At 37.9% G+C, this 61289-nt stretch overlaps 1 long non-coding RNA gene and 1 pseudogene across 1 annotated transcript; both read left to right on the top strand.

Annotated features, from left to right (window-relative positions):
* Positions 1–7039: 7039 nt before the first annotated feature.
* Positions 7040–28161, top strand: LOC144241452 (uncharacterized). Its single transcript, XR_013338078.1, has 3 exons — positions 7040–7277; positions 18178–18506; positions 26542–28161. It is a non-coding gene; the product is annotated as an uncharacterized LOC144241452 (long non-coding RNA).
* LOC144241628 (U2 spliceosomal RNA) lies at positions 20130–20250 on the top strand (annotated as a pseudogene).
* Positions 28162–61289: the final 33128 nt, after the last annotated feature.

Here is a 61289-nt window from a genome sequence, read left to right as displayed (position 1 = left end):
CATGCCCATCCCCCCCTCCCCCCCCACATCCATCAGTCCTCAGTTTTTGTCAGCATTCAAGAGTCTCTCATGGTCTGCCTCTCTCCCTTTCCCCCACCATTTCCGCCCTTCTTCTCCCCCTTGTTCCTCCATCAAGTTCCTCCTAAACACTCTTATTTTCTAATAAATGCATTTAAAAATTTAACTTTCCCTTTAAACAGTCACTCATTAGTTTTATTCTCAGACTCATTTTAGGAGGAAGATTTTGATTTTTTTCTCTTCTCCTCACTCTCTGTCACCATTTTATGTAATAGTCTTGCTTCCACGGGTGACATCTGGTTTTTTTCCCCTTTGTTTCTTGTTCCAGAGTTAGGGATAGTTCCATTCTGGAGACAACCAGAATATAGTAAAATTTAAAAATTACATATGTTTACATTTCTGATCAGTCATTAGTAATAATACTCAAATTGTTAAGAAAATTACTATTTATTCCCTGTCTTATGAAAAATGGATACACAGAAACCTTTACATATAAAGAGAAAGAACTTGAGAGGGAGTGATCCACATGAAATGATAAAATGTTTGCCTTGATGGTAATGTCCTGTTATGCTTCTCCAATATTTTATAGGTATCTGTTGATAATTAACCGCTTGAATGGGATGATACGGCAAAGAAAAAACCCTAGACCTAGAATCCATTGGCAGTGGAAAATAATCAGGCACTGTTTTGGGGCATTTCCAGTAGAAAAACAAGACAAAACGAAACATGGTTTCTAACAATAAGGGGTTCACTGTCTAGTTAAACTAAAGCAATCTTTAATAATTTTTAATGTTTATTTATTCTTTTTGAGAGAGAGAAAGAGACAGAGCACAAGCAGGGGAGGGGCAGAGAGAGAGGGAGACACAGAATCCGAAGCAGGCTCCAGGCTCCAAGCTGTCAGCAGAGAGCCTGACGCGGCGCTCGAACTCACAGACCGTGAGATCACGGCCTGAGCCGAAGTCAGATGCTTAACCTACTGAGCCACTCAGGTGCTCCTAAAGCAATCTTTAAATCATAATTTATGTAAATGAGGAAATAAAACCCACTTTAGAAAATCACATATTTAAACAACTCTTTGGATTATATCTATGTGAAAGAGGCCTTCAGTAATAGAAAATAATAGAAAATAATGATAGACATAACTGAGAAAATGGAAGTGTGAAAAATATATTTGTATTAAAAATGCAAGAAATAGCAGATATTTATTTTTTTTTCCGATGCTTTTTTTTTTTTTACAAATAGTTTATTGTCAAATTAGTTTCCACATAACACTCAGTGCTCATCCACACAAGTGTCCTCCTCCATGCCCATCCCCCCTCCCCCCCACATCCATCAGTCCTCAGTTTTTGTCAGCATTCAGGAGTCTCATGGTTTGCCTCTCTCCCTTTCCCCCACCATTTCCACCCTTCTTCTCCCCCTTGTTCCTCCGTCAAGTTCCTCCTAATCCTCCTATACGTGCAGACATAAGGTATTTGTCCTTCTCTGCCTGACTTATTTCGCTCAGCATAACACCCTCAAGGTCCATCCATGTTGCTGCACGTGGCCAGATTTCATTCTTTCTCACTGCCATGTAGTATTCCATCGTATAGATAAACCACATCTTCTTGATCCATTCATCTGTTGATGGCCACTTAGGCTCTTTCCATGTTTTAGCTATTGTGGAGAGTGCTGAAGAAATAGCGTATATTTAAATTATTAAAAACTCGTTTAAAAGCATTACAAGAAACATAATTTAGAGAACTTAAATCTGGAACTTTGGTTTTGGTTTTGTTTTTTGTTTTTTTTGCTTTCATTAGAAATTTTATAATTTAGTGCTCTTGAACTTCAAATTACTTTATTTTTTTAAAATATAGCTGAAATTTTACTTTAATTATTATACTCTTTTTTACACTTACAGAGCTTTGAAATATTCTCTCTTATTAACTTTCAGTTATGACAGGAGCCATGTACTGATTTATCTTTCAAAAGGTTTGCACAGATTGTCAACAACACAATAATTCAAAATGCTATTACAATGCACTATGTATCATGAAAAGATGATGTAAACTATCAAAATACAATAACCATCGTCTCTTCCACATAATCAGTTTAGTAATTTGACCTTTCACTGAATATATGTGCTTTTATTCAGTGTAAAAATTTAATACATACAAATGTTTAAAAATCAATGATTTAATCAGTTTTAATGCAATTGTTCTTTCTCTTTAGTTTTTTCCCCCTTTTTATGATTTTCTTTCTAAAGCCTACTCCCAACAATTTTTGGTTTACTGTTATATATTAAGTCATTTATAGAAATAAAACTGTTATTAAATGAGGAACAGATAACAGTGTTAATGCTAATAGTAAAGGTCCAGGAAACAACATAATGATATACATGCTTTCATTCACTTAACTGTCTAATGGGTATTTGTTACAGGCACTGTTGTAAATTATAATGATGTTACAAGACATGTGTCAAAACACAGGTCTACTTTTCTTAGCTTAAATAACAATAATGAAGAAAGTGTAACATTAAAAATAAAGACAGATTTAGGGGCGCCTGGGTGGCTTAGTCGGTTAAGCGTCCGACTTTCGCTTAGGTCATCATCTCGCGGTTCGTGGGTTCGAGCCCCGCGTCGGGCTCTGTGCTGACTGCCAGCTCGGAGCCTGGAGCCTGTTTCAGAGTCTGTGACTCCCTCTCTCTCTGACCCTCCCCTGCTCACGCTGTCTCTCTCTCTCCTAGAAATAAATAAAACATTAAAAAAAAATAAAGACAGATTTAAATTCAGTAATAATAAAAGTCTTGAAATAAAGTATGGAAGTTTTATATATAATTTATGCAGTGAAGAAGACAATAATAAATTTCTTACATTTTAATTAACTCAAACTATTATTGAAAAAATTTCATAAAACATGCATTGCGTATTTAATTTTATATAAATATTATGTAACAGTATTATAATATTCCTTCTTTTTTATTATTTTTTTCAAATTACTTTAATCCCTTTTATCTACAGGTTTTTATGGTACTTTCCACAACTTGTGAACCAATGTTTTAGCATCTATTCTTACAGTAGCATTATAAAGAAGAAATACTAATACAGAAATCTAGAGACCTAGCTTTCTATGTACTACAGTGGAAAGAATACTTTTGAAATTTGACACATTTTTGATATCTGCCTCTGCCACTTACTCTTGTCATTAGAAATTTCACTATGTGATGTCCACATATGGAATTTTGGTGTTACTGGTAGTTTACCTATCTAGCTAGCTCTACCTACTTATGTATTGTCAAAAGCTTATGAAAAACCCAGAAGTGAAGCCAACAAATCACTTAAGTAGAAATTAGGAAAAATGTATTATGTATACACCAAAACAACAGTTTACAAACCAGAAGCACTCAAATCAAAACAGAGTTCAATGAAGCATGGAGTTGTATTGTTTTAAGACAGCTGACATAGTACGAAGGTAGTGAGTGTTTACTTTTTATAGTCGTTGGTTACAGTATCAGAATTTTCTTAAATGCAAATTTTCTTAAATTATTTTAAACAAGAGGGTCTCAAGTGGTATTTCCTTGCTGCTGATCTGATTCAAAGAACAAGGCTTTTGGATACTCCGTCACTGAGGCTCACCAGTTGGATACTGTCGAGGTTAATAATAGTAAGTGCTCAGTAAATGTTACTTGCTATTACTATTGTTATTGTTACTACTTTGAGTAGATATTGTGATATGTGTTCGTTATGTGGCCATTGTGCCACCCGTTACTACCCATGTGACCTTGGACAAGTTACTCGACAACTTTAATCCTCACATTTGTCATTAGCAAATTCAGATAACAATACCTGTCTCATCAGGCTAGATTGCTATGGAGACTAGAAATAATCCATTTAGTTGTACAATCATGGTGATTTTTCAATAAACCGTAGCTCTTATAACAAGTAAATATACTATTCTGGCTCAAATGATTAAAATATCTGTTGGAAAACACAACTCTCCCTGGATTTGCCTATGACCGGCTGCCCCATCGGGTGGAAAGATTGTGTTGTTCCGATAAATGCAACATGACTTAGTGCTCAATGTAATAGCTCATTTATTGGTCCAGCAGGCACTGTTTATACATCATTCTTTTGGGTTCTTTCCACTGCTGCAGTTTCCAGTATTGTCAGATAGGGCATTATTCTGAGCGATGTCACCTCAGAGTAGTGCGAATCAGGCGTCACAGAAGAACTAAACGGTAACCTGGAACAGTGACCCTTCAATTGGGATAATGTGGGCTGATGCAGAAACCTAATAAATAGTGGGAGGCACAGTTTTAAGACAGTACATTTTTAGGTCTTTAGTTCAATTTGTACCCTTTCCTCAAAATGATCTACCTGAGGACCCAAGAAAGTTTCTTGATGGAAGTGGACCCTCCGCTTCCTGTTCTATCGCCTCCTCTCTTTTCATTTTATGAAAGAAACACACACCCACAGGGATGCATACTTCAAGGATGTCAAACAGAAGGACACTTTGGGACAGTAGTATTTTCGGGTGACATTACATTGCCAGTCAGGTAGTTTTAATACCCAACTTCCAGCAAAACTGAAGAAGAACACAAAGAATCGATTAACTGATGGATTATTAAAATTCTTTCAAGGACTGATAACAATGTGATATTGCTAGTTCAACAAGTGAATGCTAGTGCTCCAAAAGTCCCCTTCACATTTTTATTTACGTGATTAAGTTTTTTAGTTTACATCTTATGAAAGTTTTTAAATGAAACAGAATTGAAACTGAACTCTCTCTCATTCTAGCAAAAAATAATATTCCCCCAGGGATAGGTGACTTAATAAAAATAAGAAAAGCCTCATTCATCTCACTGAGAACTGCATTTTTTTATGTTTTTAAATGTTTGTTTATTTTTTTAGAGAGAGAGAGTAGGAGAGGGCCAGAGAGAGAGGGAGACACAGAATCCGAAGCAGGCTCCAGGCCCTGAACTGTCAACACAGAGCCTGACGCGGGGCTCGAACTCACAGACCGTAAGATCATGGCCTGAGCGGAAGTCAGATGCTTCACAGACTAGCCACCCAGGCGCCCTGAAAACCGCATTTCTAACATTTTACTTCTTGTATTAATTACCAACATTTTAGTGTATTTTATGTTGTTTTAAAAATTGTGTATTGATAATAAGTCATGAGAACTCAGTCTAGACAAAACATTTAAAACATAGAGTCTCATGGTCATAGAAAAGTTGAAAACTTTTGAGTTTCACTTTCATTTATTCAAAAAGTTTAGTCAACACTTACTCTTATTAGGCCTTGTCTGAAGTGCTAGGAAGTCATCAGTGACAAAACAGAAAAGAAACTTCTGTCCATATGAAGTTTGCATTCTAGTCAAATAAGATTCAGATAAAAACCATATAACAAATGCATAGAAATTTAATATTTTTGTGCCAAAAAAAAGTGGCAGAGTGTTTCATGATTCCAAGCATGAAATATTTTAGGATATTTGGTGGGGAAAAACATGATTTAAGGGGAAAAAAATGAACATTAATAGGAAAGGCTAGATCATGCCTTTTTAAAATGGGTAATGGTGAGAATCATATGGCTAAAACCTTAGATCCCACTGAAATATTAAAAAGACTAATATAATAGTACCCTAAATTTTATTTTATGTCATTTTTTTTACAACACACTAGAAGTCTCATTCTTCAAAAATAATGAAAAAATGTAGATATTGTCTTTCAGATGTATGAGTGTACAGTTTTACAAAACCAGGTGAAGCAAGTTTGAGGACCACTAGATGGAGTGCTTATTAGGGGAGGGCTTATTAAACTCCTTATTAAAGGAGTTTACTAGAATGTAAAGTAGACTACACAGTTTTGATTTTATTACATATATTTCAGTCGTGTGATGAAATATCACTTAAAAACCAGGATATGAATTCTTGTTAATATCTCCTAAACATGCTCTTTATGTTTACATCAAAGCAAACAATTGTTTGAAATTTGAACAGAGAATGTTCTTTTAATAAATATAGTGATTGAACAACTATTTCTGATGTTTAACCAAAAACCAATTTGACAAAACCTCAAGACAAATAAACAAAAACAGTGAATTCTGAAGATTTTGATAAATTATGTATCAAAAGAAAAGAGATCTGCCTTTATAATAGTCACTATTAGTTTGAGTTATTTCTAATAATAGTAGAAAATATTTGNGGGTTCTGCACTAACCCTTGTTTCTTGTTTCTACTCACAATTAGAAACCCATCATAGGTACAGTTAGGAGGGCTTGTCTCCATCTAGTGGTCAGTATATTGTACTAATACTGTTATTCTAAAATCAAAATATTATGGGTGTTTTATTTTCTTAACTACAGTGAAAAATGACTTTAACCAACATACTATTGCTATTTTCTAATCAAGTCTGTCAAATTTGACTATAATCAGCTAGAAGATAAAAATCTTAACATAGATACATTGATATATATGGCTTAAATATATTGCCCACCCAAAATTCCATTAAGTTGTTTCTCTGTTCAAAAAAAAAAAAAAAAAACTCTATTAAATGTAATTTCATAGTTTTTCCAGGTACTTTATTTTCATATTAGGCATTTCATTTTGACACCAACATGTACAACAATATTCATTAACATATATGGAAGATTAATGACATTGGTTAGGGCTGTTCTCAACTAACAGAAAGAGTATTGTGTCTAACTACATTTAAAATATTGTTTACCAAATAAAAAGACTAATTCCTAATGGGTCTATCATACCTAGTATTTTCTTTGTCGAAATGCACCATTCTTCATAATGACTTTTTTCTTTCTTTTTTGTAAATCCATGAGAGATAAGAATATAAATCACATAGAGAAACTGTATTATACGTATAATACTACTTTTCTTTTTTGGTCTTATACAGTTTATATTATCATCTTTATTTAACAAAGGCGTCGGTTGACTTTCCCATCCCATTAAGACCTTAATAAGATGGGCTTATGCATTAATTTATGCCTGTAGAAGTCCAAAGCTCTGACTCAAGATTTCTGCACAGGTCCAGAGGGTTCCCACTCTCAAAGCCATCTCCATCTCTGGACTTCTGCATTCTTGCGATGCATCTCTTATCTGCAATATGGCAAACAAGACATGAAACTGGACCCATTCTTAATTTCCAAAAAAATACCAATTCAGCCCTGGCACACATGAGTACAGTAAGTGTTGCTGAAGACTAGAAGGAATGAAAGGAAGACAGACAAGTTTAGTCACATCATTCAAACTTCAACTTGAACATTAGGCAGGTAAGTTCCGAAGATGTCCTTTTATCTCTCCCCCACTGGGCAACTTACAATGGTCCTTCTCTCCACCAGCTCCTCCGACTCCACCAAAGTCATTATGACAGATAGGATGATCTCTTTACAAAGGAATTGCAAGCACTTTTTTTCTAATGTAGAAAAAGGGAAACTGATGTGAAGATGCAGTTTCACAGGAATACTGTGCTAAGTATTTGAAACACAGGTAACTAAAGATGCCCCTGAGGTCTCAAAACTTTATATTCTGTTTAAACTTTAAAAAAACAATCAGAAAAAATTCTAGGCCTAACAGGTGAGAAGTTATTTCCTATATAAACTGTGGATTTATGTGCAAACAACTCAAATAGAGGTCTACCTAGAAGAGGAAGAGGAAAAACAAGTGTCTTTGTCTTTAAGCCATTTATGACATAATCAGATGATTACAGTTTTATTTTGTAACATAGAAATTGCTTGCCTGAAGCTCTAAAGTATGTGGCAAAGGGGGTCTTTATACCTAAATTAAAAATTCAAAGAACTAAACATGAAAGTAACACCCTGATTTCACTTTCATTCGCAGTAAAAAATAGGTGATCTCATATGAATTATTACAGGTTAGGTTTGCCTTATTTTTTTAAAATTTTAAATGTTTATTTATTTTTGAGAGACAGAGAGACCGAGCATGAATGGGGGATGGGCACAGAGAGAGAGAGAGAGAGAGAGAGAGAGAGACAGACAGACAGAATCCAAAGCAGGCTCCTCCAGGCTCTGAGCTGTCAGCACAGAGCCCAACGAAAGGCTTGAACCCAGGAACTGTAAGATCATGACCTGAGGTGAAGTCGGACACTTAACCGACTGAGCCACCAGTCACCCCAAGTTTGCCTTATTTTAAAAAGTCATGCTGTTCGGAAGATGTCCCCCTCAGCTTTCTCCGACCTTTGACTTGGCCCTGATTACCAGGAGAAATAGAGAGGAGCTTAATCAGCAGAATAAATGGATAAGATTAGAGCCTTGCCTCAAGTTAAGAAAAGGGCTTCATACTATGAAAAAAGGTAACATAGTATGGGAAAATGATAGAGACCAGTTAGTACTAACTCATTATGTTGACAAGGTTGACAAATATAGGCTATACAGGTCTTTCATGTTATAACAAAATATTTGTTCTACAGGTTAAACCTGGCTTGATTTACTGGGTTTGAGAAGCTAAAAGATTTCTGAGACATTAGGACAAGGGTCAAATGGCAACAGATCATGGCCAGTGACTTTCATGGTTTCTTCCTCCCTTTGGGAAATGGGAAACTGTATAGACTTCTTAGGAGAAAAAATGGCTAGGTATATTCAGAGAAATCTTACCAATAGTAACTCTCAAATGACGAGTAGAATTCATATTGGATAAAGATAAAGGAGACAAATATATCATGTATCTCACTGCCACAAAGTGTAGAACAGTGAAGCTCTCTAATTCCTCAAAAAAACCATGTTCTCCTTGTTGAGACTCAGTTTCTCCTCTTTTCCCCATCACCTGCTGAGGTAGCTGCTCTCCATAAATGGCTCCCCAAAGAGCCTTGCCTCCTTTTACTCATCATCTTATGTGCCTTTGCCCCTTGAATCTGGCTTTCCCTGTGACTCATTAGGAAGCAATATAAGGCTGAAGAAGTGATGCTATAGAGTAGATGAACCTTGGTTAGGGAACACCTTACTGATTTCATCTTAGTCTCTCATGGCCTCTCTGTGAGCCTTGAGCCACTATGGAAAAAAAAAAAAAAGCAACTCCAGATGGGACAGGGCTTGGAACATAACACACTGTATGAATATTACACAGAGCACAGGAATCTCCCTGTCCAGCCCTGCCCAAATTCCTTACCCATAAAATTGTAACATACAATATCATGGTTGCATAAAGCCTCTAAGCTTGGGGGTAGATGGTTTTGTAGTCAGAACACTTTGTTCCCTTCAGATCACTTTCCAGGACTCAACACAGATTTTGTACCTTTAGGGAAGCCTTTTCCAACCTCTTAGTCTAGGCTGGGCATCCCTTCTAGGTACTGCCTAATCCTAGTAGTTTACATATTGTATTATAATTGTCCACATACTCTTGTCTGAGATTAGGGAGAGCTAGGATCATGTCTGAACTGATTGTTATTGTACCCCCAGAACCAACAGTGCTTGGTATTATAGTAGCTATAAACAAAGATGCCCCATTGAATCAATGGATGCATTTCTTATGCAAATAAACGCTGATCTCTTACTCTGCTGGAAATAAGCCCCTTGCCTGTTATACTATTTGATAGTCAGCTTCCAGTAAAAGCAACCATGTAAAATATATCTCAGCAAACTGTAAGAGGAACATGCAGTGCACAAGCCACAAAGCCACTCGAATTATTAAAATACATGGAGGTTTAAGAAATAGATTTGGGCAGTCGACTTTCTTTTCTAAATATTCACTGAACTCCATTGTTCTTGATTTGACCAAAGTTTGTTTTATCTTGGATCAGTGCTATTCTCATAGCTTTTATGGGTAAGGAGAATTTTAAGACTGTGAAGGCTCATGATTCTCTGTATTCTAAATGAAGAAAAATATCTTCTTGTATCCTATAAATAAGACATCTGTGAATTGGCAAACGCTGGCGCAAACAAGTTCATTTTGTGACAGTAAAACTGTCACGGACATGTTTAAACTGAAAATATACAACTAGGAAAAGTTTACAAGATGCAGATGTCATGCAAGGCAGAGAATTGAGCCAAATGACCCAAAAGTTGTAATGGACAGGAGTTTTTACGAAATGAATGAGAAATCAGAGAAAGTGAAACACAGGTACACCATAGGATGACCCTCACTATTATGTCACTTGGTGGGTTCTCGGAGTCCTCTGTAAAGTGGATTATTTTTCCACGAGTATCTGACCTTGATTGAAGAATTACCAAGAAAAAGGCCAAAGGCATTACCACGCACCCATCTCAGTCATTAGCTTTGGTCAGTCTCAACTCCTGGTAGTTGTTTATAACTTCTTGTGAGACCTACCTCAGTGCTTTTGTATCACTGTGAGTCTGAGAAGGTACTCTGGGATAAACGGTATTACAGCCTCTGCCACACACAGCAGCCCCCACACATAGCCTTCTCTGTGGAATTCTTTAGGAAATGAAATTCCAATGCACTGACATCTCAGTTAGAGCTGAATTTTTCCTACAGCATTCCTTACCAAGAATTTCCTATCAAATAAAAGTGCAACATGAGAACACCCGACCAATGTGACTTCATACATTTTTTTTCTGACCTACTGCAAAATGTAATCTTATTTTTTATATCCTAATTTAGTTTTTCACTTGCCTTTAAGGTCTTGGATTGTCAACTGCATTTTGTATTATTTAAACATTATCTGTTTAATAATTGTATTATTAAACATTACACACAGGAAGGGAACCCCCTCTGAAGTCAGTATTATTATCCTAGTTTCTCCCAAGGGGAAAAATTAAGATAGGATTGAGAGGTTACATGTCACAAATTAGAAAAGAATACAAGTACCACATAATAAATTGAACCTCTTTTTCTTCCATAACCCATCCATTTCCCTGTATTCAGAATTACATAAATTAGAAATCAGCATGACCTTAGACAGTGTAGTCAGAAGTTCTTATTTTAAAGTCAAGGCCTAGCATAGGAGCACATGTACCCCAGTGTTCATAGCAGCACTCTCAACAATAGCTAGAACATGGAAAGAGCCTAAGTGCCCATCAACGGACGAATGGATCAAGAAGATGTGGTTTATCTATACCATGGAATACTACATGGCAATGAGAAACAGTGAAATCTGGCCATGTGTAGCAATAAACTATTTGTAAGAGAAAAATAAATAAATAAAATGTTGACAAAAAAAAATAAAAATAAAGTCAAGGCCTAGAAAGCTTAACTAAATTGCTCAGATTCACAGCTGGTGGCAAAGCAGGAATTATCTGCTAATGTTATTAGGAGTTTATTTGACATTAATTTATTTCTCTATGAGACCCAGATACTCAAACTTCTGAACCACGTAGAAAGTAAAATGTCCTTGAAGAGGAGGCAGAATGGTTTCTAAATCCTGCATTCCAAATAACTAAGTGCAATTCATGGGGATACACTACTTCCCCCAAAAGATTTGATTTGCCCTCTAAGTGACATGGGAAAAAATAAGAATTCCCAAATAACAGCAGCCATGAATAGTCAGATATTTTTCCAATATGTATGTCTCTTGATCAAGTACAATATTTTTACTTCCTGCAAGGGGAAAAAAGTGAGCCAGTAATAAAGTGGTTTAAGAAAGCTGATTTAAGAAGCAAGTACTCATTTTCTTCTTTAGTGAAGAAAATGGAAATACAGAAGTAGTCTTTTGGCTGGCAGGAGAAGTATGGAGGAAAAAGGCTGAAATGGGAAGAGGCCAGGAATATAAAAGAAAAGTATCTCTTTAAGGGAATCAAATACATAACTATTTGAGCATAATAATACCAAAGAAAAGCTCTGGCACAATTTCACTTAGCATACCACCCTGCTTCTGACTTTGATCTACTGATCATGTTTTCCTATCCAGTAAATCCTTAGCCATTAGGAAATACTCTTACAATGACAACAGATTACTTGTATAAGGCATAAAATCAGTTTAAAAATAGAGTTTTAATTGGTTTCTCATACCAAAGATCAGTAGTAATCCTTTCCCAAGGTTGTGTTTTCTTTATGTCCTCGCTGTCTAACATTTCTATTGACTTCCTGAACTCAAATATCAAACAAACAAAATGGCAGCCAGCAGGCCCTACAACAGAGGAGAGTAAGGATAAATCCATGGACAAGCCAGATATCTCACATGCTTAGGACCTCACTGGTTTCCATCACACCTCACTGGTTTCCATAACACCTCATTATCAAGCCACCCAATGTAGGTGTTCTTATTGGGGTCAAAGAAGTTGATCAAAGAACATATATTTAGGGAAAAAAGGATGATCACATGAAGCTTGAGGTTTCTTTCTTAGAAGTAAAGTAAGAAAAGAGGGAAAGATTTATATATTTCCAAAATTGAACACTGTGTTGGGCTAGGGCTCTTAATGAAACACAGCTGCTAAAATTTGCTCCAGAGTTTAAAACAATAAACCTCTGATATTCCATAGAAATGATAACTCTGTTGAAGTGCTCTTCCCAGGGCCAAATCCAGAGCATGGGATTGAAAATACCAGGGCTCAGAGAATGCTGAAAGATGAAAACTATTTCCATATAGAGCACACATCTCACAAATCAAGGATTAATTCATTTAGGCTGGGAAGGAAGGTTAAACATCCAAATTACTTCACTTATGCTTTGCTGACATCAGCATATTACTGTAGGTACTCATTAGGATGTTAACATAATGTTTACATTTTCTTTCTGTGGTTCTTTTAACCAAATTAATCAGAAACTTTCCAAATTAATCAGAAACATCACAAAATCTTAGATGGTCATGCTGTCACTTGTCTTTCATACTTAGGAAATCCACCAGATGATCTTTGGGAGAGCATCTTTATGCAGAACTCAGGATAGCTTTATCTATGTGGAGATCATCATGAAGAAATTATTGCAAACATATATTCCTAAGTTATGTACTGTAAATAATTGTATAAATGACTTCTTTAGAATTTGGACAAGATTCACTGATTTTTCAAAAGAAGGAGAAAAAAAATCATAAACAAAGCCCAGACTGTCTTCTTACTAAAGACTATTTTTGTTTGGTTCATTGGTGGGTAGGTGGGTGAGGTAGACTTTTTTCCTCCTTAGAAGAAGAGTAACACTGCCCCAGGTCTGGTCCCCGAGATAGTTTTGGGGTTTCCCTGGATGACAGTAAGTAAAACTGGTCTGGGAGACAATATATTTTGAAGACATCCTTCTCCATGTGAAGACACTGCAGTAACTATACTTTGTGCTTCATGCTCTTTAATTTTATTTAGTTTTCACAGCATCCCCATGACATATGTATTTTATGATTCTCAGTTTATAGTAAGAAATTTGAGGTTCATAAAACTGGAGACTTGAATAGGGTTTTTTAGAGTTTTGGAAAGAAACATTTTCTTACACAATTTACCCCCAGCAGAATTTTCTAGTGAATCACTTACAAATCTGTTCATAAAATTTTCTCTCCCCTGTGAAACAACTATACTATTTCTTATTTTATTGATGTATTCAGTAAATCTTTATGAATTACCCGCTATGTGCCAAGTACTATTCAAAGCACTGAGGATGCAGGAGTGAAGTAAGCATGGAGCATAATTCTAATAAAGGCAGACAAAGCAAAGAAACAAATAAGTGAAATGTATAGTTGTGTCAGGTGGTTTTAAATTCTATGTAGTAAAAAGACAAAAGGAGGGAATGTAGAATTCCAGGATGCAAGAAGAGTACAATAGATTAGTAATGGAAGGTCTTATTGAAAAAGTGAACTTAAGAAAAGATAACCTTAGAGAAGTCACCAGCATTGCTGGTATCTGGGGCAAGAGAATTCCGATTAGAGAGAACAGCTGGAATAAAGGCCTTAAAGCCACATGTGTTTGAGGAACAGCAAGCATATCAATGTCACTAGAATAGTAAGAAAACTTAAGAGAGATTCTTAGGGTTATGTCACAGAGAACCTTATAAGCTCTGGTAAGGCTTTGGCTTTGGATTTGAGTGAGATGAGAAGTCACAATTGGTTTTGAATGGGATTGTCATTATCTGATTTACGTTTTCAAAGAATCCCTCTGGGTGCTATATTGAGATTAGCTTATGGAGGAACATAGGTGGAAGTTGTGTAAAAGACTAAAGGATCATTCTACTTGCTGGGATAAGATTCACTAATGGGGAGCCATGTTGGAAATAGTCAGTGTGGCTTGTTTATGTAATTCCCCATGCATCTCTGCCTTCCCAGTTCTTAAGACTTAGTCTCAAATGGTGTCCATGGAAACTCACCTTGAAGTCCATACAGCTCATTCCCATAGTAATAGAGTAGGAGGTTTTTATTTGTAAGCCATTTTAGTGGTGCTACTTGTTATGGGAAAGTTGCTCCATCAGCATTGATTTTCTGCGTCATTCCTTCCCTCCATCTTCACATACCCCTATTTGACCTTCTCTATTTTGGTTGCTCTTGTTTTTTGTTTGTTGCTTGGTTGGTTGGTTGGTTGGTTTTGGTATGTGTGTGTATATGTCTCAAAGCTACATTGAGGATAGAGATTGTCTTCTGTTTATCATTGTTCGTATGACTTCTGGATGATTTTCTTTCTGATGGTCCTTATTTACTCCTGCCAATCACAGTTTTCACAAATATCTCCTTCCCTTCTACTGAAGAACTCATAATGTTTCTTAAAGTTCGTATTTGCTGAAAACGAATTTTCTCAGCATGGACTTTTTTTTGTTCATTTTAATATGATATTGTCTTTTTTTTCCCTTCAGTCCTTTGAAGTTGTCTTTCTGTATTCTGGCCTCTGTTGTTTCCAATAAGAACTTACCCTCCAGTCTTATTGGTATTTCCTGGAGTATATTTCAAGATTACTTCATCCTTAGCATTTAGCAGATTGACTATGATGTACTTAGTTTTGGTTTCCTTTATATTTATCTTGCTTGAGGTTCACTAAACTTGAATCTGTTAAGTACCACAGATACCAGACACTGATCAGTTTGTGGATTTTTCTCTTTCCTTTTGGCATTATTTTTTCCTTTGTGCTTCAGTGTACATAAATATTATTGGTCTATCTTTAAATTAAAATTCACTGATCCTTTTTCAGCAGTGTCCTGTCTACTGTTAAGCCCATTATATGAATTCATTTCTGTTACTGAATTTTCCATTCTATAATTCCATTTAGTTCCTTCTTGTAGTTTCCATTTTTCTGATAAAATGTCTCACCTTGACATATGTGAGTCTTCTTGTATTGACTGATTCTTCTTTTGATTTTGGATTACATCTTCCAGTTTCTTTGCATGTCTTAGAATTTTTCTTTGCTGGACATGCTGTGTCACTGTCTCTTTTCAGCTACATTTTCACTTGATCCATAGGTTTAGTTTATTTATTCACTGCCAGCACCTTTCTTCCCTTTGTCTTTCCTTTGTTATTATGTCTCCCCTTGCTTTTTATCACATTTGTGTTTTTTGAATGCCTCTGGGGAGTAATGAGCTCATTTATTGTGAGATAACCAAGTCCTTGATTCACTAAACACTAGCAATTTTTTAAAGTTGTAGAAAAACAAATGCTTCAATTCTTCTATTTTGGAGAATTCTGGTTCATACCAGTAAATATTGAGATCAGGGTGGATAAGAGTGGTCAGGGGAGGTATTATGAAGGACAAGGACTTGAAGAGTAGGTTATTGATGAACAGAGAGGGAGGAGGAAAGAGCATTTTTGTCAGAGAAAACAAAGAGCTAAGAGATAAAGAAAAATAAATAGGACATTTGCAAATCTCTGAAGAGATGAATATGAGAACTAAGGTTATGTGAGATCAGAAAAAAATCATCATGAAAGAAAATTTTTAAATTTATCTTTCCTCCTTGTTATTTATTCTTTTATGACTAAATTATATGAGTAGTATAATATCTTCTATAGTATTCCATTACTTCTCTACAAAGAGCTATCAATGCTTTTTCCTGCCTTAATATCTTTATGCTTTACCCTCTATGTTCGATAACTTTATCAAAATACAACTAGGATGTTTTCTATTTAGATTTGACCTTTCCTCACCATCATAGATTAATTCTTATCTCCAAAGTCAAATAATAGAAAAGTGAAAAGTGAATTGTTAAACAAATGAACATTTCATCTGTGAGGGATGAAACCACCAGTATGAATAATTATTTTGGTGAATTTATTGATTTTTACAAAACTTTCCAATAAATATAGTTAAAATAATTGAAGTATCTATATTAACAACAATGAATCATGAGACCCAAACTCTTAATTATCATTTTTCGTTTTGTCAATTGCCAAACTAGAAACTATTCTCTCCCCTATAAACCTTTAAATTCTCTTCAAATTCTCTTTTATGACCTTTAAATTCTCAACTCTGTTGGACTTCTAACACATCAAAAACTTCATCAGTATTCTACAAAGAACAAATAATCACAAAAAGTGTCTGCTCTGTGGTAAAAGAAATTCCTGACAGGTTCCTCCCTAAATAAAAATAAATGGAATGACTCCCATAAAATTCATGTGGTCTACACAAAAATAGTTGGACTTCATCAAGACCTCAAAAATGTCTGGTTAAAAACACAAGAACCACATTAGGATAAACTTCCTATTGATGAGATCTCTCAAATCATGGAATCCCCATTAAGACAGGCTTATCACTGGAAACCCTGAAAAACACACTGAACAAAATACTAAGCGGTGAAAGTAGCAATCACATATTATGTGAAGGCAGACCAATAATCCGTCTTACCCTCAAATACTAAGATCCTCAGAGATTCATGTAATGTTTGCATTTTTTCCCTGCTATCTAAAGTTGCTTCTTCAGTTAGAAATTATATAGGCATATCTTGCCTCTGTGGTTTGGTTCAACATTTTTGACTTGTTAGATTGTTGATAATCAATGAAATAAAATGAAAATGTTCTTCAGAAACCACTGTCTCTAAGTCATAGGGTTTCTGCAATGTGCTCAGTGTTAGTGGTAGAACTCTATTTTGACTCCCTATCCAACCTGCTGTGAGGCAAAAGACTTACATTTATGAGAGGGCTGGCCAGGTCAGAGCTGCTTTCCCTGGCCTTGGTGGGGAGAAGAAAGTTACTTAGGTTGCCAGAGATTGAACTCATAACCTATTCTTCATTAATTTTATTCTATTCCTAACATGAAATGTAGAACTAAATTGCCATGTAATAAACTAGTGTAAGCATAAGTAGTATTTAAGATATCTATGTAGTATGTAAATTTAAACAACTGATATGACAAAGTTTGATGATAAAATGATTAAAATCATGATATTGTAGGGAAAAATATGACTGTGAAGATGCAGATAATAGTGATAATCTCCAATAAAGATGCTTTATTTGAATAGTGACCCCACACTAAAAGAGCAAGTAATGTTTTATGCTCTTGGAATTTTTTAACCCAGAAACTCTACTCTGGTTGCATGCTTCTTTTAACTAGGCTACATAAGCATCCATAAGAAATATGAGTTAAGTATACCCCTTATATAAGTACCTGAAAATGATGTTGTGTCACCTTTCAATCTATCTCCCCTCTTAGATTTGGGAGAGGGATTATTTCTTTGCATAGTTACATCTCAAATTCCTACTCCATTCCATTGTGTCCTTGAATGAGCACTTTGAGTGCAATGCCTAAGAAACTGAAAATTCAGTATCTGGCTTATTTGCTTCTGTTTGCCATATATAAAAATAATGCAGGGAAATAGAGCTGAAGTAAACAAGATGAAGGAAACATATTATAAAATATGCTAATCAATTGATGATCCCATGTGGAACTGGTTAAGGCTTCTAAATACCTTCACTGAGCCACTAACCGTTAATAAGCCATAATTTATATAATCCGAGATCTCTAAATATATAAATCATATAAAAGATTTCTAAAAGAGAGAATGATGTATCTGACTTAATTGATCTCTAAATTGTCTTGGCTTTATTCCTATGAGTGGAATGATTGGTAGAATTTTATTCCTTATTGGTTGCATAATACAACCTAGCTTGTGTGGTTCTAGTGTTTTATAATATATTTTATGTGGTTGGCATGTGATTCTCTTAACAGCCTGTACACCAGTTATGGATCATTAGTGTGGTTCTTGTGTTGTTCACACAATGTTTCTGAAGCTCAGATACAATTCATGTTTTACTGATGTGATCTGTCCATGTCTTAAAGAATCTTTTTCATTTGTTGTTGTTGTTGTTGTATTTTGTTTTGTTTGTTCTTTTTTCAAGGAGGGACTCATTTGGAATTCTTTACTCTGCAGGGTTTGGGGTTTTCTGATGGTTTCCAGCATTGAAGGGAACAACTTTGTCATATTAGGAGAGGAGGAACCGCTGTCTTTGATGGCAGGTTGACAAAGGCACTTTGTCCCTGGAGTCATTTTATTATATGACTACTGTGTTCTGCCAAGAAGGCTGAGACCACCTACCTGCACATTGAAAAACACAGCTGAGATCTGTCTTTGTGACCCAGACACATGGCCTCTCAACTTCTCTCTGTACTGAAGGAAAACATCATAGCTCCAGCCAGATGAAAACAAGCACTCCCCCCCGCCCCCACTTTTTCTGTGGGAAAGATGAGCTGAAACCAAAGGTAATATATTTGAAAAATCTAGGAAAAAAACATAACAGATTTTTTAGAAGTCATTCCTTTAGCCCCATCGGTATGCTACTTGAAGGAGTCTTACAAAGAAAACTTCTGTTGGAGTGGAAAACACTGAACGAAACCCATGTTATGTGAGAGTTTAATTCCCTGGAGCTGAGAAAGGTAAAAGAATCAGGTCCCTATACTCTTGGACTGTTTTCATTAGTTACCAACAATGTTTATGCAATCAGTTTTAGCTACTTCATTAGGAATCCCCTTCATCTGTTTGATAGAGTTAACATAAATCAGTTGAGGCTAATTTTAAAAGAACTACTATTGTAGTATATACAGCACATTTGTGAGGACAAAGATGTAGAAGAGGAAGAACTTGCTTGTTCTGTTTATTTTTTTAAATGTTTTTTATTCACCAACTGTATATCTGAGCACGTGTCAACAATGCAGCCTGGCACGTGTGCACTGAATCAACTAGATAATGAAATTTAGGTCTTAATGCTTTCATCTTGGAAGGGGTATGCTTGCCACAAAATACCTGATTTTACACAATGAACTCATAGAAACTGAGCCAATCTTGTGAAGCCATCGGCTCATGTAAAGCTAAATCACTTAACATAATTCCTGCATACAGCCTCTTCCATATTTTTAACCACCACATTACTGGCAAATTTAATGCAACAATACCAAAATGAAAACTGCTGGGCCATTAGGTATTTTGCATAATGAACCTTCCCCTTTCTACCAAGAGCAGAGTTTCATTTCTATCAGACTAAACAAATTAACAGAGTGGACTTTAGCTCAGTGCTTCTTTAGCTTTTTGGAGTGCGATTCACATTAAGAAATACAGCTTACACCAGGATATAAATATAAAAAAGTAAATATGTAAAATATATATATTCCATCCAAATATACAAATATATAATCTGAAACAAATTTTCATGAAATACTCATGCTTATTTTTTCCCCAAGAACTGAATTTATTATTTTTAAATCTTATTTATTGTTATTAGTGTTTTTTTTCTTTTTGTTGTGGTTTGAACACTTAATATAGATTTACCCTTTGAACCCATTTTTAAGTATACAATACAATATTGTTAACTATAGGCACCATGCTGTGTGCTATACTCATGCTTATTTTATATGGTGGTCTTTGATATTTTCTGTTCTATTCTGTTTCATTAATGTGAATTTTATTTTCACTACCCAGTTTTCTGTCATGAATATTAATTTGAAACACATGGCTTTTGATGATATTCACTCTGGAGTTGAAAGCCAGGCACAGAATAAAATTGCATCTAAAACAATAAATAATAGCAAACTCTTACTGAATACTAAGCTAAGTACTTGCTTTCATTTATTCGCTAGCCTGTAAATCTCCATGATAACCATATAACCATTTTATAGCATAAAGGCATAGATGGGCAGGTATCTTGCCAAGGGTTACATAGCTAGTTACTGGCTGTTGATATGAACCCAGGACTACGTATGCTCTTAGCCACTACATTAACACCTAGACAGAAGGCTGAGTTTTGGGTCATATCCTTGACTTCGGAATATTTGGTTGACCCCAAACTCTTCAAATCACAGAAGATATTTGGAACACTTTATATGGTTCTCATCGCTTCTCGGACTTTTGGCTAAGATCAAGTGTAGTATCTGTTCTTATCAGGAACACTTTATATGGTTCTCAGAGGATCTCCATAGTTCTAGAATATTTATGGTCTCTTCAGCACTCTTTTAAATTGCATATGAACTTTAGTGGGAAGGCAGTGAGAGCTCTTTGCCTGGGATTGACCTTTGCATAAGTCAATTTATTCTAAGGCCTCGGGGAATAAATGTACTGGATGACTTGTTCTAGAACTAACAAAAGGGAACAGTAGCCTGTAGTACAGGCCTACAATCAACCTTGGGGATAAGGAGGTGGGTAGGGTCATAGCTTGGAGCCTTTTCTTTTCAGCAACTGGAGTGATCAAAACACTAAAGTCACTTCAGATATAGAAGAGAGATTCATAGATGCTGTTCCCCTATATTGACAAGGTCAATTTTGTTTGACCCCTGACCTCTATAACAGGCTTTGGGACTGTTACTAGCTGACTCATCAACCATAGGCTTTCACTACTGTTAATAGATGGGACAGCAATGAACAACTCAAATTTGTTGAAGAACAACCTTATCATGATGTCCAGAGTTCAGTTAAACAAGGGTCTACCCTCATAGACTACTAGATTATTGTATTCTGATCAAGTCAGACTAATATATGACCAAGTAGTTAATGGGTTCACAGAGTGGTCAAAATGAATAGGTAACTTGACAGAAATAACTAAAACAGTGCCTAAAATTTTAACATAATCCTGTGTTTAATTAATCAAAAAATGACTATAGATATTGGTAAAGGAGCAAATAAGGGCAAAGAGCAGGCCTAGCTGTGAGGCTACAGGATGAGGAATAGATCTGTTATAGGCAGGCACTTATTACAATTTTTCATTCATTTGTTATTTTTTGACGGGGGGGGCAAAAACCTTCTTACCTTAAGGTTTTTTGGTTTTTCTTTACTGACTTCTCTGGAATGTCTACAAAGAATTAAAAATAATTTTAAATTATGCCTGCTATGTGCTTTTTTATCCTTGGAAAAAAATAAATATAGTCACAGCTAAATTTCAGGACCACAGTCTTCATAGCATAAATATGCTCTTACATGATATGTGCTCTTGCCTTCCATTCCCAGAATGGAAACTCCATGGATGCTAGACTTTGGTCTGTCTTTTCTCATTGCTATATTCCAGCATTCAATTTCCTAGAATTTTTCAGCTACTTATTTTCTAAATGGTTACTTTTTTTAAGTAAAAAAAAATATTTTTTAAGGTTTATTTATTTTAGAAAGAGAGAGAGCAGGGGAGGGGCATAGAGAGGGAGGGAGAAAGAGAGAATCCCAAACAGGCTCCACAGTACAGATCCCGATGTGGGGCTTGAACTCACGCAAAGTTAGTATCTACAATATAAGCTGAATACAGAGTCTGCATACAGTTAAAGAAGTTCAGATCATCAAAACGTCAGTGAAAGATGCTACAGTGTTCTTTTCAACTTTAGAACCCAGGGGTCTGTTTTTTGAGGAAGCATCTTGTGATACATTTGTTTTTGTCAATGGTGAGCAAAAATTATTATTGAACAACAGTTCTTACAGTAATTGTAAATCATTTTTAAAACAGTTAGTGATGAATTAATAATGAAGTACAAGAGCCAGGTGACTAAACTATTCCCTAAGGGGAAAATGCTCCTCTATGAGAGAAATTTTTCCTAAACTAGATGTTGGTAACAATGCCAGTCTCATACACAGGGTTTCTAATTACTCAAGTCACCGATCAAGTAGAAACAAGTCTATGAACTCCTTGTGGAGATGGAGTATTCTGGAATATTCTGACCCAGGAATACCCAGGAAAACAACATCCTACACCAAAAGTCTTTTCAGAGATGCAAAACGTGCATGGCATTTGTTTGTGCATGAAGTTGTAAACCAGACCTCTAGAAAAATCAGAACTCTCCTTACACTAACCACAGGGATAATTACATTGAAAGGTAATTATTATCTAGGCCTAGAAAACAGTTTCTTATGTTTCTCCCAGTTCATGTACATCTGTATATCTTTCATAGACCTCATGGTCTGTAGGTCATAACGATACTCAATTTGCACACAGACATTTAGATCCTATTCAGCTCATTGGCAAGACAAATTAGGGCTCTCTTCTGAACCCTGAAACCATCATTCATTTATGAAAACATTTTTGCTTTAATGGTTAATTCTATAACAAAAACGTCTTTCATGTGTTCAAGTCAATAGTTACATTTCAGGATAAAGTATGTGTGCATGTGTGTATATATACTATAAATAAATTTATATCCTAGTATATATAGGTATATATGTGTTTATACTATAAATGGGGATAAATTTACATCATATGTGTATGTGTGTGTGTATTCAGTATATTATATATCTTTACATCTCATAAGCTCAAACCCACCAGATTTTACTGACCACGCTTAAGATGAAAGCAAAATTTAGGACACCCTTCTGCGTTTTTATTTCACTTAGTATTTGCCTTCTAATTATCCTTTCTTTTATTGCCAGGTTATTGATGTATTTGTCTTACTCAGCTTTTTAGTTGTTTTCAGCAGAAAGTTGGTCAGAAAACCTTGTCTATCATACTGCCATGATCAATAGCTGTGTTTCATGGTTTCTTTTTTTTTTTAAGTTAAACCATTAAATGTCACATCCAAAGTTGTATAATTAGTTCACTATTCTATCTCCACTTATATGTAAATATATCTCACCTCCATTATGCATTCCCTTTGTGACAGGGCAAGTTATTTAACCTTTATGTCTCACTTAGAAATGAGGATAACTATAGATCCTCTTCCATAGGTTTGCAGTACACTTTAAATAAACTAATGCACATGAAGTAGTATAAGTGCTTGACACCGTGTGAAAAGTTGATAAGCGGTGCCTGGGTGGCTCAGTCAGTTAAGCGCCTGACTTCAGCTCAGGTCATGATTTCAAGGTTCATGAGTTCAAGAACCCAAATCAGACTCTATGCCTGGAGCCTGCTTCAGATTGTTTCCTTATCTCTCTGTCCCTCCCCTGCTTACACACACACACACACACACACACTCTTTCTCTCTCTCTCTCTCAAAAAAAATGAATAAACATTAAAAGGACTGGTAAAATTTTTTATGCCTATACCTATTCAGGTATTATTTTTATGTCTATACCTATTCAGAAAAACAAGCTTTTATGTGACTAGTATAGCTGGGTGTGAATGGCTAGAAAAGCCCTGCTCAAAGACACATGGCCACTTACAAATTTGAGACAAACAGAAGTCTTGACAAAGTTTGAGAGTGTTTTGTTGACAGAATGCCAGAAATTTTAATTAGTGGTAAAAACAGTGAATACATATGTAATGTGCATTCAAAATCAAGTAGTAATAGTATTATAAAGGAAAAATCATAGTATGCCATAACAAACAAGTGGAAGAAGTTAATAAAGATTAACACATTATTCCAGAATAGTTGTTACATGAGCTGTGTAGGCCTGGTGTGAAGGCAGCTAGACTTTCTACATAAGACTTTTAACTACTTTAATATGGTGGTGCTTGCCTCTGCCTCACCGCCCTTAAAAAGTCAAATGCTCTACCACTGAGCTATACCCCCAATTCATATCCCTTCTGGATTCAAACTATCGTGATACCTTATATTTGGTGAACCTGGGGATTTGAACAGGTGATTTGTGAATAATTCTAAGTTGTGAGATTTATGTCAACAAAGTATAACTATACTCAGTAATGGGTAGAGAATTAATTTTGAGAACCATTTGAATCTAGACTCCTGACTAATACATTTATAACAACAAGGATAGCAATAAATCGATATTCTGAGAATTGCAAAAAATCAATAGAGACTTAAATTCTCTGGATGCTCCGTTGTCATTTGCTGCCTCTGCCATTGTGGTTGTTGATGATACCAATGACAAGGAAAGTCTTATTCTCCTTGGGTAACCTTGATCATTAATATATAAAATACACCTCTTCAGCATTTTTTTTTCTTAATTTTTAAAATGAGTCTTCAATGGGTGAAAGGTGATTTAGGGACGGTATCTCTGGAGGCAGAGGGCTGTTTGTTCACAGGTTGGGGACAAGCCTGTGTGGCTTGCATTTGCAGCTTCCCACAATGTTATGGAAACACAAGTTAGCCTTGGCCTGGAAAAATGGCTCTCTGTCATTCTCTGGATGTGTGCATCTTCAGGATACAGGCTGCCAAAACAAACAGGCACCATCAGATTCCTTTCCACCTCCCACATAAGAGTGGCCTTATTGAGGGTGACCTCTAGAATGATGAGAAAGGATTCATTCACCCTTCACTGCCTTTGCCCTCTCCAAATTCTTAGACCCCTCACTTGAACCCTGCGGGGGGTGCAGACAATCAGCAAAGGAATGTTTTTATAAACACCATTTTTCAGACAGTTTTTCATCAGTGAAATATGAAGACACACTGGAGCCTTCCTCATCCTGTACTGCTATGGACTGGTTCAGTAAAATGCCACCTTGCTGTTGATCATGGGTTTTAGAGACCTACATATACATGCAAATGTACTTAATTTGAAGGTACTCACTAGCATAATCTGAGATTTGCTCTTGCTGTTCACTGAAAGGTGCAGAATGTTAAAAAGCTAGAAAATATCTTAGAGATTAATTAATCCAACCCCTCTTTCCATATAAAACCTGCCTTGCTTGTGACTTGAGGATTCATAGCCACTCAACAAATACTTCCTATGGGAAATATCTTGAATAATTTTACAAATTTGCCTATCATTCCCTTTGAAAACATTTATTTTAAAGGACAATGAATCCAAGTAACCTATTAATAATTACACTGAGAAATTCATTCTGATATTTACACATTGTAAGATCAATGAGAAAATACTTTAAATTGCAGGGAAGAAAAATATGTTATGAAGTATCGGCAATGTAAGTATCCTTATTATAATCATCTGATTCTAAGAATATTTTTATCTGGTGGTGTTTTCAAGTGAATAAGCCAAAAGCAAGTATGTGTCTCATGGCCTGATATGTTTCTAAGCCCTAAACTTGGTGTCTTAAAGCACATGAACACACTACCCAACAGCAGGGAATTGGGGTGAAAGGGAGATCAAGGGTAGTTGGGGAAAACTTTACAGAAGAGATGGGATTTGAGTTTGGGTATGGTTACAAGGCGAAGTCTTTTGTTTTTACTTCATTTAGCGTGGAACTTCCTAAGCATGAATTGGCATTAAAGAGCTATTTGTGACCACTCCACTGAATGAAATGGCCAGCAAGGGAATAATGTGGCTTTTACAGACCACACATCCACTAGTCATTAATGGGATCTTCTGGTCCCTAAATGGAAGGGTTTCACTTACCAGGTCTGTTTTATAAGTTTAAATACAGTATCTGGTGGAAAGAAATGTAGGGTCTAGAAACACTGGTAACACAGTGAAGTGAAAATCATGACTTCTTCAATCATGCTATTTCATAGTGACTTAGTCCCTATATCCTCAGTGGACTTTTCACATTTTCCCATATTAATTCTTTCATCAGTAGTTAGTATATAAAAAAAAATAAATCTCTGCAATTTATTGATGATGGGACAACAGGAACAGTAAAATCAAACTCATAGAACAGACGGCCTTGACTAAAGTTTTTTCAGCAGAAAAGCACGGTGTATAAAGGAAAGCATTGGTGGGGTGCCTAGGTAGCTCAATTGGTTAAGCATCTGACTCCAGCACAGGCCATGATCTCATGGTTCATGAGTTCGAGCCCCATGTCAGGCTCTGTGCTGATGGCTCAGAGCCTGGAACCTGCTTCATATTCTGTCTCCCTCTCTCTCTGCCTCTCCCCTACTCACACTCTTTTTCTCAAAAATAAATAAACATAAAAATTTTAAAAACGCTTTAAAGGAAAGCATTGGCTGCTCTACCATATGAAAATACTTATAAAATTATACCATTCACGTGTAGACACAAGTTAGCATACTCATCACTCGACCAAAAAAATTTTCAAAATTTTTTCAGATGTAGCCTTTTAATAATTCACCCAAAGGCAGATTGCATTCATCACNAGGCTAATTATAATATATATTATAATATAATATATATAATAGCATATAAATCTTTTTATAGTACATACCCACATGCCTGCACACACACTTTTTCCTGAACTGTAAGGATTGACTTGAATACATGAAAAACCTTTTTGTTATACAATTCACCATTAAAGCAAATATGTTGCTTACAAGTAAATGATGGTTTCGGAAAGCTTCAGAAGAAATCTCTAATTTATCTTGCAAATGAGTTAGGACTTAAAAGTCTGTGTGTATCTACGAGCATCTATATGACCTATAGGCCAAGTCTGTGACATATGGTAAACTACAGCATTAGTGATCTATTAGTGATCTACTCCAAAACACATACTTAAACCAACAATAATTATTTATTATCTCTCAGTTTCTATAGGTTGTGAGGTTGCACAAAGAAAGGAGATACAGCTTGTCTCTATTCTACAATGTTGGGGCTTCAACTGGAAGATTGAAAGCTAGCAATGGAATTATCTGGGAGTCTCCTTCACACATGTGTCTGAGGTTTCCCTGCTGGTGTCGGCCATTAGCTCAGCTAAAGCTGTCAAGGAGAACATCAAACATCTGCACGTGGCCTGGCTTTTTCCTGGGGACTGGTCTCTCAGGGAGAGTGTCCTGAAAGAGAATCCAGACAGAAGTCACAGCTCTTTTATGACTTAGCTTCAAGCAGTCACACAGCATCATTTCCACAAACTACATTGATTGGGACCTTTACGAGCCTCTGCCTGGGTTCGAGTAACAACAGTCATAAATACGGATTGGTGTTCTTCTGGTTGAGAAGGAAAGAGAAGCTCATTCTCTGGAAGGGCTTTCAGGGTTCTTTGAAGCAATGAGTAATGTTCTAGGTTTGAACTGGGACAAAGGGATCATGTGCGTGTTCTCCGTGTGACTCTTCTCAAACCTCTCAAAATATAGCTCATCAGATCCATGCAAGGAATCACTATTGTTCTAAAATTGAGGTTTAACATTCTCCATATGTCCTAGCAGACGGTGTACCCTCCAGACCCTGCCTATATCATCAGTTTTATCTTTCACTTTCTTACACCTGATTTTTATCACATGGCAATGTTTTAATTGTTTTAAAAAAACCAAGTAGGCCCACACCAGTTATGATTAGAAGTCAGGGACCCCAAAACCGTTCCATTTTGGACTGGTCTATATAAAGCCTTGGCCTTTTGTATCAGAACTGTCCATTTGTGTACTTGGCTTGTGTTGTTGTTCTTCTTCTTGGCTTTCCTTTGTCTATTCCTTGAGAGTAAGGCCACAAAAACAATTCCTGAAATGATGCTGATTCTTCAAGTCTCTCCTGGAAACTAAAGAGGAAAAATGTGTTTTGCACATTTGAAAAGCTGGAAATAGCTATTCAGGATCTGGGTTTATTCAAACCACTGATTTCTAATTTGTAAAATTCTTCAGATGGTGTTGGACATAGAAAGCTCTACTAAAATTGTTGAAGATGTTTACTCCTCTGAATTACATATGTGTTTCTGGCCATTTCCTTGAAGGACATGGTGAGTTAGCATGGCTTGTGCTTGACATTCCCCTTAGCTAAAAATGCATCCCTGACCTGACTTTTCTGTCACATCATATTCCTCATGGGCCAGACTGTCAACAAGAATTTGTTGTGTGATTCTCCCATGCCAGGCACCATGCTAGATCCCTCCTACACCATGGTAAACAAACTTCCCATTGTTCCGGCCACTGTAAATTTATAATCTGGTGATTATGCAGCTTCCTTTATTTTTGAGAAAATGTTATTTTTTACTTACATAGAGTAAACATAACATTTAATAAGAATCTGTCACAGTTGATAGAGTATCAATGTCTTTTGATGCCAAAAGGGACCAGTGAGTTGGTTATAAAATAACTATAGATATTTATAGTTGCAAAGATGAAGAAATCTATACTGCAGGATTTTTATATTTATATGTTCGAGAGACACGTGATATCTGTGTCAGTTGTATAAGCAAATAAAATAGCTTAAATATTATTTATTTACTTATGTATTTATTTTATTTTTTAGAGAGAGAGTGTGGCAGCAGGAGAGAGGGACAGAGGAAGAGAGAGAGAGTAGGGAGGGGACAGAGGGGAAGAGGGAGAGAAAGAGAGAGAAAGAATCTTAAGTAGGCTCCATGCTCAACGCGGAGCCTGATGCAGGGCTCAATCCCACAACCCTGGAACGGTGACCTGAGCCAGAATCAAAAGTAAGGTGCTCAACTGACTGAGCGACACAGGTGCCCCACCAATACAAGCTTAAATGATTCTCACTTATGACTCTTCTTTTCCCAGCTACAAGCAATACTGCTTCTAAATGCTCTTCCAAGCAGTGGAAGGAAACAATGGTGCCCCATAAGTCTGATTGCTTGTAGCAATCCTAAATGTATCCACTCATTATTTCTTTTCCAAGATTATTGTAAAATAAACAACATCTACTAAGTTTTGGAAATATAAGTGTTTCTCAAGAAATGTTCCCTAAGGTAAAAACAACATAAAACAGAACGAAAGTCTTCTTACAAATCACTATTTGACTGGTTTTACTCTCCTATAAAAACAGAACTTGTAGAAAATTGACCTGAATTCAATATTTAAACCATTTTTCATATAGAGATAACTTTCCAAGTAACCTTGAAGTAATTTGGAACATATTTCTCCTGCAATTAATTTTCCTAAGAATGTTGTGGAAATGTTAACCTTCTTAAAGTGAGATATATGCCACAGTTTTTTTCTAATTACCTATTTATACACACTGTATGTGTATGTGTGTGTATATATATATGTGTCTGTGTATGTAGATACAATAATTATTTATGAAAGAACAAGGCAGATCTGGGACAGGAAAATGTACTGTTTATTTTTGCAGTCTCTACTTCTGAACACTATGAAAACATCCTCCTTTGCTGCCTATTCAAACATTGGCAAATTACTTAGCAACAAGAGCATATATTTGGGGTATATTTTTTAGTCACCACATCAGTGTCAAGGATAAGAAATATTATCAGGCATGTACCTTCCAAAAATACCACATTATCAAAAAAAATAAAATCGCACCAAGTAGGTCAACCATTCATTAAAGTCTAGGGTAACGGCAGTCAAAAAAAAGTAGGTCTGGCACAGCATAGAGAAAAGCACTTTGTCTGCAGAAGAATAAATACTAAAATTTGGGTATGGAAGAGGAAATTGCTTCCTCTTCAGGTTTTTTTTAATCTTTAAGTATTCATTTGTTCAATAAATATTTTTTAAGTGTCTACATTAAAGACTTCAAGGCCTGGGGGGTGGGAGAAATGGAGAGGTGTTCAGTGGGTATAAAATTTCAGTTATGTGAGATGAATATGTTGTAGAGATCTCCTGTACAGCATGGTGCTTATATAGTTAATAATAAGGTATTGTGTACTGCCAAATTTGCTTAGAGAGTAGATCTCATGTTAAGTGTTCTCACCATAAAAACAAAACAACACAAAAAATATAAAAATAAATGAGCACAAGGAAACTTTGGAAGGTGTTGGCTTATGTCTGTTGTAATTGTGGTGATGGCATCATGGTGTTTGCACATGTTCAAACTCATCAAATTGTCCACGTTAAATATAGTTCTTTGTATATCGATTATACCTCAATAAAGCAGGTAAAAAAATTTTTTTAAAGAAAAAAGGCATTGTTCTAGGCATTCAGGATGTAGCTGTAACAAACAAGTATCTGCACGGATCTTAGTTCTAGAAGAGGAGACAAAAAATAAACATAATAGAATATCAGTTAGTGATATCTTATCATTGCAGGTGACATATCTTCAGTCTAAAGTTTATCAACGTCACCATCAAATACATCCACATTAACATCGGAGTGACCACCTTAAAATGACTTTTATTCAACACTCTTAGAATAATCACTAGGCCAAATGCTATCCAGATCAAGTTAAAAGACACTATCCCTACACTCTGGAAGCTGTCTAATACAGATGAAATTGGCACAAGCCAACAAAGGAACATCTATGAGTTACACAAAGTTAATTTCTAATCAACAATTGGTATTACGGAATGTGGGTATTACAATTATAGAAGGAATTTGAAGTGATATGCAGATTGCTTGTCTTGTTCCATGGGTCCATAAACAGACTTTAAATTTTCCCCATCAAAGGAACAGACTTTCATTTAACTCAGGGAATTGCCATGATATTTTTTCCCTACTCAATTATTCTAGGAATGCCTAGGTAATCCTTTGACACTTTCTGTTACAGCAGAGCCAGAGGTTAACATGAACAAAGTAGACTCCTTCCTACAACCAAGGCATCATCCCCAGGTGATCCTTATTGTTTCCCTCAGTGCCATCTTCCTTGAAAAGAAAGCTCCAGCATGGGGACAGAGTATCACAAAAATCAAAAACAGAAAACAAAGTATAGTTGGGTCTCATGTGAACTGAATGTGAGTTCAGTTCCTAAACCTTCCTAACCACAGCCATTAATCCGTGTTCTACATTATGACCTTGTGAATTCAGACAATAAGAATTGGTGGACTTCTTATTTTTTCTGAGAACTAATAAATTTGGCACAATACATCTCTATTTGGGCAGAGCATTTGGTACCATGTGATGCCATAGGGTCTCAGTCAGATAATAGATTACTGTCCTTGGGTCACAGGTCAATGTAATTTCCAATCAGTGATAGCAGTGTGTCCTGTGGTGCACTTTGCTGCAGCTAACTGCTCTGAGTGAGGGGGTTTCTGAGGATGAGGAAGTAAAAGGGAGAGAAAATGAAAAATGTGAGTACCCACATTAAATGAAAATATGTCACCTGGAATTGACCACAGAATAACACACTGAATTCAGATTAATTAACTACCCTACAGTGGATCTCAGGATCTCAAGGTGATGGGAAAGAGAGCAGGTAAATTTAGTTGGAAGGAAGGAGAATAAAAGAGAGAAGGGGAAAATTAAATGAGCTATCCAATCCAAGAGTCATGTTCAGGTGGTATGCAAATGGGTGATTCTTTGGGTATACAGAGATAACAGCAGGAGACTGGGTTCGCTGTAGGAGGAGTGTGGTTATCAACATGGAGTCAATATAAAAAACACTCTTTCCTCTTTCTTAATTTTGCTAGAGACCAAATCTCTATGTTTGACATGAAATGGCAGATTTTCAGTCTTCATCTGTAGACTTAACAACATAGTGCCAGTCTTGATGTCCATGAATAATCTGGCAAGGGAAAAGTTGAAAGCATAAAATGCAGAAACCAGCAAAATCCTTCTGAGTCTGAATGAGGAGTGAACTATACTAACGGGAATGAGCTGAACACATCTCCCCACGCCACATAGTCCCTCCTGGAGATATTCGAAGACTCAACTCCTGGTCTTGTACAGGAAAGGGATATAATGTCTGCCAGTGCAACTACTTACCATGCACTCTACAAGACCCCATCCCTTCCCAGAGGGTCCAGCTCTGTGCTAAAAAGCACAAGGAAAAGCAAATGGTTTGGAAAGAAAGCTTGTTGATGTCTCTTTTCCCCAAAGGTACTTCAAGCAGTAAATGAACACACACAATCTGTGTTTATTTTCTTTTAAATATATTTTTGAAAATATTATGTGATCCAAAATATGTGTTTTCAATTTGCTTGCCATTCCCTGGCCATGAGTGATGTATTTTATCCATATTCATAACCATGCACAAACTTTCTATTCATAGCTTACTGCAGTATAAATTCTGGCTGCAGGGAAGAATTTCCTTGTGGGCCGCATATGGTAATCCTTTACCAGAGACCTGGCTCCAAATCAGTGTTTGCATTCCTCTGATGGCTCAGGTTAAATGTAAAGGAGTGAGGTATTTGGGTCTTCCTTCAAAAGATTAACTGCATTTACATGTCCTGGGAGGATAGGACAGTGTGTTCATAAAGCCTTGCTAGCTTCGGGAATGTCTAACCTCATTTCCTGTCATAAATATTACATTTATGAAAAAAAAAACACTTTAGAAATACGTCTGTTCAAACTCGGTGCAGACCCTTCCAAAACCAGCTCACCTTGGCAGTGGGAACCCAGCATCACAGTCCCCAGTGACCAATGCCAGGAGGTCATGGGCATCCCCACTGTCCTCCTCTTCATCCTCAGTGTGAGGAAAGTCATGCCCCCTGGGGTTTCTTCTGGGTGGTAGAGGTAGAATTGTCGGTGGTAGCCCAGTGTGTGTGCACAGCTTGGAGAGGAGGCATGTTTACTAAGGGATGACTTCAAAGCTGTCTCATAGAGGAAGTGTCTGTCCCCCTGTCCACCCCTATTCCAGAGAACTGGGTTTTAGTTTCAGGTAGGAATCTTGGTTGGATCCACCTCCTTTGAGTGACTATGGCCTGCCTCTCTCCTTTGCACTTTGATGAGGTGACACTGGCTAATGACAGGCTCCTTCTGGTGCCCAGCCTTGGAGGGTACTGTGCAATGCGTGCTTGTGGGCTGATATCTGAGATGATCCAGCCTTTGGAAGTGAGTGAAGTTGCCTCCTGCGTTAAAACAGTGAGTCCAGGACATTTCACTTTTCAGAGTTCTTCACCCAGTCACATCTTCCCACTTGGCATTCATTCCTACGGCTGCCAGTGAACTGAAACTGAGAAGCTATGAAAATATACACAGGAGGGAGAGGTAAAGGAAGACCATGGGCTGCTCCACCGGGCTCCAGTCATCACTTCCTCTGGTTTCTCGTTCTTGATTTTCTTTACTTGGCAGTTTTGCTCTAAAAGAGGTATCCTCCTTCTTCCCCTGATTTATCTTTGTTGGGAATGTAGGGTCAGTGGGGGAGGAAGCAAGGGCTATGTTTAAATCCAAAAGGAAGCAGTCACAGAGCACTCTTTCTTTCTGGGGGGGGGGAGGGGTGCCGTTCCTCTGAGGTAAAACAGGGGCAGGATTCGGGTGTTGTTATCGTACATTTCCCAGATGGAGTTCTCAGGTTTCCCGCAAGGCAGCTCAAAAAAATTCTGTTTTTACTATTAAACTTGGATTCATTCATGTACAGTTGTTGCAATCACTAATCTGAGTTTTTTTCAAACTGACTGGCATAAAGTTAATAACATAGACCAAGGCCAGCTGTGTCAACAGAGGCCAAGAAATTATTGAATGGCCAATTCATTGATGATGTTTATCGTTCTTATATAGATAATGTGTCAGTAATTATCATAAGCAACAGGTAGTGAAAGTTTGATCTACATTCTGTATACGCCAAAGACAACTACATCAATAACCCTCCTAATAATAACTTGGGTGTGTGTCTTTTCCCAGAACAAGTCTACATTCTGCTTCGCTCACCGATCATATACTCCATTATGTATCTAAGAAAGGATTAATGAACACCTACGTTCTCTGGGAACTCTGTGATACTCAGGGGATACCAGATATGGCTTTCTTTTTTAGCATATCATGAGCAAACATTAAATATAATTAAATGTAATTTGGGGGATGAATAAGCCAACAATTATGATTCAATGCCATAAATATAATTTTGGAGATGTGTTGAAGGTATTATAGAAGTAAAAGGTATAATCTATGTCATGTTGGGAGGTGGGATGTCAGGAAAAAAATTCTTTGTAAAAGAGAATTTTAATTGACTTCTAACTGATGGACAAGATTTATGAAACCAGGATGGGAAGGGAGCATAGTAGGTTGTTCTAGCATATGCAAAGGAATGACTATGAAAGAATATTAGGAATATCAAGGATCCAATAGTTTGCTAAAATTGGAATATAGTATACACTTCGGGAACATGAGAAGTTAACATGGAAGAATTGGGGAGAGGAGCGGTTCATGAAAACTTTGATGCCATTACATGCAATTCACAATTATCCTGACATCGTTACCTTCCCGAGGAAGACAGTGCAAGATTTTATCAGGAGAAATATCTACAGTTATTATTTTAGAAAGATCGTTCTGACAGTAACATTGAGGACTGATTAAGAAGAAGAGAAGGGCAAGGCTAGTCTTAGGGACGCTATAGAAATTGGGTTTCAAAGAAAAAGAATTCTAGAGTCTGAAGGGAAAATACAAAGTTCAGTGCCCGATTTAGAAGGATAGGTACATGAGTGAAGGAAATGTCAAGAATTGTAAAAGATGGGAGATTTTACTCTACTTAAGGAGAAACCCATGGAGAACTGTCTCAAAACAGACAGTTCTTTTCCCCCAAGGAAAAGAAGAAACTAGAATGACTTCTAGTTCTGTGGCATGAGCTCCTAGATGAGAGAGCTGTAATGGAAGCAGGAGGGGATGTTTTGGTTTCACATGGTATCAAAGCCGAAATGGTAAAGTAAAAGGTATCTTCAGTATCACAAGACAGACATATCAAATCATGTATGACAACGGTTAACCTCTAAGTTCATACAGAGCTTAGGGTTCTCATTCAATATTTCAGTGATGAACTTCCTTAACCAGTACGCTCCTCTCTGGAAGAAATTCAGAACTGCTGCCACCTTTGAACTGATGTCCAACTTGGATATCTTGATATGATCCCCATTCTTCTGGCCTTCTAAGAAGAATTGGTGATATTAAGAGAAACCATTATAAGAGAATTAGCAAGAAATGCATGATTCAATCTTTGACACACAGTCAAACTATAGGTTTGACTATAGGTCCTTCTGAATCTTTCCCAGACCAAGGATAGGAACAGTTTTATAGAGACTATTATCATTCACACGGTATCCTCCAGGCTCAGAGAAAGACCACTGAGTGTGTTGTGGACTGAACTGTGGTTTGGGGGACCCTCATACATCTATTGCCTCATCCACCACAGCATGGATTTCTCTGAGTTGTAATTCTTTGGTTAGAATTGTTCGTCTCTTCCTAAACGATAAGTTTCTTGAAACCACAGAGTATTTTATTCCTCTTTATGTTTTCCCCATGCCCTATCATGTCTGATTATGTTATATAAATTGGAAATGAACAGTCAGTTTATTTTAACTTTTGCATTTTAGAAGCTCCTTTGCCCTCCATACCATACAGCTTGGATTCTATCCAGTAAGTCAAATTATCTTCCGAATTTAAGTATAATGGCTCAAGCAGTTTCTGTAAGGAAGATTTAGAAAATCTTATAACGTGTTATCAATATTTTATTCTTGAATGAACATAATCCCCACACACCAAAAAACGGAATCACTCTAATCATATTTTTCTTCTTAATGCCTTTAACACCTTTGGCTACTTTGATGGAACAATAAGCTGCTTTGTAAAAAAAAAAAAAATAGTGACATCACTTTATTAAGCCCAAGATTAAGTATAAAATTTTAGTTTCTCTGAATCTTAACAGACCAATTAGCATTTGTCTTGCTGTTAACCTTTTTAGAGAGATATAATCTATTTACACGTGTTAATGTTTTGCAGTTGCTATAGTTTGCCGAGGCCCCAAGGCTTATGTCACTAAGACCATTACAACATTACAAAGTGATTTTGGTGTTACACAGAAAACAGTCAGTGGCTTTGTATACCACCACTGACTTACATTTGAAAATTCAAGGTCCAGAGTTTTATCATAGAGTGAGATGGTAATAATAAAACTCAGCAGGAAAAGAGGAGAATGTTTCTCAATACCTGGTTAGAATGATTTGGAGCAGGGTTGCAGACACATATCAAGATTTTGTTAAATCAGGGGCACCTGGGTGGCTCAGCCGGTTAAGCGCCTGATTTCAGCTCAGGTCGTGATTTCATGGTTCGTGGGTTTGAGTTCCGCATCGGGCTCTGTGCTGACAGCTAGCTCAGAGCCTGGAGCCTGTTTCAGACTCTGTGTCTCCCTCTCTCTCTGACCCTCCTCTGCTCACACTGCCCCTCCCACACTCTCTCTCTCTCTCTCTCTCTCTCTCTCTCTCTCTCTCTCTCTCTCTCTCTCTCTCTCTCTCCCCCTCTCTCTCTCTCAGAAATAAATAAAATATTTTTAAAAATTAAAGATTTTGTTAAATCAAATACTACTCTAAAGGGTTCAATTATTGTATTATTTTCTGAGGCTATATTAGGCTCTGAGCAAAGTACCACAAATTCAATGGATTAAACAACAAAAATGTATGTTCTTACAGTCCTGGAGGCTGGAAGGCCAAGGCCAAGATGTCAGCTGGGCTACTTCTTTCTGAGGACTGTGAGGAAGAATGTGTCTCATGCCTCTCTACTCTTCCAGTGGTTTGTTGGAAATCTTTGACATTCCTTGGCATATCACTGCATCTCTGCCTTGATATCCGTATAGGGCTCTCCCTGGGGGTGTGTCTCAACCTCCAATTTTCTCTTCTTAAAAGGATACCAGTCAGCTTGGATTAGGACCTATCCTAATCACCTTGTTTTAACTTGATTACCTCTGTAGAAACTCCATCTTCAAATAAGGTCACATTATGAGGTAGTGGGAGTTAGCTCTTCAACATAGGAAATTTGAGGAGACATAATTCAATCCATAAGAGTTAATAATATCCACGTCCCCACTTTAATAGTCAATCCTCTTTTAATGCATTTGGCTCTCTTCTCCAAAAGCTATAATCTCTTTCAATGACATGCATTAGCCAATAAGGACCTAATAACACTTTAATGAATTTGCTTCATTGGGAAATAATTTATTTCTCAATTTTTTATTTCAGAACTTTTGGCAATTTATTTTTAACAGAAGCCAGAAATAAAATTCCAATAGGAGTGAAATCATAGTTCGGTGCATCTCCACTCCCAACTTCCATCTAGAATTTCAAATATCAAGGAAAAGGTACTTAATTATGTGCTTAATTATATGCCAGGATGCCTAGGACTGTTTTTAGTACATTCCAGACCCCTGATAAATATAGTTAACTTTCTTTAAATATATCACTTATAGATTCTAGGCTTAAGAAATAATGCGTTTCTTTACTGTCTATAAAAGAAGCTAATTCCCTTATAGAGTCTTTATCCATTGGGTCAAAAGGAAATCCCACCTCAATGGGATTCTAATGTCCTCATGCAGACATACCTTGATGAACTAACCCCATCTCGTTTGTCCAGGGACTGTTCTTTCTAGCTTATAAGGAAATTCCTTCTTTCTTTTCTAATGTTTATTTATTCGTTTTGAAAGATACAGCACTTGTGTGGGTAGGGGAGGGGCAGAGAGAGAAAATGGGAAATGGAAGTCGGGCTGCTGTCACGGGATACCACATTGGGTGTCTTCAAAAAACAGCAATGTAGAAATCTTCTGGTGTCCCGGGAAGTGACTTCACTGTGGGAGATAAGGACCAGGCAGAGTTACAAGGACTGCAGAGACTAGGTTGCGGCCACAGCCCACTGCCAGTTTCCCAAGCACACCAGTTGAGCATGAGAAGCTTACACTATGAGAAATCATTCTGTGTCTATGTGGGACATCTTCATCCTTTTGCTTTTATTAAATTAGATCTTATATGGCTTGGTTTGGTGTTACAGGAGACTGCAGGCAAAGTTGAAAGAAGACAATTGGCGTTCCAGAGCACAGGGGACAAGACACTAGAGAGTCAGACAATTGCTGGATGGTAGAAGGGACAGTAGAGTAACCACCAGGACAAGAGGAAGCTGTGTGCAGGGAGTTCGTTAGAGAGGCTCTGCAAGGAAGAGGAGAAAGTCTTCAAATTCCATGGTGATTTGTATGGTAGATTCTTCTTAAAGGGATAGCTGCCAGTAATATTTTGCCACCAACTTGCTGAACATAAAGGGAATCAGACAGAGCTAAGAGTCATTGCTCATTCCCAGGGCAAGGTTTCCTCTGTAAGTGTATCATTAATCTATTAAGAAGAAAACTAAGAACATACAGGATACTGGAACCTAAGTGAAGTAAGTGTAAAAGGGCTGATCATTCATGTCAAGTGCTGGTGATAGGTCAGATAAGATGCAGCCTGAGTGGTTACCTGAGATTTATAGCTGCTCTAGTAAAATAAAATCAATTTGTATTTCATATAAGCATCTATCTTATGCCCAGACAGTGCAACATTTGAGCACATAATCAAACACATAAGTTATTCTTTTACTTGGTATTTAATTGTGAGTGGGGGAGGCAACGCCCCCAGCTTATACTGTCACTCGGAATAGTAACTTATCCCCACGGTGTTGCTCTGCACCCTGTGAGCTCCATCCTCCCTTTGTTATGTACCCTTGGCTTTTGTTCTGAATCATTCTGCCTCTTGGACTTTTCTACCTTACGTTTCTTCAGCCAGAAATGTCTGCCCCCTTGTCCATCCAGTCATCCCCTCAACCAAATTTATGTCTTCGTCTACAGGAATAACCTTCTGTTATTGACTGTTTTTGACTAACATTTATTAAGGGCAATTGTATGCTGACACCGAGCTAATATTTTCCGTGCATGATCTCATTTAATCCTCAAAGCAACCCAAGGAGGGCGGTTCTGCTATTATTCCCACTTTACACAAAAGGCACAAGAAGATAAATCATTTGCTCAAGGGTCACCAACTGTTAAGCAGTAGTCTAGGATTGCGAGCCAGGTCAGTTGACTGATTCCAGAACTGGAGATCTTAACCTCTCTACCACCCTCTCCTCCCACCGCCTCCTTCTTTCCCTCCCTCTCCACTCCCTGCCCAGACAGCAACGTGCTTCCCCTCAGTGTGCTTGCCTGCCTGCTTCTTGGCACTATACCCTTGGATCATATGTCCTATGTTGTTTGTTAAGCAGTTTTACATATGTCTATCTCTTCATTAGACTCTGAGTTCCTTCAGGACTTAAACTTTTTTTCTTTTCTTCCTTAGCATATTCTCCTCACATGGTCTAGGGATGGATATATGGTAGGGTCTGTAGCCAGTCCCTAGTGTCTGTTGACATGTTTCCCTTCTCTAGTAAAGAAAGGCCGTCTATGTATGCTTGTCTTAATATTTGGTTTAACGGCGATGTTTTCTGGTCGTCATCTAAAAACAAGTATATAAATAAGAAGTTTCCTTCTACTTCTTATTTTACCACGTAGTCTCCCAAGATGACATCATTTAACTGCTGTTTTTTTTCTGGATAACTGGATAACTATGATGGGAAAGAACAGCAGAAGAAACAGAGTTTGACTGACATTTTGATGCAGTTGATGTTATTTATAAAGAAGTGCTCATTTTCCAAAACCTGAGGGTTCAGAGTAAGTATGTGAAATACGCGGAATTCTAAGGGAATGTTTTTCACATTGTTTTGTTTCCTATGCAGCAGTAGATAGACTCTTAAACCATCAGTTCTACACTAGGAGGGCTGTGTTTAAGTTAATGAAGGAAAAGTTGCTTATATAAGGGACCTCTGGTCCATTATTAAAATGGTCAGCATTTTAGTTAAAGCTTCCTCACGTGTTGGCAAGACACATCTGGACCCTGAGCCCTTCACCAAAATATAATCTATGAATCTCCGCATGCTAATATGTGAATCATATTTATTTTTAAGCATCTATTATGGTAAAAAAAAAAAGGCTATTTTGAAGTTGGTGTAGACAGAAACCCCACCTCCCATCAGCTCTGACTCTGACTGAGTCTTATAAGCTGGACTTGCTCTGATAGATGCTTCCAGCCCTATGAGAAGGCACTGTGTGCCCAGCAGACACCAGCTCTCCTGTGCAAGGCCATGGTGCTCAGAAGGTCATGCTACCTTCCAAAAGTAAAAAAATACAGTTAATCAACTTCGACCTCATGGACTCCTCAGGGAATGTTGCTATGGAGAGATGAGTATTGGTTCTAAAGTAGAGTATTTATTCCCTAACGTATCATATGTCCATTTCAAAAGTAATTAACTTCAACATAAATCTTCCAAACGGTATTTTATATATTTGTCTTTATGGACAAATCCTATTCTTTTTGAACAGGATAAAAATTGAATACAATTCACCAGTATGGACATCTCTTAATGAGCTCTGTTGCAAGGCTTTGATGGTGCTGAGGTTTATCAAGTTGAAAAGGATTTGGGCTCTTACCTAAATGACCTTACATAACTGATAAAATGTAAGGGTTTTCTTTCCTTTCTGCGTTTCCCCCATGTTTTCCTGTGTACTCACTCCTTTCTGTGAATAATGTCAACGATTGCAGATCTGAATTGCCTTGGCTTTGACAACCATTGATGTCTACAGTGACAACAGAGAAGTTGTGTGATGCGGTCACAACTCTGATGTATGTGCGGTAACAATACATACAGTTGGCGTGAGGGCAAGCTATGCTCTCCCAAGAGTACAGTATCTGCACTTTGGTGCCTGTATTTGGCTTGTCTTTTTTTTCAATGTTTTATTTATTTTTGAGAGGGAGAGACAGCATGAGCAGGAGGAGGGGCAGAAATAGGGAGAAACTGAGGATCCAAAGTGGGCTCCCCATTGACAGCAGCGAGCCCAATGTGGGGCTTGAACCTGCAAACCATGAGATCATGACGTTAGCCCAAGTCGGACACTTAACCAATTGGGCCACCCAGGTGCCCCCGGTTTGTCCTTTTTAACTGCTCACAGCTGCTTTGGTATTTTTTTATTCCTGGCTTGCAATTGTATTCAAAACATGTAAGGTTGCCAAATAGATGAGTTTCTTAATAGACCAGGTGCTGAAGTAATGAGTTCATTTATTTTGTACTTGTACAATTATTTTCATCTGCGGCATTCCAGAGCATGTATTGTGTAGTGGTAACTGGGTTCTGAAACCTTGGCCTTACTACTTGCATTTCCTTTCTGACACACTTAGCAGCTGTGTGACTTTAGGCAAGTTGCTTAACCTTTCTGTGTCAGTATTGTGGTCTCTATAAAACAGAGGTTAATAAGAGTACCTAACTCATGGGGCTATTGCGAAGACTAAATCTCTAGGGTCTACAGCACCATACTTAGCATATACTAAGCACTCATTGAACGTTAGGTTTTGTTAGCATTGCTATTGCAAACCTAAAACCATAGATCTTCCGTGTTAAATTGGATCAACACAGGTGGTCAATATCCCTGATCTATCTGTAATTTTGCTTCCTGCAAAGATCTTTTCTAAGTGTAATCAACCTTCACTTTAAAATATCAAGGGAACTATGACGCCCTTTTCTTTAGGTGCTTACTGTACTGCTGATTGCAGTTAGGGGAAAAAAATAATCTCCAGAGGGCAAGAACTATGGTATTCATTGCCATGACCTAAAGCACAAGCACTCAATCAAAAATTAATTTTGAATGGAGAGCAGACATATATTTATGTATTTGGTAGCTTTTTCACTCAAAAAATATATAAATGCATATAAAATAGCTTAATTGTAAAACACATAGAAATGTATATGTGTGTATAAATTTAAATACAAAATATATTGTGTATATATATAAACATACATATATATAGTGTATATATGTGTGTGTGTATATATATTTATACAATGTGTGTGCATGTGTGTGTATAAATTACTTCTTGAGGAACACTCCTGATTAATGATACAGAGGAAAACTTGCCCTGGGAATGAGTAATGTTTACTGGGTAAACAAAATTTTCAAAGTGTTTTTTCAGCTCTGCAAATCGCTAGAGAAACCAAACATCCCAAAGAATGTGACTCTCAGTAATAACAGCAGGACTTTCCTCTCATGTCCAGATCTTTCTCTGGGAAAAGGAAAATCAATACCCTGCAGGGGATTTTCCAGGTTGACTTCCTCCAATGTTGTTTGGCTCTGACGATGCATGTTGACAGCCCAGATGGAAAATGTTGAAACTCTTAGAAGAGCGCTCTTCCAACTACATCAAGCTGAAGCCTGTGGAATATCTCTTTGATATAACTACTCTGTTTCATACCCTTCCAATTCTCTCAAGTTCAGAAGGAAAGCATGTGGATTTACCGTGTACCACTTATCAGTGATATCCAGTCTGTCTGGGTCATTGGTTATCGATTATAGTACTTGCCCAGTGCACGTTCTCTGAAAACATTCACATTCAAATGTGTGTTATGGTTAAAGAAGAAACGGTGCACACTGTAGGGTGTGTGTTTTGTGTCGCTACTTCCAAAGACAAACTTCACCTTTGAAGGCAGCTGGAAGAGAAGAGGAATTCACCTCAGTTAAGCAGGAAGAGGTGTGAGGCAAAGCACAGGAGGACATGGAGGAAGTGGCCTCTGCATAAAGTACAGTGGGTGTTCCCTACCCACACTCCCACCTCGCTGCTCCTCTTCCCTGCTTTCTCTCCTCTGAGGGGACACTCCCCTTCTTACCTCCTTCAGCCTCTCCTTACTACCAGAGAAGCTAGCTTGGACTCTCCGCACCACCTTGTGGCGACAGCTAACAATCTTTTAAGAGTGCTTTCTGTTTCTTTTGCTCAGAAGCTTTCACGCAGCCATTCTTTTTCTAATTAAACAAGTTTTATTTTTTTAACCATGTAGGATCACTAAAAATTTGTTTCATACCATTAAATACTGTCACAGATGCTATTTTATACCTTTGTAGTATAGTGGTTGTTAAGGATGCTTTGTCACCCTTAAGTTTTTGCGTATTTTTTCTTTTGTGCCACGGATTAACAATCAACTTGGGGGTGCCTGGGTGGCTCAGTTGGTTAAGCATAAGCGTCCAACTCCTGATTTCAGCTCAGGTCATGATCTCGATCGCACAGTTCATGAGTTTGAGCCCCATGTTGGGCTCTGTGCTCACAGTGCCAAACCTACTTGGGGTTCTTTCTCTCCCTCTCTCTTTCCCTCCCCCACTCGCTCTCTCTTTCTCTCTCTCTCACAATAAATAACTTTAAAAAAATCAACTTGTATAATATAAACATTTTTTTCTGTTAAACATAAAGCAGAACTACCACTGAACCAAAGAAGCAATAATTTTATGAAATAATAATATAAAATGTTAATGTCAGGAAGGATGTGGAGACAGAATCATATTCTGGGCTTACAGAACTCTGCTTAGGGTTTCAAAGCTTCATTCCGACACATCACTAGAAAGCACAAGGGAATTGGTTGCCTTTCTATCTTCCTAAGCTAAGGCGTCCTCAAATAGTTTATAGCAGTAATAGGCCTGCTATTATTCACCTCTCTTTCAATACAAACTACACATTATTGATATATCTCAGACTCTCCTTTGTTCCTAAAGATTCAGTAACTTGGAAGATAGATAGTGTGTCCTGGTTGAAGAATAAAGTCTCCATATAAAAGAACGGTTGAATTTGAAGAAGACTCTTTGCAGTGCTTGTATTGATCAAATAGAAGGCATATGAACAAATAGCTAAAGGCATGGAGGTGTCCATGGATGAAAAGAAATAGCAAATGAAATGAAATTTTCATCTTCAAAGAAAATAGCAAAGAGAGACTTCTAGGTTTGGAAAGAAACTTCCAAATCCAGATTCATTAGCTGAGAAAAGGAAGAGACATAACCAAGGTCATCCATGCCGCTTTGGAGCAGTGTGGGACAAGAGCCAAGTGTCTCTGATCTCCAGCTAATTAGACCTTCTTGCAACAGAGGACGAGATTCAGGCCATGCTGAAATAATGTCCATGAAGCTAAGCAGGACAGAGTGTTGTTCTAGGCTGTAATACAGAGAACTGTAGTTTTCTGTATTACTCTGTATTACAGAGTTCTACGTAGAAGAAGAGGAGGATTTGATCAGAACCGTAGGTACACCAAACCACCTTGTCTATATTTCTAGATGACTCCATGAATAAAGAAACAAAGGCTACTTTTGGGTTTCTTGCCAATCACATTAGCAGATTTCAACAGATTGTTAGATTAAAGGTTAATTAGGTAAGTTCTGAAACTCTTTCATGCTTGATCTTGTAGCAACTACAGACATGGCCCTCCAGTTTGCAATAGGAATTTCTTGAGCAAACTTAGATTGAGGTTCTTGGTGGGTAACATCCCTCTTGGCATATCTTTTTAAAAAAACAAACAAGGATTTTATTTTACGTAATCTCTGCAACTTAATGTGGGGCTTGAACTCACAACTCTGAGATCAAGAGTCATATGCTCTACAGACTGTGCCAGCCAAGTGCACCCCTCTTGGCATATCTTATTTCCAAAGAAGCCAAGCTTCCATGTAACTGTTATCTGTTCTAATCTCAGTCATGGATTTCAAGGAAAGTTCTGCTTATGTAAATAAAAAAACATCACATCTGATTTATATCATATTAAGCTAAGGAGGATTTCCCTCCCTCCGATAGAGATCCTCTCTCAGTAGAGCTAGGACACTCTTAGTATTTTTTATGGGATGGTGGCCTTTGCACTTGAGGCATAAGTGACAAGGAAGACACATGGCGTTGGAATGCAACACGCTCCCCCAGCATGTGCTGTGCCGTGATCTGTATCACTTTTGTGGAGCACATCAGAGGCATTCATGCCGGGACATCTGCAGTTGTGTGATGTCAAAGAAAAATTTACAGCAGGCTTTGGCTTGACAAGCTTTGAAATATTTCCCAGCTTTTCGGAGATATTACAATATTTTCCACATAGAATGGATTTATTTTCTTTTATGCTGCTGACATGTGCTCTTTAGGAAAGACACCATGGAAAGTTGCCTATTGTCTACAGGATTCTAGCTCCTGTACATTTCAGTGCTCTACACATACAAGTTAGGGCCTGGGCTGAATAGGGAGAGCAATTATCACTAACACGTTATGTTGCTGAGCTACCAATCTTTGTATAAAATGGGGTGTCTAGGTATTCAGACAACAAGGGTGAGATCATACAAAATAGTGGCTAAGGATTTGGCCTCACAGACATTGTTGCTATTATGTAAAATGAGAATAGCTTTCCTTTAGATTTGCTGTAAGTTTCAACTGTATAATACAAGTTGAGTACTACTCGTACTTGCACAGATTGAGTGTTCTAAAAATGTTATCTATAATCAGCATGACATGATGCTAATACCTTGGATTGGAAGTGGGAACAAGACAATAATCTACACCTTGTTTAAGTGATTGGGGATATTAAAATATTTGAAGTGACTTGATCAATTGATTTTTTAAAGATTTGGAATAACACAGAATTACGCTTAACTTGCCTTCTTTAAACAGTTCATTTCACATGGAGTGCCTAGCATAGTGCTTTGCATATCATTTTGGAATAATAAATACTTGGAAAATAAATTCAGTTTTAACGGAATGAATAAATGCATTGTTATTTATCACACACATGCAATTTGTTCTTTCACATCCCATGCAAAAACTGCATAGAGATTTATCTTTCACCTTCATTTGCCTGAGAACATATGAGAACTCTAGGAAGATACAAATACAAGACGATGAGTACTCTTACGTTTTGGGCCCTCATTTAAATAAACATGTTCATTCTGAGTGACAATATGCTAGTCATGATGATAATATGTTACTATTATACAGTGTCTTGCAGTTTTTAAAGTACATTCACATGAAATGTTTCACTTAGACTTTCTGGGCAAAGGATGTGGAGATGATTGCCATTATTTTACAGAAAAGGAAAAATGTTCAGGCAGAATGACTTGTCTAAGGTCATACAATTAGGAAATGAAAGAGAGAGAAGAGTCTGTGAAGGGCTTTCTCAATACATGTTTCTTGGATGGATGGAAGGATGGATGGGTGGATATGTATACATGAACTAATGAATTAGTTATACATATTCTAAATCTACTGCTTTTTCTACTACAGCAAAACAAAGAGATTAAAGAACTGTATCTTACTGCTTGTATCTATTCCTATTTTTATTTCTTTTCTATTCATGGCAAAATTACCTACCATATTTGAAAATCAAGTTAATCTGTGCGCAAATAATTATTGGCACCTACCAGGCATTAGGTACTGGCAATATAGTTGTAAGAAAAAAAGCAACCTCCTTGAGGAGTTCATATTCTATTTGGGGATTAGAGAGCCCAGACAAGAAACACTTCGATAGAATAAATGTGATCTGCTCAGCTGTTGCTAATTTATGGAGAAGGGAAAATGGAATCATATGATAGGGACTGGAATATAGAACATTACAAGGAGGTTAGTGTTCTTTCAGGGCTAACTGAGAAGGCTTTTCTTCAGAGGTAAATGGGGAGAAAGCAGCTGTGAAGATATTGGGACAGAACCTTACTTTTTCTTTCATTGTTTTTATAAATGGCTTTAAGAAATCTATATTTATATGCCTCTCTTTATATTTTTGCATATTAATTATAAGCAGTCTATTAATTCTAAAATCTTCATAACTCTTTATTATTGCTTATAAGCATTCTCTATTAATTTGTTTGTCTATTTTGAGAGAAAGAGAGGGAGAAGGAGAGAATCCCAAGCAGGCTCTACACTGTCAGCGTGGAGCCTGATGTGGGGCTCGAACTCATGAACGGTGAGATCATGACCTGAGCCGAAATCAAGAATTAGACGCTTAATTCACTGAGCTACCCAGGTGCCCCGCAGTCTCTATTAATTTTTCAAGTTATTGCTAATTCTCAGTATTTGTAAAGCTACTTAGATTTTTATAGTGAGAAGGTTTATGCATATATCTTTAAATCATTTTTTATCTTTCTATATGTTGCCTTAATTGGACTGAATCAAATTTGGGGAACTAAAATTTTGCTTTATCTTTTTAAGAAATTCCATTTGTATTAAAACAGTCTGAAGAGAATATGCGGTACCAAATGATTTAAGATAAACTGGAGTAAGACAAGAAAATCATGAGGGCAGGAGCAAATGAAAATTCCCTTTTTCCAGAAATTTAATTGGATCCTGGTCATTATTTTTTCCACAAATAATGCTTAGAGGAAATTCATGATTTAAGCAACCACAGTTTAAGAGATGTGGAATCTCTCACCATAGCTAGACGGACGTATAGTAAATCCAAACTAGAACCCCAAGGTAAGTCTTGGAAAGAGCCCAGTAACTTTATAGTTTTTGAAGATAGTTGCAATAAAAATGTGCAGAACATACCAAACTTTGGCGTGACCTCAGATCCTCTCCTGACAAGTCCAATGCGTCTCTGTGGGTGCATCACAATGGCAAGTCAGGGGACAGAGTGACAGACCATTATGTGCTGTGAATTTTAGGCAATGAAACAATATGCCGACAAAGGAAGCCATGAATTGTAAAAATGCTATTTGCAATTTTCAAACTCACAGACAATACAATGTTACTCTAACTGTAATGTAATCCAAGTGGTAGAATAGATAATTAAACCATGGTATTTCTGTGTTCAGGAGGAAATAAGCTAAATGCATGTATGTAAATAATATACAAAAATAATTTAAAAAGTGAAAACCAACATGGGGGGTTTGAAAATACAGGCATTTACTCACTAGACAGCTTAAGAAGTTTTTTCTTTTTGCTTTCTTTTTTTATTAAGATGCTTATTTTAATTCCAGTATAGTTAACATGCAACATTATATTAGTTTCGGGTGTACAGTACAGTGAGTCAACAGCTCTATACATTACTCAGTGTTCATTGTGTCAAGTGTACTCTTAATCCCCATCACCGATTTCATCCATTCCTCACCACCACCACCTTGTGGTAACACATCAGTTTGCTCTCTACGGTTACGAGTAGGCTTCTTGGTTAGTCTCTCTATATCTTTTTTCCTTTACTCATTATTTTGTTTCTTAAATTCCACACATGAGTGAGATCATATGATATTTGTCTTTCTCTGACTGATTTATTTTGTTTAGCATTATACTCTTTAGCCCCATCTGTGTCATTGCAAAAGGAACAACTTCATTCTTTCTAACGGCTGAGTTATATACACACAAACACACACATACACACACACCTCATCTTCTTTATTCATTAATCAGTTGATGGACATTCGGACTCTTTCCATAATTTGGCTATTATTGATAAGTACCATAGGTAGTGCTATAAACATTGGGGTGCATATGCCCTTTCTAATCAGCATTTCTGTATCCTTTAGATAAATACCTAGTAGTATAATTGCTGGGTGATAGGGTAGTTCTAGTTATAATTTTTTGAGGAACCTCCATACAGCTCTCCAGAGGGGCTGCACCAGTTTGGATCCAGGAGAACCATCAGTTCTATTTCTACTATACAAAGACTAATGGCATCCACTAGATTAACAGAAGATAAATTTGGACATTTGGAGCTAGAGTGTCATCATAATGTCATACTTACTGTCACAATTAAAAGATATTAGTTTAGATATAATATTTTTAAAAAAGATCTCTCTGGGTTCATGATTAGAATATATAGCTTCATAGATGTTTCCCAGCAGACACATAAAAATGCTGCTATTCTGTCTTTAATATCTTAATAGGAATTCCCAAGGGCACAGCACTGGATTTAAATGAAACATCAGTCATTTTTGGTTGGCAAGTGCCACTTCCTCATTTGAAATTTTAAGTGCTTTCTGAAGACAATGACATTTATAAACTGAAAGGAAACCTGACATGCTTACAAACTGTGAAGAAAGTTAATCTATACCTTGTGGCAGAGTGTTCTGATTTTTAGCTTATGGTTACAAAACCAAATTTAGTTATGCAACCAATATCTAGTATGCTAAGCCAGTTGAATGGATAGAGTTCTCAGAAAATTAAATGAAACAAAATGAGCTCTTTTAAGGTAGGTAAGTCTTGTACCATAAAAGATAACGGCTTTTCAAATAACACCAATTGGATTTTTCAATATTACCTATTAGAATTTTGTTTTCTTTCCTTTTTTGGAAATGTTTTAAGTGAAACATAGAACCAAAATCTACAGTTTGGCTTTCTTTCCTCCAAGGCATTCTTATGTTCAATTCCCACTATTTTTAGCTTTATTCAGTTGTTCCAAGAACATATTTTTTTCTCAGAAAGTAATTTTTTCTCCACCTTCAAAGAGAACATTTAGGAAAGGTCAGAAAACGCAGACTCCCTAAAAATGTACTTGGCCTACTTCTTCTCAGAACTTAAAAACAATTGGGTTTCTTTAGTTCATTCTCTCCACAGAACAAAAGCAGTAACAGAATTTGTTGTTGTAACTACATAACTTGACCAATGGCAGACTATTAAGCTTAGAGCTCAGGACCATCAAACCACTTATGCCCCTACTGGTAAGTAACTTACCTTCCTTTATAGTTGGTCTCTTTTTGTCACTGGTTCTTATAGTCAAGATTGATCTTTATAGCCATATGCATTCACCCAAAAGACTTCACTGGTTTTCTTCAGGTTTCCTGCTAGAAAAAAATCAAGAGCTTGGCAGTAGCCGTATGTCTGACCAGTGTGCACTGATCAGGTAGGATATGCAGAGGTGGCTTTTACGTTTCATTATAGGGATTTGATATCATGATATAACTGTAGAATGTAGGGATGCAATATCATGTGATATGTGATATAATGAGTTACAAATAAATAAGAACAAGTGATACCTACAGAATTCCTAGAAAAGCATGAAGCCAGGAATCCAGGGTAATTCACAGGGATGGAAAGTAGTAAAATGAAAACTGTGGTGATTTCAACTTTCTAGGGAGTTGAGTAGGTGTTTGAATAATATGAAATAAATCTCTATTCTCTTCCTTTCCATGTACAGAAGCTACTGAAGACGGGGGAAGCCTGAAATGTCAAAACCCCTGCTATATGATGACACCCAGAGTAGATGATTCTTTGTTGAGTGGAGCACATTAGTGAGTCCTTCGGGGCTAAATGTAGTCTCAGAGATGAGTGAATCACCAGTGGCAGATTACCTTGAAAGACATCATAAGGTGATGGGCCAGAAAAATGACGGAGCAGAGTAAGTGAGGTAGGAGAGTCCTTGAGAAGGGGACAGGCTGAGTAACACGATCAGGGAAGTAGCTTAAAGACTTAAGAACAAGGATGGGCAATAATTCATTTTGTGTTATTTGCATCCCATCTGTAGGGGGATGGAAGACACTTGACACTGTAGAAAATCACTGTGTTGCATCTCAACTGTGGNAGGGAAGTAGCTTAAAGACTTAAGAACAAGGATGGGCAATAATTCATTTTGTGTTATTTGCATCCCATCACTGTAGAAAATCACTGTGTTGCATCTCAACTGTGGTAAAAAAAATTTTTTTAATGTTTTATTTATTTCTAGGAGAGAGAGAGAGAGCGTGAGCAGGGGAGGGTCAGAGAGAGAGGGAGTCACAGACTGAAACAGGCTCCAGGCTCTGAGCTGGCAGTCAGCACAGAGCCCCACGCGGGGCTCGAACCCACGAACCGCGAGATCATGACCTAAGCAAAAGTCGGACGCTTAACCGACTAAGCCACCCAGGTGCCCCTCAACTGTGGTAAAATTTGAAACAAACACAGAGCTGCAAGTCTGGTGAACTCAGTCATTTTTAAGATTTGGCTCAAATGTTACCCCCTCTTCATATCTTCACCTGACCCACCCGTACCCCAAGAAGTCCATCAGAGAAAAGCAATTTCCTCTTGCTCTATGTTCATAGAGTACTCCATACATAACTTCTAGAACTTACCTACTGAATTATATAGAGTTGCTTTGAAAATGTGTCTCCTCCATTAGACTATGAGCTATGTTAAGTGAGGGCCCTTTTTGATTCATCCCTGTAGCCCCCAAATATTAACACCATGCTAGGCTTGGTCCCAATAACCATTCAAAAAAATCTGGATTGAAATAAATCAGTCAAAGCAGTTTTCTAAGAATGAATCAATTTTTTAAAAAGAAATTAACAGATAAAAATAGAAAGTTTCAACAACTTGTTGATCACATAGCCGGGTAAATAGAGAGGTACTATAATTAACTGTATTATAGTAGCAGTTGGTATGGACTCCTAAAGTTTTTCAGAAGAAAACCATGTCACTTCCAGAACACATGGCACTTTGTACACAAGTACAAGTCCCTTATGGCCTTTATATGACTGTATTGCTACTAATTATTTTCACATCCCCCATCGATGGTAAACAACTCTTCTTCATTCCCCAAATCCACCCCTGCAGCTATAGCACCTGAAGTACATAGTATGGATCTTAAAAAAAAGTTTGAGAAAGAAGGGACAAGTGAGGTGAGGGGGGAAAAACAGACAAAGGGTAAAATTTTAAGAGCATGATATAAAAATATTACAAAAGAATTTTTGCTGGGTTGGAGGCGTCTAGGCCAAGTAAGGCAGTCAAACACACACACGTTTCCAACTTGACTGCGATTGAGCCAAAAGAAAATCTGATTCCTTCCGGTCTTCTCCTTGTTCCTCAGGTGCCACATGCGTATCTGACTAATGTCAAAACAGAAAGCTGGACTCCCCATACGAAAATGGGCTGGCAAGCCATCCGGTGACCTTTAAGAATCAATCGCTGCAAATGGGCATTGGAGCAAGGGGAAATGGTCCTCAAGTGGCTGTCTCCCTTCTACATACGCTGGCTGGCAAAGTGGTGGGCAGAAAATTACGAGGAGCACATTTTTTGTTTTCAAACTGCCTGCCCAAACCTTTCAGTATTTTCCATAGCTTTACTGCAAAAAATAACACTAGCCTTAAATTTAACAGGATGTGAAGGCTCCGTCCATGTTTTGCGACAATTCCCCTCCTATGCCGCCGCTCAGGCTCCTGGCCTCTCGCTGCTCACCCAGTGTGATCTGCGTAAATTGTTTTAACAGCCAGACACCAAGAGCAAATATTGCCCTTCTTCTTCCTGTGTCCCGGAATTTTCCCCTTATCCAAATGCAACCTGGCAACCGGCCAGAGTCAGAAGGGATTGCCTAGGTCTTCTTATTAGCTCGGTGTGGATAAACAGAGCTGATTGGCAGCCCCCAGTCTTCCTTCTGTACTCAGCTACTTCCTTTCCCTTTGCAATCCTAGGGTCCAACCTACCTGAAGCTGCCCACGGGGTTTCTTTTTAGAAGACCGTGCAGCCTGGGGTGGGAGACAGCAAATGCAATGCCTGCCCAGATGGTTAAAATACAGCTTCTGGAATAAGATTACTCCTTTAGCATTTCTCCAAGTACCTGTTCACAAGCTTAACACATTCTTTGTTACTGAATAATTCAGAGAAATTGACAGCTCCTGTTGTTCTTCTCATGAAGTCACGTTCACACAGGAAACACGTGTTTATTTCTTCATTTCTCTTTTGTTTGGTTTTGGAATGGAAGGAGGTGAGGAAAGGCAGTTGCTTCATTTTTTAGTATACCTTCACCTAAGATTACAAAAACCTTTCAAAATCACACTATATTCGAACTTTGAATATAGGTCACATTTTCCTAAAAGATAAGTTTCTACCATAGGCAGAGGAGGTCAGTCAGAAGTAAAGTTAAGCTGCTCTCTAGAGCAACTCTGTATTAGAATAATCTGCCTGGTTATAACATTTTGTCAGAGGCTGATGAAAAGCAATTGCCTCACGGAATAAGTTTATATAATATTCAGAAGTGAAGCTAATATCGTAAATGAAATACAATCGACAAAACTATTTTGTTTTTCATTTTGAACAAATCTGCCCACTATGATACATACATGTAATAGTCACTGTATATCCAGCTGTCAATAAAATGGGACAATGTAAAATCTTTTGAATAAAATGTATGTTACATTACCAATGAAAGCACCTTATTAGCATTGTCTCTTCTTACTCATGTATCATATGGGAATAAATTTCAATGTCTCTTCATCTTTGTCCTCCTTCTTCAATATTTCTTGGAAATTTGCTGTGAATGTGTCTTCAGGGCCATACAGTCATTGAGCTTGGAGAGTCTATTCCTGTGATCTTAAAGTCTATGGATGCAATGGGAAAGGCTTCTTTGTGACAGGTTGGTGCAAAACTACGTTTGTTATACAGCACCATGGACGTCCTTCCGCTGGCTCCAACACACATAGTAGACATCATTAATGAAGGAAGCTACTTTCTCCTGCAGAGTAGGGATTAGACTCAATCTCGCCAAATACGGAGACCCAGACAGCTAAGTAAACCTATCTCTTGGACTGCTTATGGAGCTGGAGGAAGTTCATTGGGTTCTCTGAAGTCCCACTATATGTCTTATCATTGTGATCTCTTACCTATCACGAACACTCTTGGAGTCTGTCAAGGCCAGTTGGAGAAACATGGTCAGGACACAATTAGCTACTGCATTTCTACAGTTCTGAATTAGAGAGAATGAAGTTTTTGACCTCTCCAGTTTTATGAGTCAGAGAACTTTCCAGAATACTAATAGTCCTGGACAAACCCTGTTCCTGGAGCAGCTAGTGCCACGACAGGGGGGTTCTGTGCTTGTAGAAGCAGCACATTCTGTTCCTTTTCTTGTTCAGCCAGCCAGAATAAATAAGAGCAGGGCTCCCCTCCTGCCTACAGCTGCATTCCAGTGCGGAAGGAGAGGTGCCCCTGACACACGGCGTTTCCTACTGGGAAATGTACTAAACCTAACCAGAAGTTCCTGGCGAGGTTGGTATCACACAGTCGGCAGAGCGCACTTTGCCTCCTTCCGCACACGCTTTTTCCTCATTATCTCTGGAGCAAGTTTCTTTGGCACTCTGGAGGATTTATAATTATTGTGTCTTAAACTTGTAACTCTCTAGTAATGACCAAATAGTGGAAATTTCAGTGAGCAGAGCATTTTACTATACTAATTCCAGGCGTGAGCTACATACAGGAAGATTTTTGTGTGTGGCTTTTGCTTCCACAGGCCCCAGGCGGAAGTGAAACTTTCCGGTGCTCCTGTCTGCGGTGTATTAGGCTTCCTGTCTAATGTTACCTCTTGGGGACAAAGGCACCTTGCTTTCCAATACGCCATCCAGGGGAACAAGGATGAGGGGTCCGGTTCTCTGATGGCTCTGGGGCACCACGTCGCTGAGGGCTGCAGGCAGGAAGCCCACTCCAGGCGAGAGCACCCCCCAAGCGCGCTCCATGAACGTCAGCAAGGTCATGACAAGGCCTTCCTCTACCTACTCCAGGCCTGCACACCCCGCTGCAAGCATTTGACTCTGGATCCGCTCACCTAGTGCCACCCTCCCTAGCCCTGGTAGCACTGGCTTTGACCAGAGTGGACTTCCCACCCCACCTCAGCCCAGACTTCCTACCCAACGCCTCACACAGCTGAGGCGTTCTCTCCTGCATCCCACACAGACCTGCATTCCTGCCTTCCTGCCAACCAATGCCCCTGTGCTCTGGGGTCCTTTCACTCCACATCTCTACCGTGTCTCTGAAATTAAGGTCTGTGTCTCGGAAAGCAGGACGTTGGTTGGACCAGAACACAGAACAGCAGCGGCCGGTGGGATGGGAGAGGGCGAGATGCTGGGATTCTAAGCATGGTCTGGGGAGCGTGGGTACTTGCTGGTTCCCTGACCTCACGCAAGTCTCTGACCTGCTCTCAGGCTTGGTTTCTTCATCCTAAAAAGAAGATAGTACTAATACTCAAGGAATAATGGCGTATTCTCTTTGAAGCCTTTAGGACTGGGCTAGCAGGCTCCTAGGGCTTCTCACTAATTGCTTTTTTTTTATTACAGTGACACCAACATACCTTTTGAAAAAATGAATCTCACCAGTTGCCATACCAGAAAGCTTTCAAATCAGATATGCCTGGGAAATGCTGTGAACAGATGCTTACCCAAGGTCACATGGGGGTGGAGCCTGCCAAGTCTACTTAATGGCTCTGCCTCCATTTTTCTGACCCACAAAATGGGACCAATAATAGTCTCTTGCTCCTATTATTTTGTAAATCACGTGGCACATATTAAACATGGAGCAAAATACCTGGCATATCACATGTTAATGAGGACTTTTACAACTGTTATTATTACAACTACTTAATGATACTGAGAATTCTTGCAATTAAAAAAAAGAACTTTCTAAGTTACTGAACCATGTGTTTCCCAAACTTACCTGACCACCGATCTCCTTCCTGGTGACCAGGGGAAAACATGAGCTAAAGAAATGAATCCTTTATTTTTTAAAAAATTTTTAATGTTTATTCATTTTCGAGAGATGGAAAGAGACAGCGCATGAGTCAGGGAGGGGCAGAGAGAGAGAGAGAGGGAGACACAGAATCTGAAGCAGGCTCCAGGCTCTGAGCTGTCAGCATAGAGCCCAACGCAGGGTTCAAACTCACATGAGATCATGACCTGAGCCGAAGTCAGACACTTAACCAACTGAGCCACCCAAGTGCCCCTACTCATGGACTTGGGGGTTTGTTTGTTTGTTTTCTTTTTTTTATTATTTATTTATTTTTGAGAGGCAGAGTGAGATAGAGTGAGAGTGAGGGAGAGGCAGAGAGAGGAGAAGACACAGAATCAGAAGCAGGCTCCAGGCTCTAAGCTGTCAGCACAGAGCCCAGCGTGGGGCTCGAACCCACAGACTGTGAGATCATGACCTGAGCCAAAGTTGGACACTTAACCAACTGAGCAACCCAGGCACCCCTACTCATGGACTTTTGAAAGTTAAATGAGAAAATGCACTTGAAGAAGGTGGTCCAGGTAAAGTGTTCACTATAAAGCTACTCTTTCCCCAGCTTGTACCTGACTATAATATTTAGTTTTTAATTTTTTAAATATTTTTATTTATTTCTGAGAGAGAGAGAGACAACATGAGCAGGGGAAGGTCAGAGAGAGAGGGAGACACAGAATCTGAAACAGGCTCCAGGCTCTGAGCCAGCTGTCAGCACAGGGCCTGACACAGGACTCGAACCCACGAACTGTGAGATCATGACCTGAGCCAAAGTTGGACGCTTAACCAGCTGAGCCATCCAGGCACCCCGAACCTTACTGTAATATTGATTGTATCCCATTTTATACTGGTCCCCATTATTTCTTATATTGAGACTTTTTTTTTTTTTACCAGACAGTAAGGCAGATTATAAATTCTCTCCCCTCACTTGACCCTTTTCTAAATGTCTAGAATATACTGAACACATAGGAGATTGTCTGTGGATCACTGTGTGAAGAAATAGTGGAATGTCAAGTATTAATCAGATAAGTGTAGGAAGAGAGTGTCAACCTGGCTTCTTTCTAGAACCTTTCAAATCAAGACCTAAAGGAAACACCTTCTCTAGTTTTATGTTCCAAAGTGAATAGGACCGACTTCTCCACAGATCCCTTGGCATATTCTATTCTGCCTGGATTGAAGTATTATTATATCGGATATGCCTTAAAGTTCAATCACAAAGTCTCCAAGTTGAGGCAGCAAATTCCTATAGGTATTTTACTCTGTATAATCCTATCTTCCCAGAATTAGTCTGCTCTGTTCATTTTACTGTTCTGAATAGCTTCCAGAACACTGCCAGTGGTTACCCACAGCCCCTAGGGCAGAAGTCAAAGTCCCTTAATTGTTTTAAAGATTTTGTGTTAAGATAATTATGTGTAAGATGAACCTTGCATCTGAAAGTCTAGTGACCTCAAATGTCTACCTTCCATAACTACTCAGAAGACAAGAATGGGCTTTGTGATGGCTAATTGTATATGTCCACATGACTGGGCTAAGTGATGGCCAGAGAGCTGGTAAAACTGTGTTTCAGAGAGTCTGTGAGGGTGTCCCCAGAAGAGATGAGCATTTGAATAAGTGAACTGAATAAAGACAAATCACCCTCACCAATGCGGTAAACTTCATCCTGTCTCTTAAATTGAGAGTTTAGGCAGAACAAAAAGGTCAAGAAAGGATAAATTTGTTCTCCCCCACCCCCTCCGCTTAAGCTGAGAGATTCATCTTCTCCCACCCTTGAACATCCACACTCCTACTTCTTGGGCCTTCAGATTTAGCTAGGGATTTTCACCATCAGCCCCCATTTCTCAGACCTTTGGACTCGGACCAAATTACAACACCAGTTTCCTGCTTCTCTAGCTTTCAGGCGGATGTCTGACTTCACAACAATGTCTGCCAATTCTTATAATAAATCTCCTCTAGTCTATCTGTTTATGTCTCTATCTATCGTTGATCTCCTTTTGGCTCTGTTCCTCTGGAGAACGCTGATGAATATATACCTCATAGGATGGCTATACTACACAGTTTCAAATTAAAAGTTCGTTTACACTCTCTTTATTTTGGAAAGCTGAGAAGGTAGGAATTTTTTAAAGTTTATTTATTTTGAGAGAGAGAGAGAGGAAGACAGAGATGGAGCAGGGAGAAGGGGGAGGGGCAGAGAGAGAGGGAGAGAAAGAGAATCCCAAGCAGGCTCTGCACTGACATGAGGCTCGAACTCATGAACTGTGAGATCATGACCTGAGCCGCAACCAAGAGCTGGTCGCTTAACCAAGAGAGCCACCAGGTGCCCCAAAGATAGAAAAATTTTAAAAATTAGCCAGAAAAGTATATTTCCATTTGGGAAAACTAAGTTAATATATATTTTATTTTTAAACAAACATACATTGTGAACAACAAGGTTTATTTAAAACAAAATAAAACATAGGGAGCTTTTTGCTTATTACCTAGCACACGTTTTGAAAGCAAGAAGAGCTTTATCTTTTCTCCCTATTCAGTACAGGTCCTGATATTTAGCAAGCCATAAATATGTTTTTCATATAACAATTTCTATTCAAGTAGAAATATTAATCAAAATTTATTCCTTAAAAAATTCAATGAAACCAATATGTTTTTATTATGCCAGACACCAGGTAAACATTCAGGATCTTGAGGTAAAGTCTAAATTTAACAACACTTCTCACAAATGCATATTGGCAATAAATTGAGCAGTGTTTCATTGTTTGTTGCAATTGGAAGTGGCTGGGAACACTGGGCCATGTCATTAGTTTTGACAGAGTCCACTAATGTGCAAGACAAGAGACTGGGGAATCACTGGGCTCAAAACCAGTACTGTACTTTATGACACATTAAAAGGCATATCTAATAAAGGGTTACTACCCAAAATCTAGAAGGAATTTATGAAAATCAACCCCCCACCAAGAAAAACCAAGAAATCCAGCTAAGAAATGGGCAGAAGACATGAACAGACATTTTCCCAAAGAAGACATGCATACAGATGGCCACCAGACACATTGCAAGATGCTCAGCATCACTCATCATCCAGGAAATTCAAGTCAAAACTACAATGAGATACCATCTCTCCTGTCAGAATGGTTAAAATTAAGAACACAGGAAAACAACAGATATTGGTGAAGATGCAGAGAAAGGGGGGCCTTTTTACACTGTTGGTGGGAATGCAAACTGGTGCAACTGCTCTGGAAAATGGTATAGAAGTAAAAAGTTAAAAATAGAACTGCCCTCCCTCCTACACTGTTGGTGGGAATGCAAACTGGTGCAGTCCCTCTGGAAAACAGTGTGGAGGTTCCTCAAAAAATTAACACTAGAACTCCCCTATGACCCAGCAGTAGCACTGCTAGGAATTTACCCAAGGGATATAGGAGTGCTGATGCATAGGGGCTTATATACCCCAATGTATAGCAGCGNATATGGAAACCAACTTGACAATAAACTATTTCTAAAAAAAAAAAAAATAGAACATCTATGACCTAACAATTGCACTCCTAGGTATTTATTCAAAGGATACAAATATACTGATTCAAAGGGGCACATAGCACCCCCAATGTTTATAGCAGCATTATCAACAATAGCCAAATTATGAAAAGAACCCCCAAATCTATTGAGTGATGAATGGATAAAGATGTGATGTACACACATGCGCACGCGCACACATGCGCGCGCGCGCGCACACACACACACACACACACACACACACACTGGAATATTTCTCAGCCATCAAAAACATGAAATCTTGCCATTTGCAACAATGTAGATAGAGCTACTAAGCAAAATAAGTCAGTCCAGAGAAAGACAAATACAATGTGATTTCACTCAAATGTAGAATTTAAGAAACAAATCAGATGAACATAGGGAAAGGGGGAAAAAAAGAGGAGGCAAACCATAAGAGACTCTTGACAATAGAGAATGAACAAGGTTGCGGGAAGAGAGGTGGGTGGGGAATGGGTTAAATGGGTGATGGTAAGGAGGGCACTTGTTGGGATGAGCACTGGGTGTTGTATGCAAGTGATGAATCATTACATTCTACTACTGAAACCAATCATACATTATACGTTAGCTAATTAGAATTTAAATAAAAAACTTGAGGGGCGCCTGGGTGGCTTAGTCGGTTAAGCGTCCGACTTTCGCTTAGGTCATGATCTCGCGGTTCGTGGGTTCGAGCCCCGCATCGGGCTCTGTGCTGACTGCCAGCTCAGAGCCTGGAGCCTGTTTCGGTCTGTGACTCCCTCTCTCTCTGACCCTCCCCTGCTCACGCTCTCTCTCTCTCTCTCTCCTAGAAATAAATAAAACATTAAAAAAAAATTTAAAAAAAAAGAATTTAAATAAAAACTTGAAACAAAAAAGGATGAGCTTTGTTGTCCTTCTTATGCAATAATAATAGAAAATTAGGATTGCGTTCAAGATTTCTATTTTTTTTAACATTTATTTATTATTAAGAAACAGAGAGAGAGAGAGAGCATGAGCTGGGGAGGGGCAGAGAGATGGGGTGACACAGAACCTAAAGCAGGCTCCAGGCTCTGAGTTGTCAGCCAGAGCCCAACATGGGGCTTGAACTCACAAACTGTGATCATGACTTGAGCCACAGTCGGACACTTAACCAACTGAGCCACCCACGCGCCCCCAATCAAGATTTCTATGCAGATCCTCAAATCCCCACCCAACCTTCTGACAAAATTCAAATCCTTCTTAACTCTTTTTTGGATTCCTTCCAGAGAATTTACCATTCTTTTTGCAGAGGTNAAAAAAAAAAAAAAAAAAAGAAGCTAAAATCCAAACCGCATTCTGTCTTGACTTATCCCCAAAGGTTCCAGCTGTTGCAGAAAAAAAATAGGTTACATGTGTCTATTGTATCCGGATGGTGATAAAACAGATGCTATTAGGAACTCGATTGTTCCAATGCAAGGAAATAAATATGTAATGAGAACTTTTGGCTGGCCTCCACTTCAAAGCATTTTTCATTTGTGCCACAAGATGGCACCTCGTTCCCGCTCACAGCTCTGTTGCCGGCACTGAGCCAGCAACAATTTCTTTTTTTTAACACTTAGGGTTGATAATCAGCACTGTCATTTTGAAAGAGTATTTCTTATAAGTAGAAGTTTTATTAAGAAACTTTGTTAACTGTTACATTAGCTTTTTAGTCTTTTTCATGTAACTATGAAAGTGTATTATTTTTGGAGAATGCGTTTCTATTAAAGATGAACAAATGTTAGGACAATAAAATGGAAAGCTACTTACTGTGTCCGAGGGATATTCACTAGTCCACTTAATATAGGCAAGGCTGTGTTTCACGTGTCTTTCATGCCCAGTATTAGCTTTAAAATCTGTCAACAAAATGATAAGAAATCTTTCTTTTAAACAGTCAGTAAAAATTTTTCCATGAGAACCATGAAGAAGATACATTATTTTTTGAGGAAAATGATTTCATTTCTTGGTGTTGCAATTGGATTTTGGGCTCTGACTTTCTGGATAGTTTTGTAACTCAGGAAGCTTGGCCTTGTTTCACCTTTTGCTTTGCATGGTCCATTGTTACAGTTCTGAAGCTTGAGGCATTTCTGGGCTGTTTTGCAGCGTCTTGAACTGTGGCTTCTTTTTGTAGCATGAAGGTGATGGACTCTCCTCTCTAGGAAGAGGAAGGAAGAGGGCAGCATGAGAGTGTGTATGTTTGTTAGAAATATAGACTGAGATGATGTAACGATAAGAATTTTGATGAGTATTTTTGAGACGCTATCACATTGCTTTAATTAACCAATTATGAGTGTTCCAAGCCCATCCCCTGAGATACAGGGGCTATGACAGTGGGTATGACATACCCCCTCAGTGGGGATGAGACTAGGCAGCTTTATGTTAACAAATTGTCCAATATGATTCTGACACTGCCAGGTTTTGGAATCTCTGACAAGGTAATTGGCTAAAGACCAAACAAAAGATAATAAGAATTTGAATGGGGGGTGCTGGGTGGCTCAGTCCATTAAGCAGCCTAAGCATTGGACTCTTGATTTGGGCTCATGTCATGATCTTACAGTTCATGGGTTTGAGCCCCCAGTTGGGCTCTGCACTGACAGCTCAGAGCCTGCTTGGGATTCTCTCTCTCACTCTGTCTCTACCCCTCCCCGCTTGTGCGCTTGCTCTCTCTTTCTCTCTCAAAATAAATAAATAAACTTTAAAAAATAGAATTGAACTCATAACATTAGAGGATAGAGAAAGTATTCAAGGATCTACAAGGCATAGGAACAGACCACTGTGAGAATTGAAGAGGTGGGTGAAATCTATGATGAGTTCAAATTTTCCAGTTGAGGTGAATGGGAAGACTATGGGGTCAGTCCATGAAAAGGAAATAAATAAACAGATGGACTTTTTGGAGCAAGATGAGTTCTAATAAAATTTGAACTAAATATATATGCCATATATATTTTTATAAAATATATACCTATATACCAAAATA

The sequence above is a fragment of the Crocuta crocuta genome, unplaced genomic scaffold (assembly GCF_008692635.1).
Source record: "Crocuta crocuta isolate KB4526 unplaced genomic scaffold, BGI_CrCroc_1.0 scaffold25, whole genome shotgun sequence".
Taxonomy (NCBI): Eukaryota; Metazoa; Chordata; class Mammalia; order Carnivora; family Hyaenidae; genus Crocuta; species Crocuta crocuta.
The sequence above is the reverse complement of the archived record's forward strand: the minus strand, read 5'-3'. Positions and strand labels throughout refer to the sequence as shown.